This window comes from Thermobia domestica, unplaced genomic scaffold, assembly GCF_964235325.1.
Source record: "Thermobia domestica unplaced genomic scaffold, izTheDome1.hap1.1 HAP1_SCAFFOLD_584, whole genome shotgun sequence".
NCBI classification, from domain to species: domain Eukaryota; kingdom Metazoa; phylum Arthropoda; class Insecta; order Zygentoma; family Lepismatidae; genus Thermobia; species Thermobia domestica.
Window position 1 is genome coordinate 4,778 of NW_027656294.1, and position 72,089 is coordinate 76,866.

Here is a 72,089-nt window from a genome sequence, read left to right on the forward strand (position 1 = left end):
TTGTTGCTCTCCTCGCCTAGAGCCCATACCGTTCAACCTATCGAAACCAAATTTTAAACTTAAGGTTTGTTATATGATTCTCCTCGAATTTTCTTCCTACCTTTAAAAATCAGGTTAGTTTACCGAAAGCTGAAAAATCAAAATTTGCTAATTTCCCGAAAACGTTTCAAATGATTTCTTTTTGAAAATATTTCATAAATCAATTTTTCAATAACAACTTCATAGTGTGGCACAAGTCACTTCTCTCGGAAAAAAATGAGAAATGTCAGACTTTTTCGGGGGGGGGGGGTTCTTAACAGTTTTGTGAAACGCAGAACTCCTTCAATTTTGTTATTTTGTGCACAAATATTTAATTAATAATCCTAACATATGGTATGTGTCATTTCCTATGGAAAAATCTAGAAAGGATAGTTTACTTTTGGGGGTTAGTTTTCTTCGGCCGAAGTTTTCCGAAAAAGCCTTAAACAATTGTTCGCCTTAATAATTTTCACAAGAAAATGTTTCATTAATAACTGCCACATAACATGATTTAATTTAAGGAATTCGAGTGAGAAAGCTTGGAGCTGTGGTCTGTACCTTTTGTTTCTTGATTGTACGTAGCAGAAAATTACAACTTTGTATGGTACATTGGAAGTAAGTTCTATGACTATTTACAAAATGACTTTTGCTAGTACTCTAGTGTCTCTCGTTTTTACTATTAAACTATATACTTTCAACAGAATCAAGACTATATATTGTTTATATTGTGTAAATAAATGTTTTTTTTTTTTTTTTGCTAGATATGCTCCTTTTTTTTTACTTTATGAAATACGGTAGCCCTTCCTATATCGCGAACTCCTCCTTGGAGTGGTTAGCATACGCGCCTGTGGCGTGGGAGACCCGGGTTGGATTCTCTGCGGGAGCTCATGTAGTTCGGATTCCACGTTAATCAGTAGGTCCACGTCTCATATTGCCTCGCTGCTGCACGGGACGTTAAACTCAAAATCAACTCAACTCAACCTTCTTATATCACACCCAATAGCTTTGATTTCAAGTTACCCAGGGGTGTCATTTGAGGAGAACAGGGGTAATTGTCCTTCCCCTCAGTTTAACCCGTCAAGGGCGTTTTCTTGTTCACCAATCGTCCACCAGAGGGTTCTAGTGAACCACAGTAGCATTAGATACTTACCTATGTATGTTGCATCACCACACAAAAAAGTTTCGAAGTTGACGTACTGTACAAGGAAGAAGACATGATTTTAAATAAGTTTTATACTAATATATTAATAAACAAAGTAGAAATCTTGTCTCCCCTCTCTCCTGGCAAAATCTGAAATGATGCTACTGAATTTGATATATATATATATATATATATATATATATATATATATATATATCGTTTTCAAGTTTATTTGAGAGAGTTTCCATACTTTAGGACTACCTTGTGTCACAATGATATGCCACTGTGTTGGAATTGCTAATAGGAATGAGGTAACAATTTCATACGCTGTACTTGAAGGCAATAGAAGTTGCTTAATCATATGATTCTTCTTTACTTTGCAAGTTTGGTTATTAGACAACCTTTCCTGTTTACCTTCTGCTAGTGGGTAAATGCTGAGAATTATATTTTTTCTTAAGATTTTTTTTTCTCTCTCCCATTGACTGATTATAGTACTTAGTTCTCAAGGCTGTATGTTGAACAATCGCTCTTAGCATACACAAAATAATGTGTTCTACTATCACGTAGAGACACAGAAACTATTATTAGAAAATCATATTATGAGCAAGCACTTATTTGATATGGATAAGTAGTTGGGAAACGAGTAAAAATCATACAATTTATGTTTCTGCAGCTGATATAAACTAGCATGTGTTCTACTCATTTGCATACATAAGAGTAGTTCAATAAAAGTTTTGCTTTTATTTTACAATTACTCTATGCTTGTGTGTTTTGCATTTAAATTAAATCTAAAGCGTAGAGAGTTTTGGTTATTTTATTATTATTATCTTAATAAAAATGCAAAAGACAACATTGGCTACTTTGAAAGTAAAAGCCGTGTATGTAGTTGAAGTAAGTTGTATACAAATTTTTATGATAACATCTACGAGCGAATGCCTTTTATAGCTGGACCAAACAGGAAGCGGGAAGGATCAAAGTGATATCAGAAGTTTTTGTCTATTTCTAGTCTTGCTACGTCATACAGCTGTATTTTTAATTTTTCTTTTTATTTATTTATTTATTATTATTATTATTATTATTATTATTATTATTATTATTATTATTATTATTATTATTATTATTATTATTATTATTATTATTATTATTATTATTTTGGTGGCCTGTATTCTCAAAAAAGCCCATTACCTTTTCCTTTGGTTTATGATGCATACTCTAAATTCACCTGCCAAATGCTCCCTCCAAAATCATTGCTTACTTCAAATTCTGATCTCAATCACCTTCCCCCCCCCCCCAACACTAAGTAGGACCTCGATTAAAACGTGTAGGTCCTCGATTTTTACACATTTTTAATACATTTTCAATAGTTTCACTTAATTTTCCCTCAATGCCTCTTAAATTTCTGGGGGTCGCGGTGGCTCAGTGGTAGAGCGTTCACCTCTGGTGCTTGGGGTCCCGGGTTCGATCCCAGCCCCCGCCATGTGAACTTTGTGGTGGACAAATACCGTGTGTGTGGGTTTTCCGGGGTTCTCCCGTTTCCTCCCACATTCTTCATTCCACCATTTCATTCATTACTCATCATCACCGTCTCCTTTAGCCTGACCGGCATAACCGTGGGACGTAAAACTCAAAGATTTCATTTCATTTCATTTCTAAAATTTCTGGACACACATTAGGTAAGACCTCGCTCGTTCCACCCTCGTTCCCATGTGGTAGCCTCTGTAAAATCGGTACCTGGTGACCATATATAGGACGGGTCTAGCGTCTAGGCAAAGAAAATATGACCGAATACTAAATTTGATCTGAATTCTACAAACTGAGGATGTGTGAGATCGTATTACTTACGGAAACACCTAAAAGATCCAAATGTACTATGGACACAATTTAAACTGTCTAAATCAATGGCGTAGACAGGATTTCATCTAGGAGGTTCAAGCAACCAAAGCTCGTATTGCTTCAGAACATGCACGATTTTTGTACATACGAATTGTGTTCAAAAAGAAACCTAACTTTTGCTATAGCATCTTTATTGTTCATAATACAACATTTTGAGCACTGTGCTCCTCAAAGTACAGTAGTCTCTTTTACTGTTAACACCGTTCTATTTTTGGAAAGCCTCCTGGAAAGCACTTGGTGTTCTGGTGCTCAGTTCTTTTGTCGAATTGTCCAGAATTTCGTCTATGGTTCGGAAATGAGATCATTTTAAATTGATTTTAAGTTTGAGAAACAGGAAAAAGCCTGCTGGAGCTAGGTACAGAGAATAGGGTGGATGGGGCACAACAGGAGTCTGATATTTTGCCAGGTAACTGCGGATGAGGAGCTAGGCGTGACTAGGCACATTGGCACGGTGCGCCACCCAAGTCCCACAATTCAGGCCTCTTCCTGCGCTTAATAGCCCTCAACTGAGCTAAAATGTCCTGGTAAAACTGCTTGTTTACCATTTGACCACGTGATACAAATTCATGATAGAGAATGCCTTTCCAATCAAAAAGCACAACCAACATCACCTTGATTTTCCCCCGATTCACTAGCGCTTGTTTTGGACGAGGAGACCCTAAATGAATTGAAAAGCAATTGAAATGTCTCAGTAAATGCTTTGCCAAGTTTGTAGCAAAATTTCACACACATACAGGTATATTGTTCTTCAAGCTTTTTCATAAGCACTGTATCATTAATCCGACGAACAGCTTTAGCAAATGCTGCAGCGGCTGTAGCTAGACGACTAACGTTTATAGCGAATCGAGGTTTCTTGTCTAAACCTGCACCTAGGTGCGCTCAGTACCCGCAGCGCGCTATTTCAGAACTTCGGTTTCGTTTTGAACACACCTCGTACATATCTTAATATGGAAAATGTTTATTATTTTTTCGTAATATCATATTGAAGAGTGGGATAAAAAGCTGAAAACCCAGAAACGACATAAACAGCTGATTAGCATTATTATCAATATCAAAACAGCTGTTATTTCGGCTATGATAGGAGGCTAGGAGACTTTATTAGGCAGATTCTAATAAAGCTGGGGGGTCGCGGTGGCTCAGTGGTAGAGCGTTCACCTCCGGCGCTTGGGGTCCCTGGTTCGATCCCAACTCGCGCCGTGTGGACTTTGTGGTGGACAAACACCGCGCTCGTGGGTTTTCTTGGGGTTCTCCCGTTTCCTCCCACTTTCTTCATTCCACCATTTCATTCATTTCTCATCATCACCGTCTCCTTTAGCCTAACCGGCATAACCGTGGGACGTAAAACTAAAGATTTCATTTTTTTTCTAATAAAGCTGCTCCTATTATAGCATGCCAGCTTATATAAACATAGAATAAAATATGTCTAGCCAGGAATTTTCAAAAATAAGGCAATTCGAAAGAAAAATTAGATCGATACATTGGTATTACGAAAATAACCTAATAATTTTTTACTTATTTTTATAGTATCAAAGTAGAACTCAACGGTAAAGAAAAGTAGAAGACGAAATTTCATAAATCGAGAACGTCTCACATGTTGTATATTGTATAGTACTTACCTATAATACTTATGTATACCTGGCCTGACGGCAAGTAATAAACAAATATTACTCAAGGACAGCAAAGGATTACGAACGATCAACAAACAAAATCCCACGCATGTCAAACTAATTGAGTACATAAATTCTTCATCTCATGCATTGGTGTCAGTATGAAGTAATTTAAAATACAGTAACATTTTTCATTTATCTTTCTACCACAATTGATGGTTGTTTAAATGGAAATTATACAACTTCCTCTATCTTTTCAATAACCTTCACTGTACGTTGAGAAGTTATATAGAATGAACAATTTTTTAAAAATAAATGTTATTCCAACTAAAGTTGTTAAGATTTACAGTACATAAAATAAAGATAAATAGATTTATTCTTTAATTATGTTACTACATTCAAGAATCAGCTGGTAGGAAAGGAAAATAGATTATATAATAGAATGATGTCATGGGCAAATGATTAAGTAATTTTTGTTCTTTTGAAGATGTGAAGTTTGGGTAAGAGTTCTTTAAATGCCTACGCGCTCTCTTTTTTATCATGTTGACACCTAGCTGTAAAATGTTAGAGTGTCATCTATATCATGTTTCCCTTCACACTTTTTCTCTCTCTTTCTCTCTCTCTCTGTTCGGCCTTCAACTCAAGTGGGTATTTGACTTTTCAGGCTCCCATCAAAGAAAAGACAAAAGGAATAACAATTCAGGGTCTTCTTCCGTAATTTGTTTCATAACTGTTATGTTTCCTCCTTCTTAATAAAGTAAGGGTCACGGTGGCTCAGTGGTAGTGGGGTTATGTAGCTAGATGTGCGGTCTGAGACGTTAGGCTTGCAATCACGAGACGAAACTCATTGGGGCACAAGTTCCCTTGGAGCTCCTTCGTAGCTAAGCGATTATCGTACACGCCTTTGGCGTGGGAGACCTGGGTTCGATTCTGGGCGGGAGCTCATGTGGTTCGGAGTCCACGTTAATCAGTAGATCCACATCTTATATAGCATCGCTATTGAAAGGGAGGTTAAACTGAAAATCAACAATTACAACAACGACTTCCCCTGAAAAAAGAAATAACATGCTCGTATTTGACTATCCTTGATGTTTCTGTGTTCGTCTCCTTGGTTGAGTTTGATAGTCTTAAAAAGTGCAAATACGTAGGTGACACTAAAGTAAAAACATACTGTAATAATAATAATAATAATAATAATAATAATAATAATAATAATAATAATAATAATAATAACTGTAATTTTATATTAATATATGGTTATGAATGATGAGGTATTAGTGCTTTCACATTCTGAAACATGACTTTCGGTTCGCTTTTCGTAAGTAAAAAGTCTTGCTCCCCCAAGAAAAACTTTCTGGGTACAATAATGCCCCGATTGCAGATACATGGATAGATATGGTAAATATACAAAGGAATTATGATAAATTCCTTAAAAGTTGTCTGAGAAGAAATTATACCCTAAAGATCATATTAAAAAGTATGATTAAAGGAAAATGAGAGAGATAAAGAAAATACCACAGTTGATGTATGGTCCTGTGTAAAAAATGAAATGAAATCTTTGAGTTTTACGTCCCACGGTTATGCCGGTTAATCTAAAGGAGACGGTGATGATGAGACATGATTGAAATGGTGGAATGAAGAAACTGGAAGGAAACGAGGGAACCCCGAGGAAACCCTCGAACACGGTGTTTGTTCACCACAAAGTTCCCTTGGCGCGAGCTGCGATCGAACCGGGGACCCCAAGCACCAGAGGTGAACGCTCTACCACTGAGCCACTGCGGTCCTGTGTAAGGCCGATCGCTCCCACATCAAGACGAAAATGTTGGCAGAGGCCCGTAGTAGAGTTTCTCAATTTGCGGCCAGTCACTTTAGGGTAATGGCAGAATACTTATGATAATGATAACGATTTATGGCAATAATACTTCATTTGTCAAAATCTTAAAGTTGTTAGCATGTATAGATTGATTATCAGAAGTAATATGTGATGATCAGCAAGGCTCGATCAGAGTAGACGAAGATTCAATCAATCGAAATGTTAGATCAACATTTGCATTCAATGAAAAGTAGAGATAAAAAAGGCCGGCTTATTAGGATGCGTTTTTTTCGTAAAAGTAATCTTTCTCGTGTAAAAAAAAAGACGGAAATTTTCGCCTTTTTGTCTTTTGATTATTTTCTTATAAAAGTACCAACTTTATTTTCATGAACTGGATTTTACATTTTTTAAAAAAAAGTATCTTTAAAACATTCAGTACCTGTATGTTTTACGTACAATCCAAGACTGGCTATCTTGATTGGTTTTCAAACTGACACAGCATTTATTGGCAACAAGCTTAAGTTATGCAACTCAGCATGTCAAAGGCGCCATTTTGGTTGCCTAATCAACTTAACAAGAGCCTGAGAGTTACACATCTTATGATACGTATATGGTTTACAGATTGTTTAAATTCAAATGGCTGGCAAGAGAGATATAAATCAAGAAACACACACACACACACACATATATATATATATATATATATATATATATATATATATATATATATATATATATATATATATATATATATATATATGCTTTAAAATGAAATGAAATATTAACGTCCCGCGTTTATGTCCTTTAGGTAAAGGGAGACGGTGATTAAAGGAAGTGAATAATGACAGAAGAATTGGTGGAATGAGAAAATGGGAGTTACCCTGAGAAAACCCACGGACACGGCGATGTTGTCTACCACAAGCTTACTTGGCCAGGGTAGGGTGACCAACCGTCCCATAAAAACGGGATTGTCCCGTTTTTTAACTACCATTCCCGATGTCCCGAAAAATGTCCCGTATTTACGTACATTAAATACAAGAAAGCTTTCCAATCTAAAATTTCTTAATTTATATTATTATTTTCTAATCACATAGCTTAGAAAATACTAATATCATTTTCTAAGCTATGTGATTATATTAGAATATGTCTAATTACTGAACAACGTCATTACGACGTTCGCGATATTGTATGTGGTGGCTGCACTGTTTTCGCTCCTAGGCCTCCCCCTCCAAGCCTCCCACTCCGCAGACGACAGTGGAAGGGGCTGAAAGTCTTATAAAAAACAATCTGTGTTTACTCTCTGTTTCGGGCGGTGGAAGACTGAGGCGCTGTCACCAGTACGGTACAGTGTTTCCATGATTTGACTAAGATGTAGCATACTGTCATTTACGAAAGGGGAACAAAAGTATAGAACTATAAAAGTGAAAGTAAAAAGAAAACTAGCAGTAAGTGAAATAATGTTTAAAAGTAAGAAAAAGCAAATAAAGGGAGTTGGAATCCGATGCTCAGAGTAGTTTGTTATAAATTCTGCCACTGACAGATTTTGTTGATTGACAGATATTGATGAATGTTTTATATATATTTTAGTAATGTTTTCAAAATTACATTTTTTGTTAGTTGCTGATAGTTACTTGTTATTTAATTAATTCCACAACCTTTTCAATAGGTTTTAAAATGAAAAAGTGTAAATTTGCCCTTTTTTGTGAGAGATACAGAGAGAGAGAGAGAGAGAGAGAGAGAGAGAGAGAGAAAGAAGGAGAGGCAAAAATATATATTTAGGGGACTAACCTATCCAAACGGAAAAAAATGTCCCTTTTTTTTCTAGTTGAAGATTTGGTCACCCTAGGCCAGGGAGATAGAACCAGGTACTCCACACACCAGAGGTAAGCACTCTACCACTGAGCGACCGTGCCTCCCACTAACTGAAAAGTATCCAGAACTTTTAAAGAAGTACCACTGATCATTTTTTTTTTCTTTTCAAATTTGTTGAACCTAGAAAAATCAACAATTTACTGTATATGAATTAAATCCTTTTCATGTTCATAGCAAAATTTCAGTTGATTTTTTACAATATTCGCAGAAGTATCAAACGAAATGTGCACTACTTTTTTTTTCTTTTTTGTTAAGTAAGGAACCAATTAGAAGTCTACACTACAAAGGGTAGTTAATTTATATTTGTTGTAACGCAAACGACATAATGCTTTCTCTACTTGTGGGCTTGGATTCGATTCCGCTGAGTTGCTTGCGACCAATAATGATTTCAGATTTTCGCTAGAGGGGTGAAAGTAGTATTGCGAAAATACTGGAAACCCAAATTGAGCCTGATCAGAGAAATTCCTCAGGAGGTTGGGTAACTTGGTAGCATCAAGAGAAATTCCCCAGGAGGTTGGGTAACTTGGTAGCATCAAGAGAAATTCCCCTTTCCCTTACGTTACCTCCTGAAATCCTTACTGCTTGCCTTGGATGGAAACGAAAGAATTGGTTCGGATCCCACTTTATTTAGACGGCGGATCCCATATTACATAACATTGGTTCTTTAAAAGAGATGTTAAAACGAGTTACGTCGGACAGAGCGGGGACAAGGTAAGTGCAGATACAATTTACATTAAAATAAAGTTAACCTGACGTAACGTAACCTAAACTAGCCCTACCTAACCGAAATTAGGCAATATATATATTTTTAAAAAGCAACATTTTAAATTAAAAAATACCGCCCCTCCATCTTCAAACCTACATATGCCGTTAAAACTCTATCAGCCAGCCAATCAAGCTCTTGTATTGATTTCTTTTAGTATAAAATAGCGGACGAAGAACCGTAATATTTTTCTTAAGAGTCTTCATCCCGGCGAAATTAAAATACCGCTAATTTTACAGTAATTATGTGATATCTTCAAATAGATAAAAGATAATGGAAATGTGGAACAAGAGCGCCCTAGACAATAATATTTTACATGACAAACCGTTATCACGACTTACTTAGGCTATCTGCTTTCGATTTCGAGCCATTTTGAAAATCGGCATTTATTTTCGCGTTTCTAAACAGCTGAAAACGGAAAGCCACTAAGTGACTTGTGATAACAGTGCCTCACGCAAAATAATATTGTCTAGGGCGCTCTTGTTCCATATTTCAATTATCTTTTATCTATTTGAAGATATCACATAATTACTGTAAACTTAGCAGTATTTTAATTTCGCCGGGATGAAGACTCGGATAAGAATGATTCTGCTTCTAAGAGTGCGAAGTACTTTAACAATTGGGGTCTCTTAAATTCCTGCCTCAGTTGTTTCCCTGCGCTAAGAGGAACTCTCTTGCTATTAATGAATTTCGCGTGAACTTAATCTCTTTAGCTTTCTGTCATTTGAATCATTTAACAAGACAAATGAATTAAGAAACATGAACTAATTCTGCCAAAAATAGAAACAGCGTCACTCACAATTTCATTTTGCTTTTTAAAAAAATAATAACAATGTGTCAGAAGTATTCTTCCTTCTTTTTCCTTTCTTTGCTGAATCAATCGAATCGTAATTCCTGTCTATGCGGTCTAACGCTTTACGATAACAGCTTGCGCCTACTGTCAACATAAACTGCCCACACGTTTCTCCACTCTCGTTCTACCGTTTCGCGTTTCCTCTCTCACCAGCTAAATTTAGATATGACATCAACGATGCGCCTCGGTACGACTGAACAGTCTGCGCATGCGCAAAGTGACCAGAACAGTGGATACATTGTTACCATCTCATCACATAAGTTACTGATCCTGTAGTTTTTTTTTTTTTTTTTTACTTCATTGAATTCGATTCGGGAAGTGATAATTATAGAATAACTTTACCGAGTTAGTGTTAAGTGAATTATTAGTGTCATTGTTTCTCAATCCAATTCAGGATTAAAATCTTACGACCTGACATAATGACAGTTTTTTTTCATACTTTAGCTACGGTCCCTCAGGTTAAGCTGGGGTAGTTTTTTTTGTTTGTTTTTTTTAATAGGCTCTGGTTGACTCTTTTCTAGAAGATGTTTCCATGTTTTCTTGTTAATTATTTCTAGTACAAAATGAATTGTGAACCATGACAGTGATAACGACCCCACAGAACCCGCAGTGCGGGAGCCCCCGCATTTAGGCTCCCCTTTCAACTTTGATTAGCACAATGTTTTTTTCTTTTTAATTCTGCAGTGAAAGAGGGCAAAAACCAGTTTCGACCCCATTGGTTATGACGTTGTATCTGGACTCGAGTTAACAAATTAATACTAAAGGGGTACCCAGTTGGTAAGTGTAGGGTACTGAGAAAGCCCTCAAAATAGTATCTATTTTTTTATTATTAATCTAACGTCCGTTTCAGCGCCTAGGTTATATGAGACGTGAACCTACAGCTTAATATGGAACCCGAACTACCAGAGAACTCACCAGGAATTGAAGCCCTAAATGTCTTTTCTCCAACTTGAAACCTAGCGAAATCAACTTCTCGTTTGATATATCCATACTCTGTAAATCTATGCATCTTTCAATGTGGAATTTCTAAAATTCCATCTGACATGCAGTCTATGGGACGGTACTATTATAAGGAAAAAAATATAAAATTTGATCTCCTTGGGTCGAACCGGCCCAGAAATATAAAATGATCTAATAAGAAGAAATGATAAGTTTCCGAAGATCTAATACATCAACTCCTTTTACCTTCTTTAGGGCTCGTATTTCGCAAAACCAATTATCATTTTCAGCATAGAGTTCAAGAGAAACATTTGATTAAAATTTCAAATTCCTACGCTGAGAAGTTTGGAGATCTAAAGAAAAGCACGGATAGGTTTAACTATCTATTTCTTCCCTTAAGGATCGAATTTCGTGAAACCCCATCATATCTATAGGATAAGGTTTGAGGAGAATATTTGTACAGAATTTCAGGTTCTATTACTCAAAGGTGTCGGAGATGTGTTGAACACCTAGAAACGCTTTAAGCCATTCTAGCCGCCCTAACACTTTCCATTGTTTGTTAGTATGTACGTATGTATGATTAATATTATATAAACTTGAGTCAACTTCCTTCAAAAATGGTCTCACACTTTACCCTCTGCATTAATTGTCTGCCTACCGTCCAGTTTAAGCTCCTCTTTTCTTCCTTAAAAGTCGAGTTTCGTCAAACCTTGTTTTATCTACAGGTATAGCCTTTAGGAAAATGAAATGAAATCTCTAAGTTAAACGTCACACGGTTATGCCGGTTAGGCTAAAGGAGACGGTGATAATGAGAAATGAATGAAATGGTGGAATGAAGAAAGTGGGAGGAAACGGGAGAACCCCGAGAAAACCCAAGAGCACGGTGTTTGTCCACCACAAAGTCCACACGGCACGAGCTGTGATCGAACCAGATACCCCAAGCACCGGAGGTGAACCTCTACCACTGAGCCACCGCGCCCCCACTAAGCTTTTAGGAATATCTGAACAAAATATAGTTCCTACACTCAAAAGTTTCGGACAACGAGAAAGCGTTTAAGCCCCTCTTTTTCTCCTTAGTGAAAGTTCATACTGTACGAAATCTTAAAAGTAAAATATAATAATAATAATAATAATAATAATAATAATAATAATAATAATAATAATAATAATAATAATAATAATAATAATAATAATAATAATAATAATAATAATAATAAATGCAATGTCGATATAACCTTGATGGATCAAAGAAAATAGTATCAGCTTGAAGCAAGCATGAGACATCTCTAGCAATCGCAATAATGAACTCTGACCTTCAGAAATATTTATTAGTAGAGCAAGGTTGACAACTCAGTCGCTTGAAATTATTTTTTTCAGTAACAAAGCCATTTCCTGTCTCGTTTCAGCGTTCCACCTGAATGCAGGTTCAATCAAATATACATGTATAATCGTGCCTACAGGAAGGTGGAAAAAAGGGTGACAAATGCTCCTGCTTTTCTTCAATCTACAAAAATCGCATTGGCTAGGGTTGCCAGATTTTGTAAACGAAAAACCGGGACACAAATCTCATTCTATATATAAAGTGAGGGGTCCTACTCATTTGGTCAGAATCAATTAAGTGCTCGTCTTTTTCAGATTATTACTCACAACTTTCGAGTTTATTCTATACACAGTTAATATAAATGAAGCTTCACAAGAGAGTATAAAAAATGTGAAAAGGGAACATAGGTATCCCTTATTCCGAATTGTTGTCTGTAACAGGTCCTAAATATTGCGCCAATTACAACACACCCTACTTTTTATGATTGAAGAGATATTGTTTTCTTTGTTGCGTCATCACCTGAGTCAGAAACACTACCATAATGCTATAAATTTAGCATTTAGAAAAAAAAATGAAGTATAAAATAACTACTAGTTAAAGCCCGTCACCGAGAAAAAGACGTTCATTTCTATTGAAAGTGATGTTAGATAAGTTATTGCCGTAAGATATGCTAATCTGGATTTTTTTTTTCAAAATCTCTTTTTTCTTCCCTGTAGAAGCGTAACAACCCCATAGGACGAAAGAATTGATGTGATTTTCAAACTCCTTGTTGTTTGTTTGAAATTATTTGGCTACATAACCTTTCCGTTTTTAGTGAGACATACTAGTGCTTGCAGGTTGATTTTTTTCAGTGCGAAGAATGAAAACCGGGACAAACAAGCGTCCCGGAAGCCTTTTTCGGGACAGTTAATTCTTTCATTGAAAACCGGGACGTCTGGCAACCAAGGGCGCCGATGCTGGGGGGCCCGGACCCCCTATTGTATTTATGAATATACAATATTTACAAAAAAATCGGCAACCTTGTTGGCAAACTTAGCATTGGCCAACATTCGTAAGTCAGATTCTTTCTATATATTCCTAGGTTATTAGCTATAGTGGTATTGCCTTTCCTTTACTCCGAAAGCTAATGGACCGTGTTCTAGCCCGTTTACCAGAGCTAGATAGCACGGCAGATTTCTTTCTATTTCCCTTTTTTCTTGCCTATTCCTTTAAACCAGCCTTTCTCAAACTTTTATAATGTGGGGGCCCTTTATATTAGTCAGAATTTTCCACACAGCGTACAATTTTGTCCCCTTTCCTTCCAAATCATTTTCATTTTAGAGTGATGAAAGAAGAGAAGAAAGTATGGTTATAGTTTTTTTTTTTTTTTTTTTTTTTAATGGAACTCGAGATTTCAACAGCTTTACACGTTTATGGAACCCATATACCGGAAAACTGTTTTTTGAATGTCCGTTTCTTTGTCCTGATGTAAAGAGTGTTTTTTTAGAAAAAAGGCAGGGAACTTTGTGTTGAAATAAAACATAGAAAAATGTTTTTAATATCCATGAAATTGGCTTTATTTGACAAATAATTTTATGACATTAATGTTTGAATATGATTCATTGATTGATTTTGAGTTTAAGGTCCCTTTCCGCAGCGAAGCTATATGAGACGAGGACCTATGATTAACGTGGAGTCCGTATCACATGAGCTCCCGCCGGGAATCGAACCCGGGGCTCCCACGCCAAAGGCGCCTATGCTAACCGCTTAGCCATGGATGAGCTCAATGTTTGAATATGATTTTGGGCATGTGGCCACCGCGGCTGGCGCGTACATGGCGTAATATGGAGGACCAATTTTTACACACTCGTCGCATGATTTGAGCATATTCCAATATAATAGAATACTTAAATTTGTAAAATAGTATTATATTAATTAAAAAAGCATTTGTATTATATTGATAACCTCTATAAATCGAAGTTTTATTCATTCAACATCTATAACTCGAAGTTGTGAAAATAAAATACTAGACTAGTAAAAATAAAATACTAGACATGAATAAAACATTATTACAGTACACACTAGCAACAATGACAGAACTAGCAACATTGACAATTATGTAGCAGCATAGAGCTATAGCTTCGAATTATCGAGGTCACATCAAGAGATATTCGACTTATAGAGGATTAACTTAACTCGTAGAGATTCGCAAATACGAAAGTTTGAGTTATCGAGGTTTTTAAATGTGGTTACGAAACGCTTCAAATTCGACTTATCGAGGTTGTAATTTTTTAACACTCGACTTACAAAGGTTATTTTAACATTGAGTGTTACGGGGAGTTGAAGGGAATGTGGACAAATGGAGATATCATGGAATTCGACTTATCTAAAAGATAAAGTCATCTTGTGTGTGGTGGAATCACGAAAAATTGATTGAACCGTTTCTAATGAACTTTTTTTTTTTTTTTTTTTTTTTAAGGCGGTACGGAGGATTATAATATATGCGAATAATTCAGTATCTCCCGAGCCTCTGAAGTTTGGAGCGAATAATTCAGTATCTCCCGAGCCTCTGAAGTTTGGAGCGAATAATTCAGTATCTCCCGAGCCTCTAAAGTTTGGAGCGAATAATTCAGTATCTCCCGAGGCTCTAAAGTTTGAAGCGAATAATTAAGTATCTCCCGAGCCTCTAAAGCTTGGAAAATGAAACTCGATATGTAAACTCGTCATTAAAAATAAGGTTACAGATATCCCAGCGTTTTTGAGAATATTTATTTTGAGGGGAAAAGAGAAAATATTCAATATAAATAAAAATTAAACGTAAGCATGTTTAACAACCAAGTACTTCTAGACTATTGCATTTAACTTGATTTCTTGTATCAGGAATGCACCCACGAAGATTCCACCGGGTTCGGACGCCCCTCCCCAAACATTTAAACTTAACATGCATTTGTACATTTTCTCAATAAAACTGTATTTGTTTAATAGGGAAATGATTGACGTAGCATGAAAATTTGATCTTACACTTCATCTGTAGTCTTTCTCTTGTAAAAACAATCTAGTTGTGTCATTTTTTTTCTGTAAACATAGGAGGAGGTATTTTACAATTACTTATCGTATTTTCGGGTGCAGAATAATACCCGTTCAACACTACATAGACGCAGTGGCTTGCAATATTGGATCTCCACCCCCAAAGCTTGGACTCCCCTCTCAACAAAAATTTCTGGGTAAGCACCTGACTTGGATCATGGCCTAACTTAGGAACATCGGCACATGAGTGAGAAGGGTGGGCGTGAGAAGAAGGTGACATGTAAAAAATAATCGAAAACAATCGATATTAGTGTGAAATCCGTAGTTTCTGGGATGACTAAGATGAACAGTGACTCTCCCGTTGCCGTTTAAGTCCCAACTCATCCCCCATCTGCATGAAGGGTGGAAAGAGGGTGACATGTAAAAAGAATTGAAAACAATCAATATTGATCTCCAATCCATGGTTTTCGGGGCTGCTGAAATGAATAGTGATGCGTCGGATGCCGTTGAAGTTTGTGTTCAGCCTCATAGGTATGAGGGTTGAAAAGGGACGAAAGGTGGGGGTGGGAAATGATAGCATTACGGACTTTTATCGCTACAATTTCATTGAAATGAGTATTCTAAGGACAGAAGTGGTTTCAAATATTTTCCACAACCTTTTTTCCCGTGCGAAAAGCATGTATTTCAACTAGTACAGTGGTTTTCAAACTTTCCTTTCCGGACCCCCTGTTCATTCGGAAAGTGATCTGCAGACCCCTTGCAATGCCATCTGAAATTTCACCTGGCATTAAAACATAACACCACTGACAAGGAAAAGATCAAGAAACATAATGCAACAAATAATTTGTTCTAAAGATACATGATTGTTTCCTACTGAACGAAATTCCACTTGAAAATACAGTAACTTTCAAGACTGAAAATCAATTTCTTTCTTTATATATATATATATATTTACAAAGGAAATCTACTTGATAAATAATGTTCTCAAATCTGGGGTCATTAATGTGCGGAAAGAAATTCTTTCTGTTTTTCCATAATTGCATTGAAATAAGGAATATGTTTTGTCACCTGCAAAGAGCAGAAAAGGTCTGCTCACATAAGTAAGTGGTGGAGAAAGGCATCAATTGTTGCAGTGCCTTTTTAGAGAACTCTTCAAACTCACAGGGCAGAAATTTAGTAAAGTAGGAAAAGATTTAAATTTACAAACGTAGGTATAATTTCTAATTGCTTTGTTTTTAGTCAGTGAAATAGTACTTGTTGCATAACAGCTGTGAATTCCATTTTATTACAACTCATTTCAATTTTTAGGCGTTGCGGACCCCTTACCATACCCCCAGGGGTCCTCGGACTCCACTTTGAGAACTACTGAACTAGTCATCTATGATAATACATCTATATATGATCTTTACCTTGTATATATGATCTTTACCTTCTTAAATCATACTGTATGATCTATTACTTATATAAACTACATCTGTTAAGATCCACAATTTTAGAGTGTAATACATTATTCAGTTAAATTTAATTTTTTCTTTCTTTTTTTAGACTAATGATCAGTCTACACTACAAGGGCATACCTCGAGGACCATAGTTTGATTAATGTTGCTTTTAGGCACTTAAAACTCAATAAATCTATTGTCTTTAGGTAACTTAGGACTTTCTACGTGTATTAATGTCGGCACAACATATGCACGAGACCAAATTAGATTCGCGATTTTACTTAGAGATTTTTTTTCCCTACATACTCAAGGAAACTTCTACAACGCAGTATATTAAAAGAGACAATTATAAAAGGTTTTTTTTTTTTTAGTTTTACGTCTCACAATTATGTTTACAACTACAATTAAAATCAACTACGATGAAAGAACTTGTAAAATCTGAAAATAGAGTCCATAGTTTTCACATAACTTTAAGAATTCCAAATAGTAATAGTAATAATAATAATAATAATAATAATAATAATAATAATAATAATAATAATAATAATAATAATAATAATAATAATAATAATAATAATAATAATAATACAGTTTGTCAAGGATTGTAGCTGACCATGTAACTTATATTTAATTGGCCGATGTTAGCGTATCGAGTCCCAAATGAAAGATATGTCCTTAGAACACTGGATGAGTCCTTAAATCCCCTTCAAGACTTGAATCCGGTACTACATGCTTCTAAGGCAAGTATATTAGTATTTTGCCATTTTCATGAGACAGATCAACTTGGATATAGATATGTGAATGGAAGATCTTTCCATAATAGAATAAAATAAAGTTGCTGATTGATATATTAATTCGATCTCACTCTTTTTTACAAATAAAAATAAATGTAAATATTACCTACCTTTTAATGTTGTTGAGCGACGATCGATCTCAGAAGAACGAACAGCCATTTTCTTCTATCGAATCATAGTCTTAGTTTCATGTAGTACGTAGTGTGTATACATTAAATGACGTAAGTATATTATATACCTTAACTCGAAAACCACTAAAGTATTTTGTTTCCAAACACACAATCAATCACAATAGTATTCTCAATGACATGTATCGCATTAATGACATTGAAATCTAGCATATATAGTGGGTTCCTAGAAAATGTGTTAAGAAGTAGAGCAAAGATTAAACTAAAAAAAAAAAAAAAAATCCCACTTCCTGCTCAAAAGAACTTCCTTCCTCTATGAAGCTGTTTCTTCAGAAAGACATTTCTTTTTAAAACCATATTATCTACTTACAAGAATTTAAATATAAGAGGAAACAATGCTGTAAGTTCCATTTTAAACAAAATAGCAATATCAAATGTACACCACATAAAGAAGTTTGGTTTGACTTTTTTGGTAAAATGAAACTCCTTATCAAGCTAAACTTTACCAAGCATAGACTTCAATATAATATTTTACCTTAACATAATAAAAAACGTATACTCTAAGATGAATGAGTATTTAAAAAAACATTAATATTTTTAGATTTCTCTCATAAAAAAATATTTAGTCCAATTTTATTTCAAGGACAAATCAGAATTTTGCACCCTGGACATTAGACTAATCCGCTAATCTCAGCAGCACTGCGGATAGTCTATCAAGCAAGGATGTTATCCATAATTATTCCCATAGAAATGTATGGGAAACTGATTTTTGATTGTCCATATCTTAGGATCAATGGAATGGATCACCTTCATTAACGAATTCGATCCTTGGACTTTTGATCCTGGCTAAAATTAATGATGGTGATTCAACAAGTTATTAAAATTTTGTATCCCCCGGACAGACATACAGAGAGCGGACTCCTTAACAAAATTTGGATAATTGTTATTATTATTATTATTATTAAGTGTCAGTTTTGAAATTAATATGTTTACAAGCAAGAACTGCGCTTCAGGGTAATTTGTTTTCTTTTCAAATTATGGATTTTATACACACACACACACACACACACACATATATATATATATATATATATATATATATATATATATATATATATATATATATATATATATATATATATAGATATAGATATAGATATAGATATAGATATATATATAGTGTACGTACAAGGCTGGAGCATATAGTCATATAGTCTTGCAATGTGATCTTCGTAAATCTGCTCGTGGGTTTTGGCGAACTAACCCTCATTTGTGTTGTGTTTATCGTTTTTTAAAAAAACTTCAGTCAGTCAGTCAGGATTTTTTCTTAGGTATAAAGGTAACCAAGGAAGTTCTGTAGCTTTTTTCACGCACCTTCTTCGAACATCGATATGCCACCTAAGACATACCTGGAAGATCAAAATAGTCCCTATCAGCATCGACGACCTTCTGTCAACGTTCTGGAAGGTCATGGATTCCATTGCGGTAGAACTTGGTGGGCCATAATGCGAAGAAAATATCAAGTGCATTTTGACCTCTATTACGGATTTGAACTGGTGTCCTCTAAGGTGATTGTCCAAGGAATGGAACAGGTGATAATCGTTCGGTGCAATGGCCGGGGAGTATGGCGGATGCAATAGTGTTTCCCATCCAAGGCACAGAATGGTGACCCAGATCATCGTAACCAAGTGGGGCTTAGCGTTGTCCTGTAACAGGAGGACCCCTTTGCGATTCAGAAGTGCTGGCTCCAGAGTTTTGAGTTTTTCTTGAACACGGCTCAACTGCTGACAGTACGCAGTTGCATTGATGCTCTGACCAGGTACCAGCAGTTTCCGATGCACGATGCTGCAAGTAATTCACCAAACATATAGGAGGACCTTCTTCTGGTGCAGTGATGGTTTCAGCTGTTTTAGAACCGGTTCATGGGATGCTAACCAATAATGACGGCGCCGTGGAGCTTCATTCAGGAATGGTTCCTTTCTCAGACGAGACAGCAAAGAAACACAGGTGTTTCCTCACGTTGCCTTCTGGCCCTGAGTCAAATCATGTGGGACCCATCGACCCAACTTGTAGCTTACCAAATTGATGGAGGTGCTGTCGAGTGGTTTCATCACTCACACTGAATTGTAGTCCCATTTCCTTGCATGTCTGGCCACTGTTCGCCTCAATTGCTGCCTGAGGATCTTCAGTTTGTACATGTATTGGTCTTCCGGCACGTGGTGCGTCTTCGAGTATTTCGTCACCGTCTTTAAACTTGTTAAACCACCGCTGCACTGTCCCGTAGTTACGACACCCTCACCTAAGGTTTGGTACATCTTCCGCCCCGCTGCAGCGGCGTTTGACCTCAGTTTCAACTCGTACAGCATACATGCTCTTATAATGTTCTATGTCCCATATTTCTTTTGTCCTTACGCAAGTTCACGGTGTAATTGAAGTGCCGCAACCAGGTAGTATGTTGGGTATACCCTCTGGTGCTTGGGGTCCCGGGTTCGATCCCAGCCCCCGCCAAGTGAACTTTGTGGTGGACAAACACCGTGTGCGTGGGTTTTCTCGGGGTTCTCCCGTTTCCTCCCACTTTCTTCATTCCACCATTTCATTCATTACTCATTATCACCGTCTCCTTTAGCCTAACCGGCATAACCGTGGGACGTAAAACTCAAAGATTTCATTTTTATTTTGTTGGGTATACCCACACCAACAACTGATCGTCGCCTTATCTCCATTCGCATTTAATTGACTGTGTGAGGGCCAATTGAACACAGACCTCCACAAAAAGCGAAAGAACTTTCTTGTTTACCCTTATATATAAAAGAAGAACTCCTCAGTTACTGATTGATCAACACTCACGACAAACCTTTTAAGCTAGAAATTTGAAATTTGGATAGGACAGGATTTGTGATGTAAGGTTTGACTGAGGAAGGATTCTTGGAAATTCGGCGGGAAGGCGGAAAGAGATGTGGGAATTATTATCTTCAAATGTCCATATTTCAGCATCTCTAAATGTTAGAGACATGAAAGGTGATATATTTTACTTCTCATTTAAAATAATTAGACATATCTTTTAGCGTTTTTTTAATACTTGATCTAGAACGGAAGTAAAGGGGATAAAAAAGAAAGAGGGTGTGAATTAGAATTATTTTCCACCGATTCTTCAAAAACTTTATCAACCATTTCCGAAGAACCGGTTGAATGGAGTCACTGCAGGCAGTCGTTGTATTATACCTCAAGACGGAAAATCTTTTCGAGAATTGAGACTAGTTGAGAAGGAATTCTTCGAGAATCAAAATGAAAAGAGATTTTTACAAAATTTATGTAATGAAACAAGAGAACTTTTTTTCGCTCGTCTCGTCTCGTGAGCAATACTAATGCTATGATTTAAATAAAAATTTAAAAAAAAACTTTCTCCGATTTCCTCTGTTTGCGTTCATAAAACAATATCATAAGGGAAAGAGGCTGGCTTCCCTACCCCTGTTGTAATGTCTTAGTTACCATTCTATCTATGTATACTCTAGCTTCTCAGCCATTTTTTTGACTGTCGACACCCTTTACAGAACATTCAGGAAACCGTGACACACTTGTTTGATATTTTTATTATAAATAATAATAATAATAATAATAATTATTATTATTATTATTAATAATAATAATAATAATAATAATAATAATAATAATAATAATAATAATAATAATAATAATAATAATAATAATAATAATAATAGTGAAAGCTATTAATTTTTATAATGACTCTATGTAGCACTGAGCATATTGCTACCGCTATAATTTTTGACTGGTACAGTCTGTTTCTATTTTAAATAATAATTATTAAATTCGTGATTTTTAAATGCTAAAATTTCGTGACACACTTTAGAGGACTGCGTGACACACCGGTGTGTCGCGACACATCGGTTGAGAAAGACTGCCCTAGGTAAGTGAGGTAGGGGTCTGTCTTTCAGAAGAACATTCAATCAAAATATAACAGAGAAAGATGTCTTCTTGTTATATCTCCTAAAATTAGAATCTGTTAAAGTTTTTTTTTTCTTCCTTTCTTCAGATATTTATATTTTCCTATGGTCCAGTACTTGAACTACTGAAGATGAAGATGAAATTGTCATACATGTATTTATAAAAAAGAGGTGTAGTTGCCTTCCCAGTTTACACTTGATAGTTTATCATTTTGTCGTTAGATGGAAGAAGCGTGTAGTACACTAGCGGTATCATGTGAGAGGAAAAGAAACAACTCATTTTCGTTACATCGTCGTCGCGGTTAGAGCAAACATACATGTGATCACAAGCATATACTATAAATTCTCACCGGAAGTCAAACTTGATATACTATCTTTACATAGGCGGAGCTATGAGCGGGCATAGGGGGCATTAACTCCCAACTTTTTGACAAAAAAATAAAAATGCCACCTATAAGACCTTTCAATTCTCATTTGTATTTACCGTTCCCCCGGCAGAAAGGTCTACCCCCCAGGAGACAATTCCTAATTCCGCCCATGCTATCTTTCATTGCATTTAATTCACGAAATGTGTAATACAATGAGTTTTTAAGGTTATTCTCATTGGCGTCATTATGAACTTCTTCAAAGTAAATCCCATTGCTATGTATGCGCTTATTCAGAGTTTTATCAATTTCCCGAAACACACCAGAAGCGGTCTTCTTTTCTACTTCTTTTAGTTTAATGTCCCACTATTTTACACCGAGGCTTAGGAAGGCCGTGATAATGAAATCGATGATACTGATGGAATGAAGAAAGCGGAAGAAAACGGGAGAACCCCGAGAAAACCAGACCTGAAACGTTACAAAAAAAAAAAAAAAAAAAAATCATCAGTTCATCCTTTTGTCTGCTGTATATCAGTGATTAAAAAAATCTGTCTATTTAACGCAGTCTTTATTGGAATACCAGCGATCCCAGTGAGCAAAGTAGAGTGAGTTACAGTGGCGCCACTAGATTTGATTTCGTGGAGGAGGCGGAGAAATGGAGGAGCAAAGACACTTTTTTTTTTTTAATGGAGGGAAAGTATTTTTTCCTTTTGTGTACCGAAAGGGATACGATTATTTTATTTGACTTACATTACAATACAACCTGTCTGGGAGGGTGGCGTATCTTCCGAAAGCGCTCCCTCTCTGCTGGAGTCGTGCCTGGTATATCATCGTAAGAACGGTTGAAAACCATAGGTGACCAGAAGTATTCGATGGAGGGATATGTCATAAGTCTAATAATAATAATAATAATAATAATAATAATAATAATAATAATAATAATAATAATAATAATAATAATAATAATAATAATAATAATAATAATAATAATAATAATAATAATAATAATAATAAATTTCCTTACTATTGTGTTTTGTAGATTTTATGTTTACGTCTTTCTCTGACAATGTTCCCGCCTGCTTGCCAGCCCAAGAAATAAAAACTGGCGTTATTACTTGTGGGTATACAGTATATAGTTGAAAATAGTCCAGCGTATTCTAACATCAAACATTCTAACATTACATCATTCCGAATAACAAATAGATCGCAACGGGTCTTCTCTATTTTTAGAATGTATTTTGTATGGAACTGCAATATTCAAAGTAATTCAATCAACTTCAAAAGATAAATGTTCAAACTTCGCTTGAAAACAAATTGAATCGTTGATCAGATCACAGAATAATCCATTGGGAGCCTGTTTCTGAAGAGTAAAATATGTACTCGCAACAACAAATGAAACAAGATAATTAAAAACTGTACGGATTATTCTCTGATTAATGATTCGATTTTGTTTTCAGGCAAAGTTTGAATATTGATCTTTTGAATTTGGTTAAATTATTTTGAATATTGTCGCTCCAGACGAAATACATTGGAAAGATAGGAAAACGTGCTGCAAACTTTTGCACTTACCTTAAGAAGCACCGATCCTTCTGAGAGGATTACAGCAGAAAAAGTGAAGCTGAACTATTTTGTCTCTTGGTCACTCACAACACAAGGAACATTTTCTACAAAATATTATGGTATGTACAAATTTAATCCTAATTATAACAATATGTAAATTGCTATGCGATCAGAATATCCCTACTCCTATGAGATCAGAAAATCATATGACATCTGATCATGGAGATTTTATTAGAAATGTAAAAATACTATGATGAGAATAATTCAGTTATGGACGTGTCAAAACTTTATCACAGGAATGTTGTCACGCTTTAAATTTAGCATTTAGTTTTACATTCAACGTGCAAGTTTATTAGGAGCATGCAAGTGAAGTTACAAGATTGTAATGTTACGTACGTACATTACTTTACACAATAACTTAAACGAAAGCGAATTTTTGAATTCTGTTTTTTTTCCTCGCAATATGAAACTAAAGTAATTATCTCAGCTGAGTTCGTTAACGAAGTCACTCCGTTAACATCTTCACATTTAACGGCGATTTTAACGTACTGTTTTTAGTTTAACGTCTTATGTTTATGCGCAGAAGCTAAGGGTGACGGACTTTATTATATACTGTATCATTTAAAATCCATGAGATCCACTAGCTTCTATGGGACCTGCACAGCGTCAAAGCAATGTTGGTTGCCTGGCGTATTTACGATTTTGTTTCGGGAGGGGCTTTGCTAACTTTCGGGGGGGGGCTTTTCCTGGAAATGTGAAAATTCTGCAAGATATTTCATTTACTTTACTATACTAAGTAAGATTTCGGGGGGGGCTTAAGCCCGGAAGCCACCCCCCTAAATACGCCACTGCCTATGATAAAGGATATTTAGCCTTTCTTACGGCAAAACGTTAATTAACATTTAGCATGATTCTCTTTACTGTTTATATCAGAGTTTACTACACTCTCAAGGGCTTATGTTAACCTCAAAAGCAATCAAGTGACTAGTTTTTTTTTTTATTTTTTTTGTCAGAATTTCAGTTAGACATGGAAGAAAAATTGGAAGTGGGTTATGTATCACTTCGATTCGTAGGTATTCCATAACCCCACTGATTTTAAAACTTCAATATTCCAACGGAAAGGAAGGCACTATGTCAGATTATCCCAAATTACGGATAACGACAAGTAAAGTCGGGGTGAGAATTTTTGGTGGTAATACATCTTCTGATGGTGGTCGGGTTAAACATGGGTTTAATTGTTCAATGCGATGTGTGGGCTTATGAACAGAGTGTCCAGATGTCCCAATTTAGCTGGGAGAGTCCTGGGTATGCATTACCTGTTCCCCCAGTAATTTGTTTGAGACTGCAAATACCCCGATTCTCCTCCAAAACATAAATTAATGCCATTCGTGCGATATTAAAACAAACAAACAAACAAAACTTTATTAGTCATGGATACTCAACTGATAGGAATAATCTACTCTCTGTCACTCACTTTAATTAATGCTAATATTACAGCAAGGAGCAAATGCATAACTATGGATATACTGTAAATATCCCTAGGATGTCCTGATATTTTAATCTAGAAACATAGGAGCCCTATTTGTGAAACATGTATTTATTTTAAGAAAGACATTTATGTTGGAGATTCTTTAAACATTGTGATTTGGATATAAGGGAAAAGTAGTTAAGTGTAAGTAGGACATATACTCTATATGAACCACTAATATAATAATATAAACTACTATTTCCATATGTCCCACTATTCCATAACTCTACCTGAGCTCCTTCGTGGCTAAGCGATTAGCGTACGCGCCTTTGGCGCGGGAGACCCGGGTTCGATTCCCGGCGGGAACTCATGTGGTTCGGATTCCACGTTAATCAGTAGGTCCACGTCTCATATAGTCTCGCTGCTGAACGGGACGCTAAAACTAAAGTCACATAACATCATCCATAACTCTACCTTCTTATCTTTTCATTTTTTATTCTTTTCTAGCTTTTTAATTTTGTTGTTTGTTTCTAAGAAATTGTAAAACCTCAGTTTGTCATATTCTAGACACCAAACACATTGAGCGCCAAGTAGATTCAATAGGACCTATGGTTAACTTTCTTAACGACCTCATGGTACCTACGTCTCTCCTCTGTTTCGTTACTTTCTTAGAAGGCCGGTGATGCGATCTTGGTGAGATTTTCCCATTAGAAGGGGCCGACGTGGCCAGAGATGGACCAATGAAAATTTGACCAGTTACCCACTGACTACCACCCACAGTGACCCACTCTGACCCACTATCCACCAAAACCCATCGTCATCAATTCTGACCCGTGATTCACGCCTTCCTCTCCACTGATTAAAGAGTTTACACTTGTAATGAAACAAGGTTTGAAATTATCACTAATTAGGAGTCTACGATCAATCACTCACGGACCGTTCTGTTACAATACCATTGGATCTGACCACTGGCGTCTCTGGCATGTAAAATTTAAGGGGGGGGGGTTATTAAAGAAAGTGATTTAAATAGTAGTACCTAGCCCAACCTGTTTATCATCTTCGATTCCATTTGTTATATTTTTGTTTACCTTTACGGACTCTCTTGAGACATATTAAGAACTCTGTTATAATCGTTTTATAGCCTGAATATTATATTCCAAATAAATATAATTATTATTATTTAGTGTTATTCTGTCGTTAGTAAATAAACTAAATTAGAATAGAATATTGAACATTTTGTACTTCAAAATATTGGGGGAGTGTCCCCCTCGTCCCCCCGCCAGAGACGCTCGTGGATCTGACCTTTACGATATAAAATGGTAAAATGTTTGTCATGGGACATATTACGATGCATTTCAATTTAATTATCATATATAATAATTTCTTAGTTGAATTACAGATACTTTTCAGTGGAAAATAGGATGAAATTTAAGTCTAAAGTAAGAAAACATAAAGGAAAAAAAGTGGACTGTGACTCTAAAGCCGAGTAGTAGATAAGTCCCATTGTTATTATTACAATTACAAATATCAATACCCAAAAGTTCTTTTTTCACTTAGATATGCTGATCTCAGGTAAGTAAATAGAAACAAATAAGAAAAGAAGAAAAATGGAGACTTTTAAAGTAAAACGTAGACAAATTTACCAGTGTTCAGACGATGTTGTCTACAATGCACTGAGCAGAGTGGGTCGGTGGGTCATGCTGGGTCACGGAGGGTTGGTGGGTCATGGTGAATCAGTGACCCAGATCCACTGACCCACTCCATCTCTGGACGTGATCCCTAGGGTTTTGAGCTAAAGGTCCAGTAACATTGCATTTTTTTTTTCAAAAATTGTTTTATTTACATAATTATTAGCAGCCTAATGGGGAAATACACAAAATTTACCTCGGCGCTCAACATGTTATGCCCTGTAACCCTATTATAATCTCCTCCTTTCCTATCTGTATATATAAACGGAAATGAATATGCCTAGGTATATTAGCTTAATGACTCTGGACTCAATCAAAGTAGACGAGTTACTATGAAAAACGTTGGTAGATTCCTCTGTAGTCATGAGCGCCCGAAGGGGAGGGCAGGGTGGGGCCCGAACCCCTCCCTGGCTCACGAAAATGTATACATAATATAGTAAACCACATGTATTAAATACCAGGCGTAATATAGCAATCATGCAGATGCCCCCCTCTAGAAAATTTTCTTCGGGCGCCCCTGTCTGTGGTTGAAGCAAGAGAATGGGCCCAAGCAGGAGCAAATCATGAATAAGATGTTGGTTCTTCACAAACTGTCATGGGTTGAGATCGTAATCGAACCATAAACATTGTTCGAATCAGCAAATAATCGCTACCCCCACAGATCTTACTTTAGAAACTAGTACCTGATTCTAATGAATACTGATCTATCATAGATATAGAACTCTGAGCCATCTGCATTTAAGATAACCAATCATGCATTGACATAAAGCAACGGACAACATACTACTTATTCGTCATGAGGTAAAATAAAAATAAAAATAATGTAGCTGAATTCAAAGCTTAGTAAAATATAATTTAGGTTTAATTTATGAACGAAGGATGAATTACATAAATGTTCAACTTATAATGCTCTTAATATGCTCCTCTCATAACGGTGAATACCTAGAGTTATACTACACCATATGGCAACATTGACACTTGGCTTCTACATAGCTTGATTCAAGAGGAAGTACTACTAATAGTTACTCATTGGCCCAACAGATGGCAGAGGTAGCCTTTCAACAACACAAATTATGCTGCTTTTATTATTTTTCTTTCTTCGCCTGCTAGAGATAAATTTATCATTGGCCGCTTCCTGCTTTGAAAAAGGAAGAAAAAGGCTTTTTCTTTTTATCTGTCATTGAAAACCTAGTTTATCGACCTGTGAAAAACCCCTTTTGTGACACACCCAGCACATTTTAAAAGCAATTACTTAAAAAAAAAAAAAAAAAAAAAAAACTCTAATATAAGCTATACTATATTCGAGCATTGATCCTTACTTTTAGCTCTTGCGTCACAATACAAGGTAGAGCAACTATTGTTGTCCTTAACAATTGTCTTTTGTAACAAGCTTCGGAGATACAATATTGATCAAATGATCATTTTTCGTAATTACCATCTGCCACTTGTCTCAGAGTGTTGTTCCAGTATTTTATAATAATAATAATAATAATAATAATAATAATAATAATAATAATAATAATAATAATAATAATAATAATAATAATAATAATAATAATAATAATAATAATGACAACATTTTTTTCCTATCTTCCCAATATAACAGATGGCCCTAAAGTAGGTATAGAGACCTGTATTGATCAAGTATGACATTTTAGTTTACTAAGATGAGTTATTTGTTTCAGTCTATTCCGAGTTCAATATATGAGTGAAAAAAATTAAAAACAAATAATAAACTAAACTAATTCAAACCTGTATGGGCAAGAACAAGTAAATTATATAAAATGGCATGGGCTGATCAATATGTGTATACTTTTGGGCCACCCTGTATGCGTTTCGTAGGGAGCGACAATACGTATTCACATTCATTGACAATTCAATTTTTTAAAAGATTTCTTTTTTAACCCTTTCACTGTGGAAGGCGACGGAAAAAAATTTCCCTAACCTGCGAATGTCGTTTATAGTCGACGTGTTAAAATTTGTCTGTATCTTGGGTTTGTTGATTGTAGTCGCCAAAGGTTTTCTGTGTGATTTCTATTGTTTATCGAAAACAATAGAACACAAACAAAAATGAACGGTACAACTTTGGCGACTACTCTCGACAAAGCCAAGATACGGACAAACAAATTTTAACACGTCGACTATAGTCGACATTCGCATGTTAAGGAAATTTGGTTCTGTCGGCAAAAGTCGACTTCCTCTGTTAAAGGGTTAAAGAAAACTTTTACATGTTTACTAGGATTTGCTGTAATTGGAATCTATTGTATATACCAGTAGACCTCGAACAACGCAGGTTTCCAATTACACAAAAGTTTTTTTGGAACCAGTTAACCATGTTATGCAAAGTACATACATTTATAGTTTTAATAAAGTATTCCTATACTGGCAACAATACGTCATACTTGACCACTCATGACATATAGGTGGTGAATACGTGAATGACAATGCGCACTGAAAGCATTTGCGGTAGTCCAGGAGCGCACCCTTGGAAAAAGGTCCACCGAACCCGGACCCCTTGACAGAAAACTTCGTAATTCAACATTCATTGGTACACTTTCTCAATAAAACTATGTACTTGTTTAACAGTGTGGGTCTCGGTTACTCAGTGGTAGAGCGTTCACCTCTGATGCATGGGGTCCCGAGTTCAATCCCAATTCCTGACAAGTAAACTTTAGGGTGGACAAACAATGTGTGCGTGGGTTTCCTAGGGGTTCTCCCGTTTCCTCCCACTTTCTTCATTCCATTATTTCATTCATATCTCATCATCCCCGTCTCCTTTAGCCTAGCCGGCATAACCATGGGACGTAAAACTCAAAGATTTTTGTTTAACAGGGAAATGATTGATGTGGCATGAAAATTTGATCTTATACTTAATCTGTACTCTTTCCCTCATAACAACAATCTAGTTCTATGATTTTTTTCCCCTGAAGATATAGGTGGAAGTATTTTACAATTAGTTATCGTCTTTTCGGGTGCAGAATAATACTCGTTCAATAGTACATAGACGTAGTAGTGGCTTGTAATATTGGACTCCAATTCCAACAACAAATTTCTCGGTGCGTGCCTGCAGTACACGTTTATTAAGTGATTGGTATACCAAAACTCCTTTATATGTATTTTTATCCTATCTGTCCGTCCGTAAGGTTTTAGCGTTGTTCATTATAGAGCCAAAATGTTAATGCATAGTGAAAAGTGGTTTCCTGCATTCAATAAATGTCCTGAGAATGTATTTCGTCTCTATCCTTAACTCTATGCTAAAACCGAAAGTCATAGGAATCTACTACAACTTCCGGTTTTAATATTGTTCTATATAGAGCAATAAACGGTAAAAGATACTGAGAAATATATTCTTTTTTCCTTTGAAATTCATTTAGAGTTTTAAAAATAGGTAAACACTACCATCTTCTCTCCGATTTCAGTATTAATTAAGAAAATATCACGCCATTCAAGCCAAAGACCTTTAAGTGGTATACACGTGACACTACCACTTGTTATAGTTACACAGGAGAATTATCCACTGATTAATTACCCTTGAATTCCTTCCAAAATCTTTAATGGCACCGAACTCTATAGAGGTAATGATTTGTTCTCATTGTAAGAGTTAAAACAATCGACCATGGGTGTACTAGTGTAAAAACAAAACAAAAAAATAAAAAAAGAAAAAAAAAGCCTAGTTTCTCGTTAGAAATTGCAAGTCCCAAGTTGTAAAGCGCTTTCTATATAAACAAACGAGCAAACGACTTCTGTAGCTGTTAAAATACGTATTAACCTCGTTTTTGTTTTGTTTTGTCTTGTACAGTACATTCGGAGATGTTTTGCGTAATTTTATTTTATTTTGTTTATTTTCTTTTTTAAAAAAGAGCTATAGTACCTTTATTTACAAGCGCCACTCTAGTAAATTTGTTATTTCTCTGGAGTTCCTTTCGTATATTCATGTAACCAATGGCGTAGCGTAGTGGCCGAATCGCTTCCCTAAGAAGAATGCTAGATAATTTCACTTACATGCATTTTTGGAATGAAAGCCTAGTTAGAATGAAAAATCAAATTTGAAATGTTGCTTCCCTGTAGAGTCTTCCCAAATGCCTTTTTTTATTTTTTTTTTTTTTTTTTTTTTTTTAGCCCATTACTTCATATGGAGAATTATTTTGAACTTTTCTCTGAAATGAACTGGAATTTAAATGATGTGATTTTACTGATTTCTTCTTCGAGTCTAGTTAAATGTCCCTTGCTTTTCCAAATTGAATTTGCATTATATATAAATTTAATGTTACTTTAATTAGACTTGATTACTAAATATTAATGTTAGCCTATATATCACGAAATATACTTTCCACGAAGTAAAAAAACATTTAAACAAACACGAAAAAGTAATTAGTAAAATCAAATCGTTGAAGTTTTAATTCATTTCAAAGAAAATAGAAAAATACTCGTAATTCCCTCATATAAATGAATACTCTAGAAAAAAGAAACAAAGATGGCGCGGGTATTCAACATTGTTAAGTGTGATTCGCCGAGTGAAGGATGATCTCAGTTGTGATACTTCCCAGTAGATGCGGAACATATTTGCCGTGAGTAACGATGGGAAGAAAATAATTTTAAACAAGTTAGTTAATGAAAGCAATCCGTTAACGTTTCCACGAATAACGATGGCTATCCGTTTTCCGTTTAAAATCTATAGCATTTTCTAGTTTCTATGCAACCCACACATTAGAAAACTAATGTTGGTTGCCTATGATACAAGGATATGGACTCATGATGTTTATTTCTTACTATCTTTAGCAGAGTATTTTGATGATTTTGATATATATGAAAATGAGCTGTATGTGATGAGTGTGAAACCGAGAAGAATAAAAACAGAGAAAGAGAGAAAGTTATATCTTTGAAGCAACTTAACTACTTTTTAGAAGCCCCATGTACTTATATTTGTCCCATTCGTAGCCTTGCGATAATGCATCAAGAAGTGGGCAGTGCGGAAAATTCTGTTTGGCTGAATGTACGTATACATTACGTGTAACATACCACTAGCAACAGCACTTAAGAACGTGAAAAATACGAAAGAGAGAAAAAAAATAACAAAAAGGAGTAACTAGACGATACGTTGGCTGACATAAAAGCTGTTTGGACTTTCTTGGCTCTTTGAAACAATGTTCAAGCAAGGAGGATTCTATTTCAGGATTTCGACCTTCTTTACATCACACAAGTTCTTTAAATATCAGATTTTCTTTTCTGTGTCTTTCTTTTTCGCTTTTATATTGCTATGCCCCTCTCTTCCCCTTTATCTCTCTCTCACTGAGTGTGTATATGTGTTTTCTTTCTTTCTTAATACTCTTTGTAGCAAAATGTTAAGAAATACTTCGAGACACGTATCCAAGTAGGTAAATAGGGTTGGCAGTGTTTCTAACTGAAAGTGTAACGGAGTGTGACAACATATTCAATTGATTTAAGTTCACCATTAAATCTTACCCTATGCAGAATGTTAAAGAACTATAGATATCGTCAAATTTTAAGAGATGATTCCGCACATCAAAATAGCGGAGGGGGAGGGCAGTCCATGTGGGTATGTACAAAAAAGTGCTTAGTTTCTGAGCTAAGGCTAGTGCCGTGCCGTGGAAAATCAGCGCTGGGGCGAGAGCATGCAGCACCCCCCGGTACATATTAATGAGTTCGACAGACCAACCGCGAAGCGCCACCATGGTTGGCGCGAAGCGTAATAAAATTTTCAAAAATAAACTCTGCTTTTTCTTGACTTTGAGCACTTTTTATTACTTTTCCCCTCCTTTTTATATACATCTTTTCTTTTTGCCTCCCGAATATTGCGCCCCTTACTTCGGCGCCCGGGGCCGTCACCCAGCTTGCCCCGCACTGGACTACCTAAGGCGTCCAAAGTTTAATAATAATAATAATAATAATAATAATAATAATAATAATAATAATAATAATAATAATAATAATAATAATAATAATAATAATAATAATAATACATCACAGCACTCATTAATGCCAAACATGAGGAACCACGGAGCTTGCGATTCCTAACAGTTCCCACTTTTTATCGATGCATTGCATATTCATCGCTGAATGCTTATGTTTTGCCTATTTTAGATCCACCTTCAAGTCCTTGAGTATTCGGGAATTCTGTTGGAAACATATCTGGGAATTACGGCCTATGGTGGACAACATCGTTTCCGTGGGTTTTCTCGGGTTCTCCTGTTTTCTCCTACATTCTCATCCCATAAATTCTTTCATCATTCACTTGTGAGACATTAAACTGTGAAAGATTTTATTTTCATTTTCACACGAGATTCTATGCTCTGTAGATGTAATTCTCTGCGACAATCAAGGTTATGATTTCAGTGTGATATCCATTTAACATTCATTTTTAACAGTAAGCAATGAAAGAGAATTGTTTAAGATTTCCGAGTCACTGCCGTGAAAACAATAAGAGAAGTTTTCTATTGTCTGAAAGCGCGTATCTTACGTAAGCAGGAAATGTAAATGAGTCAACCGTGGACAAAGAAGAGATTAAAAGTGCAGGAGCCAGAGCAACATACACTTCAGAAATGATAACGAATGATCGTTGAACTACACACAAACGCTAATCAGTGGCGGATTTGCGAGGATTGTGGAAGGAGCAACCTCAATCTCCTCAAAGATTACCTTTTTCCTTCTGTTCTCAATGGTTTTACGATGCACAGAATAATTTATTCTTTACATATGTACCGTGTTATGCAAAAGTGAACTAAGCGCCAAATTTTGAAAATCCACGTAAATGCGACGATTGGTTCCTGATAAGCATTAGAACGTTTTGCACAATCGAAAAGAGAGGAAAACCAACACCTTTCCAAAAAAAGAAACATAATTTCACCTTAGATTACGGCTACCTTAATGCTGGACATCAACCTTTAAACGTAATTTTCTTAAAAGTATGAAAGTGGCGCTTAGTTCGTTTTTGCATGACACGGTACATATATAGATTATATATACAGGGTGTCTCAAAAATCCCTTGACATAGGGTAACTCTGTTATCAGAGTTACAACCAAATGTAAGAGAGAAAACCGTCTCCAAATATGATATTTTAAATATAATCTTTTTTTTCCAAAACATGGTCGAGCCATTTGGGCTGTACACTCTTTATGCTCCCAATGTTAAATAAAAATACAACGTTGCCATGTACCTGGACCCACAACATAAGTGAAGGAAGTTACTGTCTTTTACACGTCGTTAGCCTGCTCCCATTTCAAACATGTCTCCATTCACCATACTCTTTACTATCCTATAGTCCTAATTTGGAAAGAGTGTACGTGCTAAACGGAGAATGAGAAGAAACTGCTGGTGGTACAATAGCAAGCAGTGTAATAAGAATCCGTCAGTATTGTCAATCCTTTCTTCGTTCTGCCATGCTGAACTTCTTAATAACTATTAAGTTTTGTGAAAGAAAAATAAGTAGGATTTTTTTTCCATTCTCTGACTTCTTTTCCCTTATTTCTTCATTGATCCATTCCTTCTTTTCCACTATGTTAAACAGAAGAAAATCACATAGCCGTGACATACAAAAATTTGCATTTTAAATACATACGTATATTACAGAGATATACATATAAAGAATAGTAGCAACACTGAATATGGCGATGTTGTGTCTATATTCGGTTCTCAATACTTTGTATTTTTCTTATAACTTGTTCCTGAGAAACATTTCTCCTTTGGTGAATATAAGGCTAATTGCATTGTTGCAAAACGTCACACTATAGGCGCTTTATGAATAATGTAACTTTTTCGTCATTTTGATGTTTCCGATAAGTAGCTAAAAATACGGGAAGAATTAAATAAGGCTTTGTATATGAAATCTTGAAGTTCTCAACAGATTTCTTTCTTGGTTGGTTGCTTTCACACGTCAACGAGAAAGCAAGGTGAAAGATATGGTGTTAGACAAAAATTTTCTGTTAAAATAGTGATAACGTCTGAAATAAGAAATGCTTTAAATTTATAATATAGGGCGGGCCACGAAATAGTAGCCTCGCCATTGTCTACAGTAACCTATGCAAGATTGATATTGTGTAAGAATGTTTATCTAACTCGATATTACAAAGAGAGTTCTCACGTCTCTTTCCTTTGTTGCAATTTTTCAATATTCAACATTTATTCATTCCATACTCTGGCGATGTCCCATCTTCCACACTTTTTCGTGGCATACCCTATTGCGTTTAGAGACTGAGAAATAGTATAAAATTATTTTTCTTCTTTTAATCTAGCTATATAAATAAAAATGAAAGTGGCTATGTTTGTACTTTAGTAACTCTTAAACTACCCAACCGATTTCGATCAAATTTTTAACAGAGATGAGGTTCAGGGCTGGAATAGTTTTTATCATTTCACTTTGACGGTACAACGTAGGGAAGAGGGAGGGGAAGATATTTTAAAATGATCCACAATGACCGATATTAGTGTCGAATCCATAGTTTTCGGGGTCGCTGAGATGAACAGTGACACTTCAGATGCCGTTTAAATCCAAATTCAGCACCGCAACTTGGGAGAGGGGGAGATATATACAAATGATTGAAAATGATCGATATTCGTGCCGAATCCATAGTTTTCTGGGTCGCTGAGATGAATAGTGATACTTCCAATGCCAGTTAAATCTAAAAGTCAGCCCCGCAACTTGGGCAAGGGGGAATATATAAAAATGATAGAACATGGCCGATATTAGTGTCGAATCAATAGTTTTCGGGATCTCTGAGATGAACAGTGACTCTTCCGATGCCGTTTAAATTCCAATTCAGCCCCCGTTAGTACTCCTACGGGGGATAGTAACATGCAAAAATAATTGAGAAGTCCTTAAATTGATTGGTGACAATTTTGGTGCTCTTTATGTCCAAAATAAAACATATTCTTCCCGTACGAAGTACGGGCATTCTACTAGTACGGGCTAAAGATAAAATTTTTATATTCATTCTCTTAATAAGTAATATTAAGACTATAAATAGAGATGAATTGGTTTGCATACAAAATAAGCAAGTTAAAATTTGATTTTTTTTTTCTTAAATATTTGAGGAAAATGTTACTGAATTATCTAACAGTTATGTCACATTTTATGTTTTTCAGTTTTATTCCTGTGCAGTGTGTGGTGAATCACGGATTTAGTTAGCGTTATGGGCGAAGTTTCAGTTCAATCCAATCAGAACTGAACCTTACGTACTACCTAAGTCTTCGTATCCGAAACTAACAATTGGTATATATGTCGTTGCCATTCTAGAGGCCTCATATATGGAGAGGATAAATTGGGTATAAAAAGCAATGACTATCATAATGTTTAAAGAAAAAAAAACTGGTTCGCGTCAGCAAGGCGTGGAGAGTAGAGTGACATCACGATCAATTATACAACATTCTGGTTTAAAGGAAGGGAAGAAAAAAAAAAAAAGAAGTAGAAGTGTAACTTATCTGGGTCAACAGTGAAGATAACACTTGTTAGAACATTTCAACAAATTCTTAATTTTTCTCTTATTTTTCATCTTCCTCCTCGTTTTCTGCAAATGCTAGTTTAGCCGTTACAGATATCTAACAGTTCCACATTTCACTCACCACGTGTGCTACATTTAAAATTTAAAACGAATGAAAGAGAAGATAAAGAAAAAAACAACCTTCGAAGGCGTTGACACAGCGGAAGTACTGGACTCACCCACATTTGACGTCACTTGCATCCTACAAGTTGTGTATCTTTGCAGTTGCAAAGGATGAGTGAAAAAAAAAAACTTCTACTTACCTTGTAGCTGGAGTATAGTAGCCTGGTATTCGGCCAATTTTTCGTCCACATAGTCTTGTGATTGGCTCGCAATGATGTCCGCAGTTGTCATTCCCGTGGGCGGTTCGTCTGCCGGGAGAGGCGGCGGTTCTAACGGAACGCCCACATATTCCACTTCGAACGGAGAAGCCGCCGTTGCGTAAAAGAACTCCGGTGATGGACACATTACCGGGGTGGGACTCTGGAATCAAGTAAGAAAAGAAATACAATGAATGAAATATTTACAAGGCCAATTTGTCATGTACCTTAAAATATAATTAGGTTAAACTTAATTAACTAAAATTATTATTAGCATGTGTCTTTTAGAACATGTATCTCACCTTTCTGTTGTTGGCGAGTCATGAATTAAAACTTCTCAACTGTTTTGCGGGCCGCATCTCAATTAAGCCTAGGAGTTTTGAAACCTGTAACATTTGTTAAAATACACGTATATGCTATGTTTTTGCAAGAAATTACCTTATTTTATTTGATATGAAACAAGCTTTCAACTCTCAGAGCTGTTCATCTGGGGTATGTTCTCAATGTAGCATAGCTGAGCGCAAGGAAATCGGAAACTGAGTCACATTTGATCCGCGAGCCGTGGTTTGGACACCTTTGTTTGGAAAGGAATGTATTAAAGCCATTTGATTATATTGTCAAATTTTGTTAAACAGGTGGAAGGGTAGACCAATTATATGTGGGAATTGATTTTTTATATAATGTTTTATTATAAAACTTTTTGTTATATAAAATAGCATGATATCGTTTTACTATATACATCTTTCAATAGAGTTTTAGGCAAACTAAGTGGGAAAAATCCTAAAGAGAGGTTAGAAAACCATAGAGTTTTACGCAAGCTATAGTACTCTCGCCGAGTCGTGAAGCTTGACCTAGATCTACCGATTTCACCACCCAATAGAACGCGAGGGTGTGTTCCGGTCGTCAACCTCCACCCATCAAATTTTGTCAGTTTCTTCTCTCGCGCTACACGGAAAACATGTCCCGAGAGTACAGTGTTGTCGGATTGGCGTCAAGTTCCGTTTTGTTAATTCTTTTTTTGTTGCGTTATATTTTCGTTGTTACTATTTGTGCTATTGTTACCATTTTATAATAGTTGTTACAGTAGTTATTGTTGTGCAGTGTTAGTATTGGTAATTTTTAAATGCCTTTTTTATATACTCGTTTAGTATTCTTCAAAGTTTGGCAACATTGTTAGTGAATTTCAGCTGTTGGACGTTTCCCCAAGTGTGCGCTCGAGAAGCGGCTTCACGAATTGTACCGAAGTATTGAAGCTCAATCAAAATATTCTATGATTGGTTTAGAGCCCAAGCTTCACGACTCGGCGCGAGTACTATAGGTGGTTGAAAGGTGGATCACTAGGTGTTCTCGATGCTACGATAAAAGCTGCTTAAATAGTGCGACGTTGTCAGGTAGAGTCGAGTGTTTACTGGTGCCAGATAACAAAGGAAGTAGTTGTGGGATTCTGATTGGATATTTACTGGAGAAATTCATTTTTGACCCTTACCGCAATTCACAGCTAAGTTCCGCTTCTCGAACTGCAACGCCGTTATTATTTTTTCGCATTATACGTACAACACAAATGCTTTTTACTGGTTCTCAAGCCTCCCCCTCTGAAACAAGGTCCTAAATACGCCACTGGTTTTGATAACGTTATTATAAGTAGAAATACTTTATAGGAAGTTCAAACCTGAATTATCACAGAAATAAAAACACGTAAGATATTCGTAACTGTAGTCGTATTGTCGAACGAACTCCCAAGGGATTGACCTCTTGAATGAAAGTGTCAGAACTACTTGTTAATTTGCATTTGGAACCAACATCTCTACAAGCGCTTTGGCAGTTTATACTGGAAAATATTTCACTATGGCGTAACAAAAACAAAAACTGGATATTGATCGATATTCGTGATGTATTTAAATTTTAGCAATTCGAAACGTATAGTTTTTTTTTTCTAGTTCACATAATGATTGGATAAACTTCTAGTTAATAATTTTATACTATTTTATACTATGCCCACTATTAATAACGCACCTGCTCCCTACAGACGCACGCACCCACCCACCCTACGCGCAGGTCCACCAGTTCATCCTATTCTAAACGTAGTGTTGTTCACAAATTTCTCGTCTTGATTATAATCTCGAAAATCACACGAGAAGTATCTTTTTAAATTCGAGACGAGGCAAGAAATATAACAATTATCGTCCCGATTTCGAGACGAGAAATTTCTCGAGTCCCGTGGGCAGCACTAATTCACCCAAGTCTTGATCTCAAAACTGTTTTAGTGTTACATGATTCCTATGTAAAAAAAAAAAAAAAAAAAAAAAAAAAAAAAAAAAACTACAAATTGATAAAATGATGGTACGAGAGCAATGAAGAGCATTTATCTATGTTTAAAATATGCAAGTCATTACACAATTCACTCCAATAATAAGTATAGTTTAAATGTTGTTATATCACACTATTCGTGGACCAATCGTGACGCGGAACGGTTGTGAAAAGTTCCAGATGAAATTAAGGAAAATAATTAGGGTATATATTTTTTAAACATAAATTATCAAAATGGAACAATAAAATTTCGAGACAAGAGCGAAAGAAATCTTCGAGGATCAAAACGAGACGAGACGAGAAAACCTTACTTCTAGTCTCGTCTCGTCTCACGGGGAACACTATTTGAACGAAATAGATAGCATTCTTACTTGTAGTGATTACCTGGCAGATGACATGCAATTTTTGGGCATGAATAATCGATTTTATGGCATATCAATCTGTACACTATTATTGGGGCCAAGAACAGAACACTGTAGAATGCATTATGTTATTATTTAGAAATGAAATGAAATCTTTGTGTTTTACATCCCATGGTTATGCCGGGTAGGCTAAAGGAGACGGTGATGATGACAATGAATGAAATGGTGGAATGTAGAAACTGGGAGGAAACAAGAGAACCCCGAGAAAACCCACGAACATGGTGTTTATCCACCACAAAGCTTACTTGGTGCGATCTGGGATCGAACCGGGGACCACACACGCCAGAGGTGAACACTCTCCACTGAGTCACCGCGGTCCCCGTTATTCATTAGGCCATAATAACTTACGTAAAAGAATCCTTGAAATTCCCATATTCTTAATCTGCACGAAAATAGATTTGATAAATACTGTTTCTTTTACCTGAGTTTATTCAACTTCCAAACTATTCTATGCATATGTGTCGGAAGTTTAATAGAATGACTATATCTGTCTGTCTGTTAACAAATATCACATCGAAAGCGGCAAGAGATATCGAGAAGGGCTTTCCGGAATCGATTTAGAGTCCTAAGAATAGGTTCCGTCTCCTCCGTCAATCGGGGCCGCGGTGACTCAGTGGTAGAGCGTTCATCTCTGGTGCTTGGGGTCTCGGGTTCGATCCCAGCCCACGCCAAGTGAACCTTGTGGTGGACAAACACCGCGTGGGTGGGTTTTCTTGGGGTTCTCTCATTTCTTCCCACTTTCTTCATTCCACCATTTCATTAATTTCTCATCATCACCGTCTCCTTTAGCCTAACCGGCATAACCGTGGGATGTAAAACTCAGAGATTTCATTTCATTTCATTTTCCTCTGTCAATCTTCTATATAAATCGGAAGTGATAGAGATCGACCACTTGTGGGTCATAAATCAAAAACTATAATAGCTAGCGACAAGCAGTTTTAGAGAATTGATTCAACGTCTCTAGAAAATATACCTTCTCCATTCCTATCTCTATTGAAAACCGGAACTGGTAGAAATTTACTACTATTTCTGATTCAATATTGATTTTCATAGATCATAAACGATACGATATATCGAAAAGCAGTTCTCGGTTGTTTTCTTCTTACACATATATTAACTATTTTTGCTGTTTGCTATACATCACAACAGGGTATATCCTCTTTGATCTCTATGTAAACGTTTGTCAGTTGATGCGACAAATAAGCTAGTTTACTCTACACTATACGGCTTGAAACTACTTTTGTAAGATGAACACTTCCCTCACTTGAAAGCAACATAGACAGATTTTCTAAAACGTTCATACCTCGTTAGCTCCAATATGCCTCTACAGGTAGCTATACGCGAAGATGTTTATGTAGAATCAATGAAATCTTTAAGATCTATGAAGAGTTCGTGCACGTTATCCAGCGGGGGGGGGGGGGGGGGGCAGAGAATGAAAGAAACCTACCTGGTTAGCCTTCTATCTGCTGTTCTGCGTTGTTGCAAAATGTAGGATCATATTTATATTAAACAACTTTTAAATGGAAGAAAATTAATTTTTAATTAGCGCCCTCAAATATTACCCTAGTAAGAAGAAGTAAAACTGAACATGCAACATTAATACTAACAAACATTTGGATGAATTTTGAAATGTATAAAATAAATAGTTTTCATAATATTTTGGAAAGAAATATGCCATGCTATTATATAGGGAAATCCCAACGCATTCCGAGTGTTGGACATAGCCTTAAATCACGATAATACGTAATATTATGATGTTTTTGATACTAAAATAAACAAATATGCTATTATGTGTCTGATATGTTTGTATTCAAATGATTTTAACCGGCGCCTCCACCATGAAATGATTTTATAGGTAGAGTCTATATAATGTTCCGGGTAAGTCTTTTCTCCTTCACCGTTTATTATAAAAATTCCTAAGTACAATGTCTTTGATTCACAAAGAATAAATAGTGTCTTTTTCTTCTTATTGACCAGATGAAGGATATTGGTGTTTTGGACGGTTCCCCTTCTCTCAAAGTAGTCTCCAAGGCACCTGCAAAATTTTGGTAAATCTTGAAGGACCCCTTCAGCCCAAGGCAGCTTCGTGAGGTTTGGTTGTGGTGAGGATCCCTAGTCCAATGCGATCTCGGGTTAAGGTAAAGGTGTGCCCTTAGTCCAATGCGACCTTGGAGCAGGTGTTGGTTAGTTGATCAGTGGTCAGACTGATGCCAGGTCCTTCTGTGTCCCTCTTTTATTTGTCCTCTTCGTGTGGCTCGTCCTCCTTCGGATCCTTTCATGTAGTCCGCCTCCTTTCGGTATCCTTCGTGTCTTCCTCCTTAGTGTATCGTCTGTTTTTGTAAATAATACCACATGTCGTTATACATGTGCTTTTGTTGTGATGTGGGGATCCTTACAGTATAATCGACAGAGCTGTGAGTTAATTTATTTGTTTACTAATGACGTCACTTATATGACAGTACTGCCAGAGATACAGTTTTCATCAGAGGTCACATTTCTTGCACATACATAAGATTTGCATGATTACAAAAAGGATAGGTTGAAAAAGGATAGGAGATTTAGACCTTTCTAAAGATGAAGCTCAATTACTAGGGTCAAGACTGAAAAATAAAAATCTGCTGACACCTGGAACTTCATTCTCCTGATACACGCACCGAGAGAGGAATTCACTTAATTTTTCTCCAAAGAGGGAAACCTCGTTTTTTGTAATGATGTACAAGAGCTTATGATTATTTCAAAAGTCAACTATTAGAGCATCGTTGGATGGTTTGTGGAGACTTCAAAATAGTAACCATGTTTTGACCCAGCAGGCAGTTATACAAACTATTCCTGCTTCTTATGCTTGTTGGACAGTCGAGCCAGAGGCCTTCATTGAGCCAAAACTGACTGGCCACTTCGAGGTGCCTTAGCCCCCGGCGAAAAAGAAATGTCATAAATACAACCTTGGTTCCACATGAAAAGGTTTTATTAACACCTCTTCATATAAAAATTAGCGCTTGCGAGGCAGTTTATTAAATCACTGCCTAAAGGTGTGGAGTGCTTCAGATATCAGTTTTCCAAGTTCACAAAACTATCAGAAGCAAATTTGAAAGAGTTTTTACTGGCCCTGACATACGAAACCTGTTATCCGATCCTCTCTTTTCAGAAACAAAGAGAAAAAAGAAAAAGAAGCTTGGGACTCTTTTAAAGGTGTAGGGCACAGGTTTTGGGAAATACTAAAGACCCTCTCTTCAAAACCATTGTACAACCTCTGTTGCCGGCGTATGAAGCTAAAAGATGCAAGATGAGCTTAAAACTTCATTTCCTACACTTCCATAATGACTGTTTTTTATTTCGAAAACTTACGACCCTATAGTGAAGAACAGGGTGAAAGATATCACCTGTATGTCCGTGATTTCGAGACACGATACCAAGGAAGATGGGACGTCAATATGCTAGTTGATTACTGTTGGACGCTAGGCGGGAAACAGAAGATGGAAAGCGAAAGCGTGCTTGGAGAAGCATCAAAGAAAAGAAGAAAAGGTTTCTCAGACAGAAAGAGTAAACATGTAGCGGATATTGTTTTCATTGTAAGAAGGAATAGTTTTTTTTTTAAATGTAAACTCCTCATATTTTGATGGAGGGAAATGAAGATCATATTTTGGATTCAGTACCCCCCCCCCCGAAAAAAAAGAAAGAAAAGAAAACAAAATTTACCAAAAATATTCCATGTACTTGAAAAAAAATTGCAAACATATGTAATCATGTCTCATCGGTGTCCATTATTGAGAGGCAGGGACGTACACAGGAAATTATTTCGGGAGGTATCCAAAGTTTTTGAGCAGCAAATCCAGTATTAGGATAAATTTTATTAAAATTTGTAAAATCACCTCTAAAATTACACTAAATTTACAGGAAAGTTGGGATTTCATAGGAGGGAGGTCGGGACCTCCAAAACCCGAGCTTTGCTTACGTACTTGTTGTTACTAAGTTTCACTTTTTATTGCTATACCGTTCTGCTTTTAACGAACTCAGATACCAGTTTCAAGGTGTGCTCTGCTTTCTCATAATTACCGTAACAAGTTCAAGCGTCATACCATTAAAAAAAAAAAAATATGCATTGTGCCAGTTAGTCTTAGGAGTGTCCACATGTAAAAGAGAAGAAAATTCCAGATCTTAATTATATTTTGTCATTGTACAGAGGTCTCATTTAATTCTCATAACTTTAAGCAAATTTTACACACAATTTTACTTGAAACTAATTGAAGTATTTATTCTTCGTTTCAAATAATATATTATGTTAGAAACATTGCATTAAAGACACTTCAATTTTTTATTTTTGTAATGAAAAATATAGAGAAAAGTGCATATATATAGTTGAATCAACTAAAATTAGCTGTTGAATTTTAGACCTATGGTTATTTGGAAAAAGTAAACTTCAGTCACATCTAGAAACACACTACTTGCTTACATCAACTTTATGTCAGCTCAGGCACACGTTTGACTTCAATAGTTTCCTGGGGGGACACTAGAGCAACTGTCTCCTCCACTATCATGACCTTTGTAACAACAATGACATATCAGCTTTATTCGAGATGGATTTCTCTGTGCCTGCTTTGGAGTGTCTTTCAATTATTCATCCCATCACCTATGACCCCAAAATATTCCAAACTAGCAAAACAAACCTATATTTTTTTTTCACATAGTAATCCTATTATGATGTTGATTTCGTATTCTACTATGATGGATTATTCATTCATCACTCATGTTAATACAGGGTCAAGCTACCTGAACTCTTTCCGCACATAGAGCCAAAACCCACCACTCGTTTGAGCTCCTGATAAGGGTGCGACAATGAGTTATGAATAGTACACAAGTACACAGAAAAATACAATTCACATTAAGGGTTGCGCCTGACATATTTCGTGCTTATCATATATATTCTAATTTTAGTTGTTTTTTAACAGTTATTTTTAATGTTAAGGTCGTTTTCTTTTTATTTCTTTGCATGGACGTTACGTTCCCAGCCTCTTGCTCCCCTGGTAATATACGAAATGTGCCCATTTATGAAGGCAATCATTTTCAGCTCACAAACTGTCATTACAGTACACGCACAAAAGGATTTGTCAGAATTTTCAAGTTACTCCGATGTGATATAATAATCCATAAAGTGTACTCACCTGTGCAGGAACTCTGTACGGTCTAGGGCCCATTGGAGTTGGGGATGGCCATCGGGGTCGAGGACATGGAATATACGGTGGTGGAACGGGGCTAGGTCTGGGTGGTAAACGAGGTGAGGGACACCCGAACATGGGTGACCCTGGTCGAAAGGCTGGAGAGCTGAGTCGACGTGCTGCCAGTGGAGGGGGTGAAGGAGCAAAGGGAATAGGTGTGAAAGGGACAGGAGAGGGAGTGGCCCTTCCCCAACCCCGTGGGCCTTGTGGTGGTGGCTGGGACATTGTCGCTATACAATCCGTATAGCGATTCCCGTCCGCTATTTACAGTCGCTCGCTCGGGTTCGGGTCGGGTAAATATCAAACTTTCACACGGGCATTCTTGCTTCTGTTGGATCGGCTCCTTAGTCTGAAAAGATAAGAGTTGAGAAAATTTATTAGATTTTCAGATACACAATAAACATGAATGTTACTTGACATGCCAATAATTTACTAGAAAAATGTAAAATGCAGCTTTAGTGCTTATTAGGTAATAAAAAAAATCGTAGTGCATAATTTCGCAGTTTCGTATATTATTGAAAACTCGCGTCTGACAGATAGCTGCAAGTGCTGTAAGCACGCTCTATGATTATGCCTAAGGGAGCCTAAGGGCTAAGGGAGACGGATGATTAAGACAAGAGAATGATAATGGAATAATTGATGGAATGAGAAAGTGGGAGGAAATAGAAGTACCCCTAAAAAACGCAAGGACACGATGTTGTTCACAAACTTACTTGGCCGGAAATCGAACCTCTGGCAGAGACAGAACACACCAGAGGTAAGCTTCTATCACTGAGCCACCGTGCCCCCTAGACAAACGAACGGAGATTTGCTTGTCAATCACTACAATCTTCTTTCCCTCCGTTTCTAGACAACTAAAGTCATTGACTCCGCTGTTGTCGGTAGTTGAATGTTGAATCTTCCGTTAAATATTACAAGTAATTACTATTAATTTCGTAAATTGAAAATCACATGTTACAAATCATTCTGTCATATCATTACGAGGCCTAGTGTAGAATTATGAATTGTTAAATAATCTTAATTTATCATTGGAGCCGCTGTATCCATTGTTGCAGAGCCTTTGTCAACAACACCTCTAACAGACATTGTGTTCTGTCCAGCCACTGTCCAGCTGACAGACGCCAACTGTCATGAACCACACATTAAGATTCAGCTTTCCTCAACATTTTTTTTTTATCTCACAGACCAGCGATGGCCAAATGGTGGACAATTTGTTTCTTTTCTTCTAACTCCATGCATAACAATAAGAGTGTAGGCAACTGACCGAGTTTAGACCACCATAATATACCCGAATCGAGACTTGACTCTAACTGTCAAAATACTATGTTTTAATCTTTTGGCAACCAAGCTCATTCTGCAAGTTAAGGCCGTTGGTACTTGGCCGATTTTTTAAAAAGAAAAAACCCAGATTTCATATGCAGTAGTTATCGTAGCTCAGAGCAGACCCTACCTGGCTTAGGCATTTGAAACAAGAACCAAGATACGCAGAACAAATAAAAAGAGTCAGGCTTTATTTGAACTAGACAATTGAAACAAGAACCAGAATACACAGAATAAATAAAAATAATATTTAGGCCCTATTTGGCCTAGATATTTGAAACAAGAACCAGGGTACACAGAATAAATTAAAAAAAAAAAAAAAGATTCAGGTCTTATTTGGCCTAGACATTTGAAACTAGGACCAGGATACGAATAATAAATTAAAAAAAATAGGCCTCATTTTACCTAGATATTTGAAACAAAAACCAAGATAAGCAGAATGAAAATGATGAAAATGTGTGCCTTCCAGGCATTCAGAGAACCACCGCCTCAAGGGGAGGAGGGAAAGAAAATAAGCCCAAATATTGTTCTTGTTTTTTCGTGGCCCCCCAGTGAGTTATTAAAATGGCCATCTCTGCCATAGACTTTTCTGATTGACACCCTCAGAGCAAAGGCTTGTCGCATTCGTAATAGCGGGATGTGCTGTTTTGTACCCCACTAGAAGATCTATTGGAAAATTAAGAAATCGAATTGTGTCAAAGCCTGAATTTTAATCTGCACAGAGAATCGAAGCAGTTGTTATATATATCAATGGAGCCTAACGTTTATATATATATATATATATATATATATATATATATATATATATATATATATATAAAGGTTATTTTCATGGTTGGAGCCACAGAAAACTTAAGAGACTGAACAAATCAAGAGCACGTGTGTATGCATGTTGAATATATTGTTGTACTCTTCCATCCGAAACTCATGTAGGCAGCTGAAAGGCAGGCGTGTAACAGTATAGACAAACACATGGGAGGATTTTTCTATTTCGAAGCGAAGGATTCCGCCCATCTCGCGGAAGAAGACGGCTCCTTTCCAGATGATGTATTACATGCGGCCAGCACACAAGATAAATTTAGAAAAAGCCACACACCACACAGCAAACGTTATTCCGAGAAATCTGGATCACGTTATATGGTCTTTTATATGGATGCTCCCATTTACAGCATCCAATCTATTGGACTTTATAACCTTCCTTCTATTCATTAAAAGATAACATATGAACGCCTCCTTATACACGTAACACATAAGTGTTCCAAGAATCAGCAATGTAACAATGCTTGCATTGTTCTATTGTTCTTAAGGGCCAATGATTAGCAATGGTAAATTAAGTCCATTGATCTATACGAGGATATGTACTGTCTTGTCATATAACTCTGGCCATCCGCCTCTCTTTAAGTAGTCCAAAAATCTTATCCAATAACAAAGAAATTCAAGCAAATGTCAATATTCTTTGGCTCTTCTTGATCTTCGTTACAAACTGTCCTACATATGGCTGTACTTGTGAGAATATGGTCTTTTAAAGAGAAGTCTTTTAAAACAAGACTGTCTCTTTTCCTTGTTCTTGCTATGATTGAAATTTTAGTATAAAGGATAATACAGTATAATGATTTGCATGCAGTAACATCCAATAAGAAAGTGATCTAGTTTCTAACCTAGTAAACATATCTATTGAATCAAGAATTGTACATGCGTTATTGACCTTGGTGTAACTATCGAGTAAAAACTTCCTTTGATCTTAATATAAGATACCCAGATGAATCTTAATGAAACTGGAAATAAATTCAGAAATATTGGTATTCTTAAAATTCTTCACGGTAGTTTCGTATACTTTAAGTTAAATACAAAACAATAGTTTGGAATTCACACGAAAATAGTACCAATTCACACCAAAATCGACGTACACGAAACACAGTTAATAAAATAAAATTTACTTCTGGTGCAAAGAGTCTGTGGTTCGATTCCAGTTCATGTCAGTTTATGATGGTCAACTTTGTGTCCTTGGTTTTCCGAGGTTCTCCTGCTTCTTCCCACATTCTCATTCCACATAATAGTACATAATTACGAGGAAGGTTCAATAATTATTATCCCCGGCATATTTAAAATACTTGAGCTGGGATGGTTTATGGGAGATATTGTAGCCTAAGTCTTATATGCCTATATGCTAAATTTCAGAACCATAGCTGCTATATTAATATTCTTTTTTGTCGTTTGAGGTGTGAGAGGTGGCACCTAGCTTGAAAAATGGAGAAAACCGAAGAACGAGCTGTCATCAAGTACCTCCAGAAAAAGGGGTTAAGCCCAAATGAGATTCATGAGGACATGATCGGTGTGTTGGGTGATGGGTTTCCTTCCTACCAGGTGGTAAAGAACTGGTGCCGCGACTTCCTTTGCGGCACGGAAAGCTGTCAACAGGCCCCTGGTGCTGGTCCTCCAACAACAGTATGCACCCCAGAAAACATTGATGCTGTGCATGATGCGATTATAGCAGACAGACGAATCATGGTGCAACAGTTAGCAGACATCATGCACATCTCTGTAGGATCAGTGGAAACCATTGTGCATGAACACTTGGGATTCAGAAAGGTGTCAGCGCGATGGGTACCCAACATGTTATCTCGTGAAAATCAGAAAGACAGAGTTCGACGTTCAAGGGCTGGTTTGGAGATTATGGGAGCAGACCTGAAACAGTTCTGTGATAGATTTGTGACAGTGGATGAGACGTGGCTCCACCACTATGATCCCGAGTCCAAACGACAGAGCATTGAGTGGCGGCACAGCAGTTCGCATGCCCCACGCAAGTTCAAGGTGCAAGCATCAGCACGCAAGGTTATGGCCACAATTTTTTGGGCTGCGAAGGGTATGCTCCTTATTGACTACCTGTCGGTTGGACATACTCTCACGGGAATCATTATGCAGCTCTAATCCCTAAGTTACTCGAAGCAATCAAGGAAAAACGGCGCGGGATGTTGCAGCGAACAGTGCTGTTCCACCAAGATAATGTTCCGGCCCACAAAAGCCATCTAACTGGTGCCGCAATCCATGCTGCTGGGTTTGATGGGTTGGAACATCCTCCCTACTCACCCGACCTCTCCCCTAGTGACTTTAATTTGTTCCCAAAGTTGAAGGAGCACCTCATGGGGAAGAAGTTTCACTCAAATGCAGTTGTTATTGAAGCTGTGGAGGGATCGCTCACGGCTCAGACAGAAACTTTCTTTGAAGCTGGCATAGTGGCTTTACAGCATAGGTGGAGGAAGTGCATTACTTTGAAAGGAGACATTTTGGAAAAATAATACTGCTTATAGGTCAGGGACAATAATTATTGAATACCTTTCTCCCTTAGCCTAAATGACATATCTGTGGGACGTGAAACTATGGCACGAAGGATATAGCTCATGTAATAGCTTAATAGGTAGCAGGGTTGAGAACTATGGCTAAAAATATTATACAAAGGAAGAAGAAGACATAGCTGGAAATAAATTATTCTGGATCAATTGGATCCTGGTGGCTCAGTGGTAGAGCGGTCACCTCTGGTACATGGGGTCTTTGGTTCGATCCCAGCTTGCGCTACGTGAACTTTGTTGTAGACAAACACCGTATGTGTGGTTTTTCGGGGTTCTCCTGTTTCCTCCCACTTTCTTCATTTCACCATTCCTTTCATTTCTCATTATCACCGTCTCCTTTAGCCTAGCCGGCATAATGTGTGACGTAAAACTTAAAGATTTCATTTCATTTCATATTCTGGATCAGTTGTTGTAAGCAGTTGTCGATAACATTTGTGTCAGACTATAAGGTGCTCAGGATTGTAGTCAAACTCTAGTAGTCTATCCAACAAATCAAATGAGAGACAACTTGGTGTATCTTAAACAGTTATTTCCAATTGGAGATTCTGTGATGTCACCGTTCGTTGCTTTTATTCTCAGCAAATCACACAGAGAGAGCAACGAGCAGGTAATAAACCCAAAGTTGATTAAGTGGTGACAAGCAAGCAAGAATATCGATGGTGTAGTCGATAGATTTCCACATGTGTTACTCGTGAATCACTGAGCTTAACTATAACACACCTCAGATTTCCTAAATTTTCCTCAGATCATTTTTAGAAAAATACACCATTCCTGGAAGTTTCAAAATTTATTATGCACTTGTACAGATACAACAGCGTGCTATCAGTTGATCTATCTCTCCCTGTATATAAATACTTGTCTTCGGTTACCTGGGTACTTCGTCCCCCGACCCAAGTGTTTGCTCGGTCTACAGCCTCGCATCCCATATTTCAGCCTTTAGATGTTTCCGTTCTTTGCACTGTAAAAGTACGTCTATGGTATTATTCTTTGCGACAAATTTAAATCACGCATTTTAATCAAACTGAGATGTTAAAATTCAATGTTGGCAGTTACACGTATTATACTTTCACATGTCATTGCTACTGAATGTTACGCAGTACCACCTATTTATGACGTCAGACTTAATTTTTAGGCCTGACGAGACAGAAACTTCGTCGTTTATAATTTATATATATATCCGTATACCAAACATACCATTACCAATTGGTTATGATATTTGCATTTATTTTAATATAATCAGAATATTCGTAAAAGTTGATCTAAATAAGACAAGCATATATATGTAGTGTTTTAACATTTTATCAAATACTGAAATAATTCAACAAAAACTATAGAAACTCAATATCTTAATCCACATTATAAACAATTATTATTTTTCTTCTTATTACATGAATATCCACGTTGTGATCAGCATGTACTTATTATTGCAATATCTTCTAACATCGTCGTAAGTGTTAAATGTGTTCAAAAATTCATTTCAAATAGTTCGCCCGTTTTCCATTGACGAGACTGACAACCTCGAAGTCAATTTTAAACATTGAGAAAGAAAGTAGAAATTAACCTTCTCTCGTTAGAAGAGCAAGTTTTGGAAACACTGTTTCATATGCCTATCTGTTTTGAATAAGGAATGTATATACCAGGTTTCATATCAATAATATATCTAACCTTTAAGGGATTTCGAGATATAGGCATCTTATTATAACAATTGCAAACTACATACATTTTTTCTTCCTGTCTAAGGAAAACATTTAAAAACTCTTAAACACTTCTTTAATTGATATAAATTAAAAGACTAAATAACAATTTTCATGTTTCTAACCTTTAGGGATTTCGAGGTATGGTCATTCTATTACAAGAATTGTAATATCCATTCATTTTTCTTTTCATCCTTTTTCGTCCCGCTAAAATATATCTTAAGTTACTTTAATAGAAAAGTCTAAATGCCAAATTTCATGTCACTAACTTTAAGAGATTTAGAGATATGGTTATTCAATTTTAACAATTGTAACCACGCCCTTTTTTCTTTCCTCCTAGGGCAAATATCAAACACTGACTTTCGTATCTCTAACTTTAGGAGAGTCCGAGATATGGGTATCTTACTATAATAACTGTAATTCTCGTCTCTTTTCCCTTGTCATCCTATTTTTTCCTTCTATAGGAAATATATAAAAAAAAAAAACAACTCTGAAACACGTAAGATATCTAATTATTATAAATGTGAAGCCAATATAACAAATTTCATGTCTATAGCCTCCAGAAATTCCGAAAGATGGACATTTTTAAGGTAATAATTGCCATCCTCTCTTTCCCCCAATTCCTGTTGAATTTCCTAAAATCCTTCCTTAGTGGTACCTTACATCACAAATCCCCTGTTCTGTAAAATTTCAAACTTCTAGCTTAAGAAGTTTGGTCTGGACTAGTGCTGTCGAAATCGGTTTTTGAAAAAACCGAAAACCGGTTTTTGAAAAAAGTGAAATTTCATAAAACCGAAATGTAGGTTTTGAAAACCGCATTTGCGGTTTCGGTTTTGAAAACCGCATTTGCGGTTTCGGTTTCGAAAACCGCTTTTGCGGTTTCGGTTTGGAAAACCGCATTAGCGGTTTCGGTTTTGAAAACCGCTTTTGCGGTTTTGGTTTCGAAAACCGCATTTGCGGTTTCGGTTTCCAAAACCGCATCTGCGGTTTCGGTTTTGAAAACCGCATTTGCGGTTTTTGGTTTTCAGAAAACCGGTTTTCTCAAAAACCGAAAACCGCAAATGTCACAAAAATTCAACAGCACTAGTCTGGACGTTGATCAGTCAGTCAGTCAGTCTTTACTCACTCAGGAGTTATTCTTTTATATAGAGAGATGAGACATCTAAATATCGAAATTTCGAGATATGCTCATCCAATTTAATAATTGTAACCCCATCCCTTTTCTTCTCTTCTAGGTCAAATATCAAAAAACGCTGAAGCATGTATCTAATTATTTTCAATGACAAGTCCATGTACCAAATTTCGTGTCTCTAACCTTCAGAGCTTTCGAGATATGGATATCTTAAGATAATAATTGTCATCCTTCTTTTCTCTCTGCCCAGTCAAATTTCCAAAAATCCTTCCTTAGTGGTACATTACATTGCAAATCCTATGCATTGTCAAAATTTTAAGTTTCTAGCTCAAGTTGGACTTTGATCATTCACTCAGGATTTATTTTATATAGAGAGATTTTACTCAAATATAACATCCTGAGTCAGAGAAGAAAGTAGTGACAACTCTTTCTGGATAACCCGGATGGTAATATCAAATCGGAATTGAGTCGCTTCTATAATCCAGAAACACTATGAGCTAGGACCACGACCATTAACAGCAGCTAACCTTTGATATTTAGAGTGGCATATTTTTTAATGGTTCGGGATGGCAAAAATTTCAAACTCGGCTGTGCTGTCACCTGATGAATTTAATTCCTTAGCAATTTAATACTCTGGATTACAAAAAGAGGTGATCTAATAATACTTAAACGCGAGAAACTTTCAGCAATAGAGTTATCGAAAGGGTATCAATCGTATCAACGATCAACTCACGCGAATAGGAGTGATAAATAAACAAATCTCTGAAATTACAGAAACCAAGTTACTCTAAGAAGTCGGTATAAAAGTACTAGAAATGTTGCAACTATATAATATCGCATCTTACTGAGATCTAAGATTTGGTCAAATTGAATAACGAATACAGGTAAAATGATAAGAGAGGAACTAATTTAAAAGGAGGCCTCTAAAGTTCGATTTGCTATCTCTGTAGTTTAAGCGACTCTGAGATTCATTGCCGCATTAACAAAATAACTCCAGTGGGTCCTGTATTACTAGGAAATTACTCAAGTGCACTGGCGTCTCTGGCATTTAAAATTTGGGGGGACATCAAAGAAAGCGATTTAAATGGTACTACCTAACCCAATCTGTTTATCTTCGATTCCATTTGTTACATTCACGGATCCTCTGAGAACTCCGAACTCTGTTATAATCGTTTCACAGCCTGAATATTATATTCTAAATACGGTCGTTAGTAAATAAATTAAATTAGAATAAAATATGGAATATTTTGTACTTCAAAATATTGGGGGGACGCGTCCCCCTCGTCCCCCCTCCAGAGACGCCCATGCTCAAGTGGATCCTAGATAAGGGTAATAACAATTACGATTTTTGTTAGTGAAAATAAGCGTAAGGGGAAAAACACTATTTATTTGTGTAGTGTGCTTCCACCTGAATCTAACATTGAGTGGTATGATGAATTGTTTAACCGAATTGAAATTAACTGTCCCCAAGGTAGCTCCATTCTTCTGATTGGTATCTCCACGTTTGTCAGCGACAAATTCCAATGTGTTTAACTTTGAAAACAGTTTATCTAAATGTAAAAATTTACATAATTTTATGACTTATTATAATTTAGAATTTTTAAATAATGTTGTTAATAGATTTAATCGAACCTTAGATTCAGTCTTGTCAAATATGTCACAAGTGAAAGTCAATAGAGCATCATATCTTTTAGTTAAAGAAGATATACATCACCCGGCCACTGTAATAAACATCAAACAACAATCGACAGCAAAAGTAAAGCAGAAGAATTTGTACTCCGGATAGAACGTTTTGAAGTTGTATTTGAAACTTTCGTTGGTAGATTGGAATTGTATTTAAAAATATGATGATGTTAACCATTTAGTAAGGTGTATAACATATTTGATAGGAATATTCCGACTAAAAAGAGCTCCTGTTAGAACATCCTTTCTGGTTCACAAAGGAAATTGTTCAAAAACTAAAAATGAAAGCGAAGTATCATAGTAAATATAAACTTACCAGCTCAACTAACTTATATATATATATATATATATATATATATATATATATATATATATATATATATATATTTGGTCTAGGAATTAATTCGTGCGGTTGGTACATTGTCCATCGCTAGCCACCACTTTCGCCCATCTGTCAGGCAATGTACGGATTCCGTGGCGAAAGAAGTCCTCATCCTTGGAAGCGATCCAGTCAGAGACCCATGTTTCGATATCTTCTGAAGAAGTAAACCATTGTCCAATCAAATCGTTGTTCATGCAATCGAACAAGTAGTAGTCCGAAGGAGCAACGTCTGGTGAATACGGCGGGTGGGGTAAAACTTCCCATCCGACATTTTCTAAATAGGTTTTGACCGGTTTTGCGACATGTGGGCGAGCGTTATCATGTTGAACAATAAGTTTATCATGTCTGTTCTCCATTCTGGTCGTGTTCTGGCCAGAGCTTGCTTCAAACGCATTAATTGTCGTCGATAACGTTCTCCATTCATAGTTTCACCCGGTTGCAGCAGCTCATAGTACACCACATCTTTCATATCCCACCATATGCACAGCATAACCTTTGCACAGTGAATATCTCGTTTTGGTTGTGATGGACCTGGTTCACCTGGTTTCACCCAGGCCTTTTTTCGTTTAGGGTTCTCGTAATGGATCCACTTCTCATCACCCGTAATAATTTGATGCAGAAACCCCTTTCTGCTCTGTCGTTGAAGCAGCAATTCGCAAATGGTTTTTCGTCTTTCAACGTCTCTGTCTTTCAATTCATGTGGAACCCAATGTGACATCTTTTGAATCATTCCCATGGCTTTCAAGCGTTTGGAGACTGTTGTTTGATCAACGCCTAATGCTGCTGCAAGTTGTTCCTGCGTTTGACACGAATCCTGCTCGAGCAATGCTGTCAATTCTTCGTCTTGAAATTTTTTTGGCTGTCCAGCTCGCTCTTGGTCTGCCAAGCCGAAATCACCACTTCTAAACCGTGCAAACCACTTCTGACACGTTCGCTCAGCTAGAGCATGGTCACCATACACTTCCACCAAAATACGATGACTTTCAGTCGCACTTTTCTGCATGTTAAAGTAATGCAGCAGGACACCCCGCAAAAACACTTTATCAGGCACAAATTGCGCCATGTTCACTTAACTACAAACTGGTGTTGTTGACGCTTTAATCCACTGCTCTATACTACGAACGATACGCGATGACAGGGGTTTGCAACATATGTGTGGATACACGGAACTGTGGGACGCTCCGTTCGTTGCGCCATCTCTTGTCCACCCGCACGAATTAATTCCTAGACCAAATATATATATATATATATATATATATATATATATATATATATATATATATATATATATATAACGAATTGCGTAAGGAAATTAAGAAAGATAATAAGGCAGCATATAATTCATTTATTCAAAATTCAGAACAAAATATTAACAATAATCCTCAAGAACTTTGAAACTACTTAAAAGAAGGACTAAAAGTCCCCCTGTGTGCACATTGAAGTTGAAGGGCGGAATCTCCGTTATAGTAACGAAATAGCTAATATTTTTGCTCATTATTTCGCCTCCGTATTTGTTTCCTCCTTATCAGACCCGAATGTGACCATGGCAAACATCTTATCAAGGAACGAGAATGAAATCCTAGAAACATTGTTTATTAACGAACTTTATTTACACGAAATTTACACTGTAAATGACATTAAAAAAAACTTAAAGTCCAGAACAGCTGTGGGACCTGATGGAATACACTCGGATATAATCAAAGGCTCTATTGACATATTTAAATATCCCCTATGGATTACTTTGAACCTCCCCATTAAAACTCACACTTTTCCTGATAAATAGAAAACCTCGTTAATCTGCCCGATATCTAAATCTAATCATAAATGTGAAGTTTATCATTTTAGATTTATATCAATTTTATATCATTTTTGCGAAAATATGTGAACCTATATTGTATAAAGGAATTACTGATCGTATTAAACCAACAATTTAAACCTATTAACATGGCTTTGTTAGTCGTAAGTCAATAACAACTAATCTAGCTCCATTAGTCACCGACTTTATAGCTATCTTGTTAGATAAAGGATGGCAGGTTGACGTAATATATATTGACTTTGAAAAGGCCTTTGATAGAGTAAGTAATAAAATACTGTTAAACGAACTAAATTATTATAATTTTTCCTCAACCCTCACCAAATTCTTTTCATCATATCTAAGTAAACGTAAGCACACAGTTGTCTATAAAAAAAATTAAAACAGACAAGTACTTTACGTCATCAGAAGTTCCACAGGGCATTTGCTATTTCTATTATTTATCAATTAACTTCCAGATCACATACTCAATAGTGAAAAAAAATATTTTTTCCTGATGATCTGAAAATATACGCCAATATAAAATTCGCGCATGATTGTTTTGATTTACAACACGACTTAGAGAATATTGCGCACTGATGTTCAGTCAATAAACTTACAGTAAACAAAAACCAATGTAACGTATTATCGTTCACCAGAAACAAAAATACCCTTAAATATGATTATACGTTTAGTAGTACTTTCATAAGCAGACTTAATAAGTTAAAAATCAAGATGTTACATCTGACCCTAAATTAACGTTCATTAAACACATCGAAAATGCTATTCATGATCAGCGCCGTAACTTAGAGTTTTTCTAAGGGGGGGGGGGGGCAAGCATTAATACGCGTATTTGGGTCCCCCATAATTTTTTTTCCTAATTCTTGTGCCCCCTCTTTCTATCTTTTCTCCTACTCCTTAAGGGCCCTCCGGAGCTTGTGGGCCCTTCCGCACGGCAAGGTCTGCGGGGCCGTTAGTTTCTCCCCTGGGACCGTTCCATACATGACAAATTAATTAAGGGAACAATATTGACAAATCTCAAAGCCATACGAATAAATATTATCTCTAATATATATCGGAATGCGCCTACAATTCATTTTTGTTTTATTTACTTTTGTGTGCTGTTTTGTTTATGTAATGTTGTGAACCTGTTTGATGCTTTATTGATGATTTCGTGTTCGTATCGTATATAGAGTAAGAAAATTTTGTCTTAAAATGACCCCCCTCGAATAGCTGGAATCTTCCCTGGGGAGGCAGTTGCCCCCTGCCTCCCTACAAGTTACGGCCCTGCTCATGATGCGTTTAAATTATTTGGATTCATAATTAGAAGTGGTAAGGACTTCAGCAATATTGCAACACACTTGAAAATTTATTACTCACATGTACGCTCCGAGTTGGAATTTGCTATTGTAATTTGGAACCCCTCACAACAAAATTATCTCCAATAAATTAAAAAGGCTCAATCAAAATTTGTTAGGTATTTGATATACAAAGTAACTGGAATTTCTCCCTCACTTAAAAACTATAGCACACTGGTAGACAATTTTAATATTTCCTCATTAGAACAAAGGCCTAATATTACCGATCTGGTATTCTCCCCAAAAATAGTTCAGTATGAATTCAATTGCTCAAACTTTATATCAACATTAAACTTCCATGTTTCTTCAGTTAGAATAAAAACTAATAATACATGTTTCTTTCGGGGACCGCGGTGGCTCAGTGGTAGAGCGTTCACCTCTGGTGCATGGGGTCCGTGATTCGATCCAGCTCGCGCCAAGTAAACTTTGTGGTGGGCGTGGATTTCCTCGGGGTTCTCCCGTTTCCTCCCGCTTTCTTCATTCCATCATTTCATTAATTTCTCATCATCACCTTCTCCTTTAGCCTAGCCTGCATAACCGTGGGACGTTAAACTCAAAGATTTCATTACAGGTCTCTTTTATTGCGAAAAGGCTAGAACCAATATAGTGCTGAAGTCACAAATCTGGAGAATATGTTCTGTCTATAATAAAATGTCGAAAACTGATAAAATTGATATATGTAAAAATGTCCTGTAAGGACTAAAAAACTGTTTTAAACATGTATTGTAATATTGCAATATTCTAATTGGGCAACTGCCTGTTGTGTTAATAAATAAATATTGTGGCAAACCAATCCAGTCGTCTACCCACGAGCCTCTTACGAGTATTTGCAGCTTGTAACAATCGATGCTTACAAATTATGATGTCGAAATATATTTCGGTTCTCTCTTTCAAAGCACATCGAATTGAAATGTTTATTTAGATTCCGGGACCGAAACCCAAAAGCATTTTTTTTTTTTTTTTTGGTTTCATTCCGTTCGTTTCGTCCAAGTTCCGTTAACGTTAACAATCCTTGTGATAAGTTTCCCCATTCACTCCTTTGTTTGTCCTTTACATCTTAAAAAAAAAAATCCTCAAGACTTTGTTTTAGAATATCCTTAATTCGTTCATCCTGTTGAGTTAATGGGCATCTTTCAAATCCATAGAACACTACAAATACTACTGTGCTCTTAAAGATTTTGGAATATTTATAATTTTCATAAATAAAAAATAATTATAAATTTTCATAATTCGTAATTTTTATTTCCTCGATATTAGCCACGGCAATAAATTTTTAGTAACGAATACTGGCATGCATTTCCTATTATCAATCTACTTTTAATTCCTTCGTCAACTTCATTACTGTACAGGGAGCCTCGAGAGTAATCATCCAATTTTAAAGTGTTATAGCTTGAAAATGGTTAATCGTATTTGAATGAAACCCTTTCACTTCGAAAGAAGGAGTGTTCAAGTCTCCGATAAATGTCATTAGCGTGCAGAAGCAATGCACACTAATGGCGTCTTCGATCAGCGTTGAGTCAATTCGCCTACCCTCGCCAGTGTTCAAGGTATAGACAGAGTTTGACTACTGACTTAGAGCCAAACTCGGCCATATGGATCATGGCCCTACTGTACTACGGGGGTGGCATCGGCGGTCTTGTCATACTAAACCAGACGCTTATCATCGGTCTGTCTACTACGTATCTCTGTCTCTCTCTTTCACATACACACATACCTAAACAGACACACACACACACACACACACACACATACACACACAAAGAAAACAAATCTGGGTAAAATCAGTTTGAGTATAGGAAAGCAGGAAAATAAGGCCGGATCCCGGAGAGGAAGGTAGTTCAAGGCACGGCTTATGGGATGGTCTCCAGAGTAGTCCTAATCAAGCTTAGCTGATGATGGAAGGAACACTGCCTACAGGTGGAGTATATCATTGGTCTTCTCCGATATTCTGATTGATATATAGAAACTTCTACATTTATTAAGTTAGAACAATAGTTGTTTTTGAGCTATGTTAAAAATATTTTGAAGAAGTAGTGAACCGGATTTTATAATCCTATTGTTATTATCTGTTTAGTTATAATCCATTACAACTTTTATTATCCAAATAGGAATAGTTGTCTTGGAAGGCATGGCAGTGACATTGCAGCTCTGGTCGAGTATAGTGTTCAATATGTACCGTGGGATCGGAGGAGATTACACGAAGCATTTTTTAAATATTTTATTTTATTTTAGAAGTGAGTATAGCATTTTTAAATCAGATGTAATGTGTATATATGAATGGACATAATATATGTATGAATTTGAACATTCCGTTCTTTCGAATTGGAAGCATTTCCTTCAAATAAGATTAGCCATTTTCAAGCTATAACACTTTAAAATCAGCAAAATACTTTAGACATATCCTGTATTACAGTATTATCTATTAAACTGCACCGAAATATATCAATTTGATCACTTCATCAATTTTACTTTTGTCAATTACAAATGATTCCGTCTTTTGGTTAACATCGTTCTACATGTCACCACATAGTTTGCCTTTTCTACCTTTGCTTCTAGAACGATTTCTTTTAAGAAAATATCAGTACCTTTCTGAAGCGTCATTTCTGGTATTGTGTTGGGGTAGGGAGGACAAGACTCTCCACCGATATAAAAAGTTTCATAATACAGGGTGTTTGAAAAGGAACTCCCTAGTTTTAAGTATAAATTTAATTGGGAAATGAATGAAAACTTACATCAATGAGTACAAATCATGAAACATAATTCCTTCAAGTTTTGTTTAATGTTGGTAGACTTCAACGTGGGATCCATTTGTGGTCGTGCACACGTCGAGACGATATTCCACTTCTCGCCACGTATTCACCAACATTCCCGGTGTAACTATCCTAACCGACGCGACTATTCTTTCCCAAAAATGATTGATGTCTCTGATCTTTTCACTGTACACAGCATAACTGTTATAACTGACTCAGTTTTCCAAATTACTCAGTACTACACTATTGATTAAACATATATGGATGTATGTATGTATAGCAAGTTCAGAGACGGTTGCCCCTGTAATACCCAAAATGAACCCTTGAGGACGAAAATGGTGCCTCCGAGTCAGCATTCAAGAGCAACTTGGTAAGTAAGAGTATTTATTGTTAGTTCCCTTTTGTTACCTTAATTTTATCTCGATTGTGCTACTTCGTCTCCTGCCTGTGTAGGCTATTATCATTATGAACAGTCTGACAACCTTCTTACGTATTCTACTTGCGATGTCAACTTTCTTTCCTTTATAGAAAAATATACTCTTTCTCTCATATTTGTTTCTTTTGAAAAAAAAGTAAACAAGAAAAACATGATTTCTCCCCCTCCCCTGATAATAATAGAGTTCGATCATTGGCAAGAATTAGACACCACAACAGGATCTCATTAAAAGCATGGGAACGTGTCTAACACTGTTCAATCATGACCTTGAACGCGTGCTCAGAAAGGCAGACGAAACAACAATGGAATCAGACAGAAGGACAAACTCCTCATTTGTGTAAATTTAGTTTCGCCGAGTTTCACAGCTTAAAGAAAAAAAATATATTAGGCCATCGTCAATGCTTGAAAGAAATTTCTTGAAATCATCTGTTTTCAATCAATCTTTTGGAATTGGCATTGTCCATTGAGTCATTGACTTTACCTCTTTCGGGATAAGTAATTGCGAACCAATACGATTGATTATGTGTAGAGAAACAATACGAATTGTGAGGAAAGACATCTACGTACCCTCTCCCCTCAAAAAAAAAAAAAAAAAAAAAAAAAAAAATAGTACAAGTAGATTTTGGTTGTAAACATTCTCGAATTGCGCAAACATGGCAGGCTGCCCTGACTTTTGAGCGTTTAGAGGAAGACAGAGCAATGGAGACGAATAGGAGGAAAAAGAGAGCTTCGTGCAGAATTTAGGTGAAATTCTTAATTGATAGGCAATTTATCAAGAGGTGTGGTTTTGTAAATTAACCGCACTGCGGCGCTGTTTAAGCTTTTCCCCAGTAATTTAGTTCTTTCTTCATGGTGACCTTGAAGGTAAAAACTGGATTCGCTTCTTTTTTCCTAATTTGTTGTCAAGTTCGTATCTTCTTTAAAGTCTTGTATAGATTTCTTACAAGTCTAGAGTATCAATATATATCAGAAACTGATCACACGTCAAATACTATTTTATTTATTTTAATAAAAACTTAAATTATGTATACTGGATCACCATGAATACTATTTTAAGCATATTGCCAAGACAAGTTCGAAAGTATGTTACCGATGGGTGACGTAGGCACAGTGTTGGACCAAAATCGATATTTTCTTACCAATACATAGCAGATATTGTTGACAAAAATATGAAATTAAATTTTTAATTTAAAGCTCTACGATACATCTGTTAGGACAAATAAGACGGATAAATAAATGAAAGCGTATTCAATGCGTCCTCCTTTTCACAATATATATGCAAGTTGGGCGACGTTGTCTAATGGCTTTGTTCCTGAATTAGGAGAAAGCAATTTCAAAGGTACGTCCTGATAATATATATATATATATATATATATATATATATATATATATATATATATCACTATAGCATTAATAAATTTGTAGGAACGAATTTGTTTTTTCAATATCTTTAATGTTTCACGTGTTGCCCAGGGGCAGATCCGGGGAAGGGGGGATCGGGGCGGTTGCCCCCAGAAGAGAAAACTTTCTTATTTTATATATAAATAAACCCATCCATAAAAAGTTTGGAGCTCTTAAAAGTAGCTCTAAGTAGCAGTATTACTACCGACCGCCCCCCCCCCCAGAAGTTCGTTCTGGATCCGCCCCTGGTTATGCCTCTACACGAAAGGAAGTGAAATCTGACAACGTCACACCTCCACACCAATTGCTTTCGACAGACTTCAAGACGTTTGAGCCGGGCTTTGGTAGAATAAGAATGTGGAAGAAAACAAATGAAATGAAACGAAATTTTTCAGTTCAACGCCCCACGATTATACCCTCTAGGCTAAGAGAGAGAGAGACAGATGATTAAGGCAAGTGAATGATGATGGAGGAGAATATTAGACGAAACGCTAGTGCACCAAGAAAACCCAATGGACACGATGTTGTCCACCACAACCTCACATCCCAAAGACAAGTGCTTTACCACTGAGCCACCATACCTCTCAACCACGAGAAAACACATAGATACAACAGTTTTTTTACATATCCCTAAGATTTCAATTGATTTTAAAAACATAATTTTAACATATACAATTAAAAGTCAGAGCATGCAGTAAACAACTCAAACAACCGATCCCTGCACTGTGACTAAATTCAAAGACGTTCAAAAGAGGAAGTCTTTTCTTCCCATTATATATGAACGTTTTCATAAAAATGGTGTTTATTATCGGGAAACATATTCATAAGAGAGTAACTTAGAAAAATATCTGCTGCTCGATAGTGTTAGGAATGTCATACAAGGTACATGTTTGGTACACGTGGATCTTTGTCTATTCCTGAAAGTTTATCACTATAGTATTTTTATCCTCTAGAGCTAGAGTAACTTCATAGACAAAAGTGTAATGTCACTTCATTATCAACTTTCTGTTCCTCTATATACATGAGAAGCTAACACTGAAAATAGCATTACTTCCGGAAACTTTCTGCTCTATGTTTCTTTTTGGGGCTTAAAAGAAAGATTGGTTTTGCAAAAGCTATAGTTTAAGTCGATTTTCTGAAGGTTGAAGGAAAAGGAATCACCAATCAAAGCAATATAACATTTGTCAACTAGGAAAGAAAACACAAACCAAGAAAAGAGAACAATTTTTCCTGCATATCACTTGCGACCCTCTTTAAAATACCCCCTCCCCCCGTTCTATGTATCAGGTGTAAAGAATATTGTCACATGTCGCTTTGAAGAGTTTCAATGAGACTGGTTATTTTGGTAGTTATGGTGTACCCCCCTCAGGAAATCCTGGATCCGACACTATATATATCAAAGCGTTCAAAAAGTCTCTACACCTGAATTGTCACTATATATTCAAAGCAACGAGAAAATTATTTTACTCAAAATTTATCATATTTTATGGCATAAAAGCACTATGTACAGGGCGTAGCATATACACACATATTTTACACACATTTTCACAGCAAATGTTGGAAATGTCCTCCATGAGCCTCCAAATGTCCCCCACCCCCACTATTCAGGTGAATAGAGACTTTTTGAACGCTCTGATATATATATATATATATATATATATATATATATATATATATATATATATATATATATACATGCCACTGTAGTTGTCAAATAGCGTTAAGTCTGACCCGCTACGGCTCATATACTATGAGATTTGGGACATTAACGGCATCTTGTATGCGAAAGGCTCAATACTTTTTAGACTACTTTATATTTGACGAGTAGCTAGTGATACGAAAAGTCCCAAGTTTTAGTCGTCTGTAGTACAATTTCAATAAGATCCTGCTTCTGCTTATAACAATTTAAAGAAAATATGTACAGAAGTTGATGGATATCGTGGAACAACGCACCTTTTACTTACATACACATAAACTTATTTAAAACTGCTTGGGTTCTAAGTTTACGAATACCTCGGATAGCGAACAAGTTTTGTGAACAATTCTTCCCTCGGCTTACGAGCAGTATTTCAGGGGTACAAATGCACACACACCTGTACTCACAATTCCACACGCGTAAGTAGTGCTTTGTGCGTTTGCTGTAAACATTATCTCTCGGACATCTGTGTTAAAAAAAAAATACTGTTTGTTCTTTTTTTGCACTTTTTTGGTTTTAAATTTCATACTGTTCTGTTTAATTTAATGTTACTTATTTGTCTTCAGAAAGGATAGCGTTATGTTGATTTCGTATTCTTCATCGCAGATAAATACTTAAAAATGTAAAACATACGCACAATACATGTTTCTGTATCTAGAACGTTTTAATTATATTTACATTAACCTTAATAGGAAAATAGTTTCAGCTCACGAAGCAACGTTACAGAACGAAGTTGTTAGTAACCCACAAGCTTGCTGTATTAATGTAAAAGCACGTATTATTATAATCTACTTTTTTCCAAACTATGGGGACTGCGGTGGCTCACTGGTAGAGCGTTCACCTCTGGTACATGGGGTCCTTGGTTCGATCCCAGCTCGCGCCAAGTGAACCTTGTGGTAGACAAACACCGTGCTCGTGGGTTTTCTCAAGGTTCTCCCGTTTCATCCCACTTTCTTCATTCCACCATTTTCACTCATTTCTCATCATCATCGACTCCTTTAGCCTAGCCAACATAACCGTGGACGTAAAACTTTAAGATTTCATTTCATTTAATTTTTTCTAAACTAATTTCCACGAACAACAAACGCAAATATATGCGACTACGAAAAACCATTCACAATAACCAGTGTGTTTATTCTATAGAATAGATCTTTGAGAATCCGACTTGTAGCTTTTCACTGCTGTTTATGATTCAAACACCACCTACAGGGTTTGACCTCGAAATGGCAATTGTGGCGACAATAGATATTGTATGATAAGGAATAAGTCAAAACAAGCGCCTAACGTAACTTATCTATTATAAACAAATTCGTGAAATGAAACATCTGTTCTGTACTAACTCAAAAGAGAGAGGGAAAAAATTCCGTCTGAAAGTCCATTATTTATCTAGATTCTTAACTTTTTGTGTGAAAGTCGCATAATTTCTGCTGATGAAGAATATATCCAAAAGAAAAAGAAGAAGAGGAAGAAATGAAGGCGCCAACTCGTTTATTTGGATCTTCAACCCAGTTTTAAGTGCGGGACTTTAGAAGCCATATTGCCATATGACAAGCTTCAAAATATCCAGTTCTCCTTTTTAACAAAAATAAAGTACTTTCCTGACAGCTAACATAAACACGAAATCACTTCACATGCTCTTACTAGATTTTGAAAAGTAATAAATGTATATGATGACTTTCTAAAGAAATAACTATATATATTCTTTATGTTTGGATTTTCCAGAAATAACTTCGAAATTACTACAGGCTTAAGATATTGAATTAGAAAGTAGATTTTTTTTAAAAATTTATAGATGTTTAGATTAGAATTTGTAGCTCAAATTTATTCTTCATAGCACATCATCCTCATTTTTAAAATCATATTTTATCTGCTGCTCGTGGTTTTGAAAACTTCTTCTTCTTTTAACCTTGCCATTATTTAAATAATTTATCATAAATTTCAAAAGACGTATGATATATAGGCCTAATAGTTTTCCGAGTAGTTTTTGACTTCTATCGTTGTCTTTCCCGATAAGTCACACAATTTTTCGACATTGGACCACTATCGTGAGATAATGGAAAACTACTACATTTAAGAGAACCAAATCCGGTTCATCCAACACACACTGCTTCAAGAACCAAAGCTACATATCCTTTCATCATAGGCAACCAACAGTACTTTGTTGTTTTACTGGTTGCATAGAAGCTAGGGAATATAACGGATTTTACACATTGATATGTTCAAGTCACGTTACCCGTGAAAGTGTGAACGGATTAACTCTATTAACGAATTCGGTCGAGATAATCGCTTTATCTATTTATTGCAAAAATAGTATTCAAAACTTCTTTTCGTTCGAGAGTCATCGTGTACAGTAATGAAATACCAATTAACACACTGATCCTAAAGTTAGATATGCGATAGCAGACCTCATTAGGTGACTATGATGCTCAAGAGTATTAACTTTTCCTTACGAATATATCATAGTGATATAAAGGTGTTTAATATCCTCTTTGAGTAATATCCTGTCAGTATGTATCTGGGCAAATGTAGTTGTTAGTAACTACATGCGACTAAGACGTTGTCCCATCTATAACACTGTCATAGAAGTGCTCAATTAGATCCGTTCTGGTAATTAACTGGAAGATGAAATGAGATCTTCCATTTACGTTTCACGATCAGATGTATTTTTTGTTTTTGTTTAGTTTGCACGGTCATGTGCCTCTCCATCTTTTTTTTTTTTTTTCAAGTAGAACTGGAATTATAACAATAATTTATAGGTACAATAACTGACACTTTCTTTATAACGTCACAACCCAACCTATCCATATTTTGACTGAAGAGCGCTGTTGTCTCATGGATCATACGTTAATGGGTTAGACCAGGAATGAAGAACCTTTTAAGGGCCGCATTGATAATGTCTATTCCCTAAGAAGACATCATATGATGATTGCGAATAGATCTAAGGTTTGTAGTTATTTTTACAGTTATTAGTTACATTAATAATTTACATGAAAGTGTCTAATACATATTAAAAAAGGTAATTAAGATAATTTATCATTCATTTTCATTTTGCTCGTATATTTCACATTCCTTATATAATTCACTTTATTTTCTTCACAGGTTCCCTACCCCTGGTTAGACGAAAGGCAACTTAAGGCATGGTTTCTGACCGCGGACTTCCAGTCTCGGTGTTTCAACATTATCTCTACCTTCGGAGCTCTGGGACGTCATAAGTGATGATATGAAGAATTATTTTCTAAGAATGCTCGCAATAATATTAATTCATGATACATTTCACGCTGTACATTCGTTGTCTTACGGAACGAAGTTAAAGGTATAACCTTGCATAGAGACAGGGAGTAAGAAGAGAAACAGTTTCCATATAGTTCTCTTCGCTCTCTTACAATAGGTATGGCTTGATCTGACAGAAGGGATTAATGTCACGAAAGCAATTTACCCAAAGAGAAATACAATCCACCTGATATGATAGATAAAAGTGGTACGAAAAGTGGCAATAGATATGTGACTATCATGTAGCTAATGCATTTTTTTGTTTTCCCTCATTCTGTTCGATGAAGAAAACACAGACATGTGAAAAAAATTGGCATGAAAGACTTAGAAGAATTTTCCTGGAGAAAGCAAAACACACACCTTAAAAAAAAAGTTTTGCTGCGTTAGGGAAAGTGATATTAAAGTAAAACTTTATGATGATTAAAGGGTACAGACCTAAAGAGCTTGTCAATAGAAATACACTTTGTCACGCATTATTACCGTAATTAAATTTTGTGGGAAATTTTAATTGGCTTATGATGGACATGTTGAAACAGATAAATCAAATGACTCAAGGACCTAGCCCTTGACAATGTTTTGCAAGACCATTCGGAAAGTTCAAGTACATCAAAAGCCATTTAAAACTATTTAAACTATTTAAAATTAACTTCTGGATGCAATTTTCTATTATTGTACGCGTAGAAAGCGTATTACGTCCTAAATAGATTAGGTAGTTTCCTATTCCTTTAGGCTGATAAAACAACAGATAATTCATCTGAAACCCAGTCATCATTACACAATTTTTGAAGTACTGAACCGAAAAGAAAGTAAATGAAAGATTTGGAATTATTTTGAAGTGTCTGAGAGAATTATTAGTGACGTAGCAGCAACAATTCTAGAACAGTTAAGTAAGTGGGAGTAGGTATATTCTCGCGAAACTCGCATACCACATATACTATGGTGCTTCAGTTGTGAGGAGATAGAAGGTCTGGGATAGCATTCCAATGTAAATTACATTCATTGTTACAAACTATTTTTCGTGGTGCACTCACACAACAGAATATTTTTTCAAGGTGTGGAAGGCACACCTAAAAAAAGAATGTGTTATTTGATAAAGTGTATTCTAAAGAAGCTATGCACTACTTATCCTACCACAATGAATATTTTCAACATCGTATAGTTAATACTGTTTATGAGCAAGAAGTTAATTTGCTAAAAGTACTTTGAGTAAGATAAAGGAGACCAAAATAAGTGACCATAAAAGTCTTATATTGAAGCAACAGGGCTGTGCGAACATTGCAATATTCTCAGTTTATTTGTTAGCTGGGTTCTATCACAAAACCATGACACATATTGGTACGATCTTTGATTTTATTTATTTATTTTTTTTTAAGACGAGATGCTATTAAAATCAATGGATTACTTTGTTATAGACATTACTCGTGTCCTATGTGGAAATGCTTCTTTAAATGGGCCATTGAAGTAAAGACAATGGACTGAACATGAAAATAGTACAATCAAAAGTTGAAAGCTCTGGATCTTTCTCATATGGTTAGAAAGGTTTAATTTGAAAAATGAAATGATTTATTTTTAGTTTAACGTCAGAGGTTTTGTCTTTTAGGCTAAAGGAGACGGAGAACTAATGAAAATGAATGATTGAAAAAAAATTCGGTCTCCCACTGGGAATCGAACCCGAGACAATGTGCACCAAGGACACATGTACTACCCATTAGATCTTGTTTGAAAGATCAACCGATCATTCTTCAGTTTCCTGGCCACCAGAGTTTCCTCGTACAGGGTTTTAACCTATCCCTGGACAGTTAAAATTCCGACCATACTCTTCAGAGGAACTCGAATCTCCAATGGATTGCACCTCATGATCCGAAGCCGAAGGCCGTTAACACTCGTTATTGCTATCGGCTACCAGCGGGGAAGGCAAGGTTTGATTAGAGTATTAGTGATTAGAATCGATATAATTAGTGTGTCAGCGGTAGGTTTCACTTTTCAAGTCATATATGTGCCTCTAATCATTTATACTGAATTGAAAAGGAGCGAAGTTTCCACGCAGTTTACAAAGAAATTGACAATTTCATTAGAGTAACCTTTTACAATACACGCTCCAGCTGCGCATCAATAAGTTGGACCGCTTTAAAAGAGTGTAGCAGAATAGGGTTATTTTAGGGTTGGGGAAGTTTGGACCCATTTTGTTAAAAATCGAGTGTAATTGTTCGTGTCTGCGTAAGGATACCACTGGAGCGGGCATTGTGAAGTTCAACCCTTGATTACTTTAAAATCTATTGCACGGAGAGCAAAACACATTAAGTACAGGCAAAGAATACACATGAATATACTCTTTACTTGGAAATAAGCTAATTAGTGTCTATATCATAATATACGTACATTACATTATTTATACAAGGTGCGGCAGAAGGAGCTTCCCGATTTGAGAGGCCCATAGCTTCGGATTGGAGAATGTACACAGTGGTTGGGAACTGTAATCGAACAGCGATGTACGTGCAATGTCAATACATGCACACCGTGGCTTGATCAGAACTTCGTGTCTTTGTTGTTGAGGGGTTCTAAAAAAATAGGAATCGTCAATAGCAATACAGTGTGCATTTTGTATCATCTCCTCGCTTTGTATATCAATAATGGAAGCCATACTTGCCTGATGTTTTGTTCAGAAGACGTTGATTAAAAACGGCTGTCTGTGTACTTTTCAGAAATATGAATAATAATAATTGCCGTACCTTCTTTAGTTTCGAAGTTATTATCTTCCCAAATTGTGTAGTTCTTCCTACCGCGCCCTATATATAGGCTTTATGTTACAAAAAGTGGATGAAATATTTTAACCGTGCTATTACATAATTGCACTTTCGAAAAACCGCTACTGGGCATTCGTTAAAACAGTTTGCCAATGTAAAATGAACCCATCCAAACGGTTTCCGGAGGTTTATAATAAATGATTAATTGAATAAATAGCGTTTTAGAATTATAAACAACCATATCAAATTTGTACGAGATGCATCGATGCAAGCAATGTAAATACGAGAGTAACAAGGAACTTATAAAGAAATAGCTAATCAGTGTTGTAGTATATTTTCTTAGATGTTGCTCTAGGCACAAAGAAACAAAACAGCTTAGTCAAGTGTTTTAGGACGAAAAATTCAAAAAGTAACATTTATAACATAAGCCAACCTGTGAATGATGAAAAAATAGAAAAACAGTTGAAACCACATTGTAAATGAGCCATTATTACTCCATGTGTACCGCTTGTGTTAATAGCTTTATTGGACACCAGGTGGCTCTGAGCTCAGTTTTTCTGGCTACTTGCGCCAAATGGCTTTTGGTCTTCTGCCATAATTTCCTGCTGATGAAGGCATATCTTTCGTACCAAGAGTAGTGACGTCATGATAAACAGGTACTGTAATCCCGTTCGCCGTCATCAGATTATGCCCCAATTTGGAATCGCTGTTATTACATGTCCGCTTCATTGAGTACATGTGATATTTGACCTTTGGAGTTTCTATATACAGGACGATGCGAAAAGAGTTGTCATTTTTACTCTAGAAAACAAAAATTGATAAAAAAGAATATATATTTTCTTACTTTTTTCTATTGTCATATGAAAACACAACCTCTACAGCAGAAAAAAATAAGGTAGTATTGTATAGGCATTTTCACTTTAAGGCGACGTGATGGTATTTTCTTTTGTTATGTCTCTGTTAAGAATAACAAAAATCTACTAGTTGATTAGTCTATAATCTTCTGCACACAATTATTGAACATGTCTCTAGTAGATATAGGTTAGGCTAGGTTAGTTTGTCAATTCAACAAACAACGAGCTAAATATAGAATCACTGCACGTATCTTTCAATAGAAAATTGTTTGGCACGTGCTATCCTATTAATGGAAGGGATCTGTTGTATGCAATAGGTTAAATTAAGATATGATTTGTAGCTGGCATTTCCTTCATCTTTCTTATATCTGCCACCTCATCCTCTGAGTGATACATCTTCAGCAGATATAATTATTTCTTAACCAGTGGATATACAAAGGTATTTGATAAGAGTGACCATAATTTCAACAGCTAAAAGTGGGACAAAAAATCAACAAAAAACTTTTTTTGCAATGAACTAAGTGTAAGTGCATTAGGTACAAGCTCCCTGAACATTAGGAAGGATTTCTAGTCTTAGTTTCTCATTTTACCCCCCCCCCCCTTCCTTACACACACAAAGTTCGCTTTCCTTTAATATATTTTTATAGGGATAATACAGTATTACTTATAAGATTCTACTATTAATACATCCGCCCGTCCTTTACTCTATTCCATAGCTCTTGAACGAAAGCGAATTTTTGATTTTTTTTTTCAATAAATGTAGTGATTTTCTCGACTGAATTCGTTAACGGAGTCAATTTGTTAACATTTAAATGGACAACGGCGACGACTTTAACGGGACTACCTATATCCCGTTTAAAATCTATAACATTCCCTAGCTTCTATGCAACCTACACAGTAGCAAAGAAATTTTGGTTGCCTATGATAAAAGAATATGTGGCTTTTCTTAATCACAAAACGCTCCTCCAAATATCCCACACATGGAATCGCATTATCCTCATTACCATCTTATAGTGTATTTATAACTACATTGTTTTAAAAATCATTTTTTTTTTTTTTTGGCTGTTATTATTTCTTGGTTTTTAGGCGTATCCTGGAATCAATTCTTTGCTTCTAATTTCCTTAACTTGAAAATGCATTATGTCAATGTGTAAACTTACATATTGTATTTTCAAAGGACATTTTACGAAACTTACAGCAGTTTATTCTTTTCTTTCTTCTCTTTTTCTTTTTCTCTGGTAAAGGATGTAAAAAAAAAAAAAAAAACGTAACTGTTCAAACTCGTTGATACAAAGTCGACAAAATGCTTATCATCCGCAACCAACAAACCTTTCGTGAGCGTTGGGTTGCATAAGAAGGAGGCGCCGGATAATTAATTCTAAAATAATAGTAAATTTTAAAGTAAAAAGATAAACTATAGTGAAAATCATGTGGAAAATATTCTATTGTCATCGGGTATCGTACAAATCTGTATAAAATTTCAGATCTCTACTTACTATGAAAGTACGTGAAATTTAAAATGCAAGATTTTACTCTAACAAACGAATAAAAGCATGATATTGACCAGACAAAAATGATCTTGACCGGATTGACTTGGCACAGATTTAGACCCAGTAACAGAAATTTTTTGTTTCAGCGAGATGAATTTTCTAATTTTTAAAGATATAGTGTTATTGTTTTCTATGTCACATTCTGTCTTAAAATTGTTTATATATATATATATATATATATATATATATATATATATATATATATATATATATATATATATATATATATATATATATATATATATATATATATATATATATCGGTTATTTATTTAAGTCTTTACTGTTACTGA

General features: G+C 36.0%; 1 protein-coding gene across 1 annotated transcript; it reads right to left on the minus strand.

Moving 5' to 3' along the window:
* Window positions 1-36,388: 36,388 nt before the first annotated feature.
* LOC145677067 (uncharacterized) lies at window positions 36,389-44,732 on the minus strand (the record flags this gene model as incomplete). Its single annotated transcript, XM_081747746.1, has 2 exons — window positions 44,334-44,732; window positions 36,389-36,608 (listed from the first exon to the last, which is right to left on the minus strand). Coding segments are annotated over exons 1-2 (499 nt in total), but the record flags the coding sequence as incomplete, so codon positions are not given.
* Window positions 44,733-72,089: the final 27,357 nt, after the last annotated feature.